Consider the following 72,089-nt stretch of genomic DNA (forward strand, 5'->3'; position numbering starts at 1 on the left):
GTTGTCTGGTACTCTAAGAAACAAGATCGATTGTGTGTCGACGAAGTGCAGTTAGGTCTTGATAAAAAAAAAGCGACATTCTTAGTCAATTTCTCTTTGTATAAAGAAATGAAGCGATATACTAAGACAAATAAACATGCTAATTTGAGGGTCATCACTACCGCCTCATTCTCATCATCGTCATCGTATTTCTTTACCATTTAGGCTCTCCAATACTAGTCTTTATTCTCAGTTATGATCGCTGCTAACAAATAAAAAGTTACAAATGATAACGGTCGTACATTTCGTCTACTCAAGACTCACCAGTGGCGCTGGAATCAAATTACTTGAAAGGTTTAATCAGTTACGAAGTTAGATAGTATTGACAACCAATAATTCTCAAAAGTATAAGGTTTTTAAGAATTTTGAATACATGTTTACTCAACTGGACATTTCGTTCATACGAGAGGTTTCGGATATTTAGCAGATGTGAGTAGCTTAATTTTTTATATCATGTATATAAATGTAATTGCTCATTAAAAACATAAGAAAATGCTGCACATTGTATTATTACCTATATATAGAAAAGAAGATGTGGTATGATTGCCAATGAGACAACTCTCCACAAAAAACCAAATGACACAGAAATTAACAACTATAAGTCCCCGTACGGCCTAACATGTTAGCGGGCGCCCAACCCTGCCCCTAACCTGGAACACCATAAATTGAATTGTTGAGTCAATAATCCACGAGACACATTAATCGGCTGTTGTCTTGGAGATATTGTTTAGAGGGTAAACAAATAGCGCAAATCCAGACAAATCTTTGTTAAATCCGTTTATAATTTACTGAATAAATATCTTACATACTGCGAAAGAAAGCAAAAACATAAGTTTTACGGTGTTTGTAAAGTATAAAAAATACAGTTTATTGTGTTTTAGTATGATATGGTTTATTTAATTTACAACGTGCAATGCCAGGCATCATCCGACAATAAAAGACTAATCTTTTCAACTAATGGTGAAACATCGTGATTTTATTACTACATTTAGAAATGTAATGTTATAGCACAATTAATGTTTATGAATTGATACAGGTTATATCCACAAATAAGTATGTTTATTGACATAAAACTTGTCAAACTGTGCCTGCACACAGTGGGGTCATCACAAACAATGTTTTGTATCAATGATAATAGCTAGTTTATCAAGTCCAATTTCAAAAATACCAATTATATAAGCAATTTTTGTGATAAATTAAATGTACATGTACATATTCAGATAGAGATAGTATACTCAAATAGAAGATAACCGCGAATTCACGATACAATTCACATAAAAAGAGGGAGTGCCCGGGCGTCGGGTGCCTGTGTTTACACCTTAAAATTGGGAAAGATCACTTCGACACTTTCAGCGCCCATTTCATTTTTGGACAGTTGTGTATCTGAGTAAAAAGGGAGGATGTCGTTTAATTTAGCAAAATAATGCACTTACAATACAATACAGGATCCTTATAGGCCTAACTGTCCTATTTTCTATCCTTTCTTCTAACTTTCACTTGGATTTCGCGGGCAATACGTCGACTGCGCATGCACGGATGCGTATAAGACACGGATCGATAACGGTCTCCGAATTTGGATATTTTCTCAAAAATTGGCGTTTTCTGTGGAAAAAAGATTGTTTCAGTGACATACTTAGGAAGTACAAAACACTTCATTTATACGTCATATCACAAAATTAATATTTCTGACTTTGTATGGTTTCAGAGGAGTTGTGGCTCAATGAAATCGGTCTCTTCCTTTAGTAGTATCGATATCAATTAAGAAACGTTAACAGTATTAGTTTATGAATTTTTATAGTTTCGTGCAGTGAAATTTCAAAACCTAGTGACAAAAAAAAATCGCCCTTGCAAAGTTAACGTAGCTCTTCAATATTTGACATAATTTTGGCAAGAATGATATAGCTTTTAAGAGAACATCAGGCTGTAGGAATTTGTGGATAAATACACCAATCATGTACAGGACAAATATCAACAAATGGATTGATAAGTAACAAAGATTAACACTTTTGTCAAGTCACTAAGACAAAGATAAACTGACTTTATTTTGGGTATAGAAAACTTAATGCAAATATATCGAGAAGCCAAAATCGAGTCGGAAAATATTGTATCGTTATAAGAACTGTTAGGAACGTGTTGAATTGAAAGAGGTATTACAATAAAGCAATAAAGTGTGCTTAATCTCAGTTTTTTTATATGCAGCAAAAAATAATTGTTTCCATATAAATTGTGTAAATGTGGTTTGAAACATAATTATTTTCATTTACCTGTGTACATTATTCTCTTTGACGGCATTCTGTTCAAGGTTAGGTTGTCTTTCTGAAATTGTTTAACATCTCACCCCTTATTCTATTGATTTTGTATTTACATTGTGTCATAGATTAAATCCATTTGTTCAGTTTATGTTCACTTGTATTAATATGTCTTTTGATTGAGTAAAGCCATTTCATTTGATATTTTATAGTGTGTCTCTAGTGTCTCTCTATGTTGTGATGTTACACTATTGTTTCAGGTAAGAGTAAAGGTTGGTACCTATTAAAACGTTTAAACCGGCTGCATTTGGTTGCACCTGTCCTAAGTTAGGAACCTGATGTTCAGTGTTGTTTTTAATGAAACTGATCTTTTATTCTCCTTTTTATTTTATAGTGCAACATGAGGCAAGGAAGGATTAGTTGCAGCATGTTATACTGTTTTTGAAGCATGCAGTGCATTACTTACATGTACATAAGTAACATACATAATTTACAACTATAGTTAAGAACAGTATTTATAACTATCTTTAACACCAGTGATATACGATTTACTTAGCACTGTATATAAACCTAATTGTCGACTTTAATCTTGGAATTATCAACTTTAAACTTGGAATTTCCAACTTTAATCTTGGAATTATCAACTTTAATCTTGGAATTATAAACTTTAATCTTGGAAATTTCAACTTTAATCTTGAAATATTCAAACATTAATTTTGGAATTATCAACTTTAATTTTTGGAATTATAAACATTAATCTTGGAATTATTAATTTTAAACATGTAATTTCCAACTTTAATCTTGGAATTATCAACTTTAATCTTGGAATTATAAACTTTAATCTTGGAAATTTCAACTTTAATCTTGAAATATTCAAACATTAATTTTGGAATTATCAACTTTAATTTTTGGAATTATCAACATTAATCTTGGAATTATTAACTTTAAACATGTAATATCCAACTTTAATCTTGGAATTATCAACGTTTTAATCTTGAAATTATCAACATTAAACTTGGAAATTCCAATTTCAATCTTCCGACCCTCATAAGACTTTCTTCAATCTAGTGAATCTCTGAACTGAGAACATCGTGATTTTTGGCTCACTGGACTCTCGCCTCTGCAAAACAGTGCACTTCAGTTGTGCTTTACTTTACTTTTTGATGGTGATTGCTTTTGTAAATATCGATGCTCATCCGCCTATTCAGCAACATAGCAATATTATAATAAATGCATGTACTGCATACATAATTACAAATGGATATTCACTAATATTTAGTACCTGAATTTATGTATAAATATATACAAAGAATGACCTTTACTTTTTTGTTTCTGAAATGCATATATTCAGGGACTTTATATTTATGTAAATATAAAGTCCCTGACATATTCAAATACCACAATTGGCCATTAATATAAGATTTCAAGTACAATTGTTTATATAAGATATGCAGAACATACCCCAAATCAATATACATACCCAAAATTAATATGAAGAACAATGGATATCAATATAGAATGTCATTAACAAATTAAAAAGTAGTGTCATATTTATAAAATCTCGCAAAATTATGACCCATATATTTAGCATATACACGTATATCAATTACTAGGAAATTACAACCCTCATGAATATTAGGCCACGTGAAGCTATACTAGACTTTCGATACATGCCTATTTTACTTTTACATTTTTACCAAAAATTTAGCTGCAAGTAAAACTAGAAGTAAAATATCAATCATTTTCAAGATTTAAGTTGATAATTTCAAGATTAAAGTTAAAAATTCCAAGATTAAAGTTGATAATTCCAAGATGAAAGTTGGTACTTCCAAAATTAAAGTTGATAATTCCAATATTAAAGTTGATAATTCCAAGATTGAAGTTGGTAATTCCAAGATAAAAGTTGATAATTCCAAAATTAAGTTGATAATTCCAAGATTAAAGTTGTAATTCCAAGATTAAATTTGTAATTCCAAGATTAAAGTTGGAAATTCCAAGATAAAAATTGATAGTTCCAAGATTAAAAATGGAAATTCCAAGATAAAAGTTGATAATTCCAAGATTAAAGTTGATAATTCCAAGATTAAAGTTAGAAATTCCAAGATTAAAGTTAGACATTCCTAGATTTAAGTTAGAAATTCCAAGATTAGATTTGTAATTCCAAGATTAAAGTTGATAATTCAAAGATTAAAATTGATAATTCCAAGATTAAAAATGGAAATTCCAAGATAAAAGTTGATAATTCCAAGATTAAAGTTGATAATTCCAAGATTAAAGTTAGAAATTCCAAGATTAAAGTTAGACATTCCTAGATTTAAGTTAGAAATTCCAAGATTAGATTTGTAATTCCAAGATTAAAGTTGATAATTCAAAGATTAAAGTTTATAATTCCGAGATTAAAGTTGAAAATTCCAAGATAAAAGTTGATAATTCAAGATTAAATTTGTAATTCCAAGATTAAAGTTGATAATTCCATGACTAAAATTGATAATTTCGAGATTAAAGTTGGAAATTCCAAGGTTAAAGTTAGAAATTTCAAGATTAAAGTTAGAAATTCCAAGATTAAAGTTGATAGTTCCAAAATTAAATTTGATAATTTCAAGATTAAAGTTGTAATTCCATGATTAAATTTGTAACTCCAAGATTAAAGTTGATAATTCCAAGATTTAAGCTAGAAATTCCAGGATTAAAGTTGAAAATTCCAAGATTAAAGTTAGAAGTTCCAAGATTAAAGTTGATAGTTCCAAAATTAAAGATGATAATTCCAAGATTAAAGTTGATAATTCCAAGATAAAAGTTTGAAATTTCAAGATTTAAGTTGATAATTCCAAGATTAAAGTTGATAATTCCAAGATTAAATTTGTAATTCCAAGATTAAGGTTGATAATTCCAAGATTAAGGTTGATAATTCCAAGATTAAAGTTTATAATTCAAGGCCTAGGATTAAAGTTCATAATTCCTAGATTAAAGTTAGAAATTCCAAGATTAAAGTTGATAATTCCAAAATTTAAGTCGACAATTTGAAAAAAAGGATGGTAATAATACGCTTCCGTAGTACTCACTATGTTTTAATTTTTTAAATTCTATAGATGATGTTTAGGGTAGATTTTAATGGGATTAAAATAGAGCGCTGTTTTGATATGATTTTTTTAACTACATGACTGACATAGTAAAGGCATACAAGCATTAGATGATTTCTCTCTTTAAAAACAATCATTTGCGATGTCCTTTTGTTCATCAAGCTTTTGAACTGCTTTTAAATCTTGGCTTTCAAATATATCAGGCTATTAGCGTTTTTGATTATGGTTACTCCAGAAAAGCATCTTTGACGCATGGAATTTTAAAGTTAAAGTGTTGTTTTTATTTTCATTTTGTTAACCAAGTACGATCTTGACAAAATGGTAACTGAAAAATTTTGAAAAATATCATTGATTTTATATTATATTTTATTTTGCTTGAAAATCCATTGGAGTAATTGATAGCCCTCTTAGATCGGATCGCTGTGACTTTTATCTTTTGTGTTAATTGGGTTTCTTATTCGATTTAACATGTTTAAGAGTCGAGTTTTTTCCAAATGATTTCCCCAATCACCTCTGTATACGGTTGTAGGGTTGTGTGCTTATAGGAATACTGTTAAACTTTTATAATATTTTCTCTATATAGGTAATGAACCACTAATCAGGGCCCAGACGGAAAGACCATACAAAGTTGTACATATTTTAAACAAAATATTTCCTACGCATAGCACTAACTTTGTGAATAGGTGAACTATTTGGGTAGTTATGATATCAAATGAAAGCATGGGGACTTGGGATCACTGTAGAATCCTTGTTAAAAATTTCTTTTGAATATATATAATATATATAATAAAAATGTAAATAAAACTACATTAGGAGGGCACATTTACCCTGTTGTTCAGATAAGTACTCTCAAACTTCCGGGAACCAGTAGCTCTAATATGCAACTAAAGGTATGTTGAAGTTTTACAGCAAAAGTCAGAATAAGGTATAGTTTTGACATAAAATGACTGCCAGTTTATTTGAACTTAAGACAAAGTAGCCAGTAATGCTTAAAATTTCGGAATTTAACATGAAAAGCAATGGGGCTGTGAATTGGTGGTTGTATGTCCGTGATCCCATTATCAAACTAAACCAATACAAATCGTTTGACTCCTATTAATAATCTCATTAAATTGATATTTTGACCGTTATCTCTAATATGTTGACCTTCAAGATATAATCCTGTAATTCATTGAAACGTTTTACATCGGAAATATCTTTTACCAGAATGTTATTTGGCCTTTTAATATTTCGTCGAGAAAATAATATTGCTACAACATTCAATATATTCTCAAAACTTTACTAGTGTTCTTCTTTGCGTAACATTATATTTAGCAAATACACGTTTTTACTTTTTGTGAAACGTTTGTTCAAGTGTCTGTGTTGGGTGTATAAATATGCATTACCGCCCGGTCGAAATACGGATGCTAAATCAAATATATAGGGGGAGTCACGCTATTCGTTCTGGCAAGAACCCATGCAACAACCATTTGAGGGTTCAAACTAAAGCAAAACTTCTGTCCCCTATCTAACATACTCCAATTTTCCAGAGGCAACCACATTACAATTTGCGCTTTTAATCTTGATTGTTCAATTTTGCAAAACCGACGTTATGCATAAACTGTTAATTTGTTCTTGTCCTGAATATGCTTCAAGTATTTGCCACTGGACGTAACAACTATAAGCTGAACCGCCTTCAACAATTAGTAAACACGTATATTATATACAAACAGTACATGCAATATATGTACTCTTTAATATTCAACTGCATGGTCTAGATTTGAGAGTTTCGATTGAGAACTAAAAATCAGTTAAATCCCATTGCATGTTTATGTGCATGTCCCGGGTAAGAAACCTTGTTGATGATTGATCTATTTTAGATCTTATATGCTTTTTTACATTTATATATATATATATATATATTTGAAGAATTCGGCGTTGCTGCAATATGTGCATGTCTAAGTTTAATTGATTCGTAACTTTTAGTTTAGAACTTTGTATATTTATATACTCTAGTCTATTTTTAATGACTGTTTCCTGACTTATAGTTATCATTTTATAATGTGTGTCGTTAGGTTGTCTCATTTCCGTCAACCTGACAGCTGCTTTTCTTCAAGTTTTTTTTACATTCAGGGAACGATTTTTTAAATCAATTTTTTATATAGATGGCAATGTTTCCTAATTTACTAACTGCTTATCTACATGGAAAGCTTCGAGCTAGATATGAGGGAAGATATGAACATAAATCATCCTCGACATCGACATGTCCATTTAGCAATACTAGACAACCACTATTTGAATAATCATGTAATCATGTGTGATAATAGGCAATAGTTTCATTGAAGAAATAAAAAAAAAAACAAAAAAAACAAAAAAACAAAAACAATCGCAGCCGTGTGTTTTTCCTTTCACATATAACCAAATTCGCATGATGAACTCTTTTACTTTCAATCAATAATTTTGTTTTAAATGTTATATAAGATGTTTTCATTTTTCGCTGAATTTTTATTAATGTTACACGGTCAGTTATATTTGCTTGTCTGTATCTTTTTCTCTTGTCCCATATACAGAACCTTAATTCGTAAAATAATTTTAATTAATTGTGAACAGATATGCAAGGTAAACTTCCGTCATTTCAAATTATCAAATGTAAACCTTTGTTTGCCATGACATTATTTTGCTAAATCATTGGTAATTTTAGTTCCATCTATAGAAGACATGCAGAAAAATTATTCGCCTAAGGTTTTAAATTTTATTTTGATGATCGCCATTGCCATTTTTCTTCTTTTCGCTTCTGCTATGTAGTTTACATAATCAGGACTTAAAACCGTCGTCTACCGTGCATAATCTCGTTCGCTATTTTCTTATCTTCGAGCAAAAGCAGTTTGAATTCCATTAAAAGGCAATATGTCAGGAAATCATAGAGAAGTCATGCAAGTTTGAAACATTTGCTAGTGCGTACCCCTTTTACCTACATATTACATACATATAGAACACATATAGACATTTTTGCCTATTCTGTACTAAGGACACGTGGATCTGTTCCTCATTTTTACTGACTCTTAATGGCAAATTTGCATTTATTATCTATCACAGTCATGCATGGATTGATTGATTGGTCTAATAACCGATGCTTCATGTCCAGCGACAAGTGTTACAGGCATAATTAAGGTCGATCCTATTTTAAGTATGCCGCTTTTACAAGTCCGGCATGCCGAGTTGGAATTTCAACTTGCTAACTCCTAAAGTAACAGTCTCGTAACAGATAGGGAATAATATTCATCGTTTTTCGTAAGAGTGATTCTGACAGTCATAAGCATGAAACCTTTTCCGTAAATCTAAAAAAAAAAAAAAATGACAAATAAGTTTGGGAACACACTTGTCTACTCGTCTGATCATGTTAATCAAACAAAAAAAAAAAAACAGAAAGGTTTATTTACAGAGAATTGTTTTTGTGTCGCTAGGTTGCTGTATTTGTAATAGACATCGCCTACAAAATTATTACTATTGATAAATCGTAAAGTTAACTGTAAGAACGCGTTAAAAATGGTGAAAATAAGTTTAAATACTAAATGTGCGGTAAACTGCAATGAGACATCAATCCAACGACAAAAATACTTTAAGACAAAAACATACAAGTTGACATTACACAGGAATATTTCAGGCTTAAGATTGTCCCAAATCTATAAAATAAAGTAAGCAGAAACAAACGACGAATCGAAACCCAATAGTCTTCTCTAAATAAATTGACCGTTAAGGAAATAGCTTAAAATTAATAATGGTAATTTTAAATTACAAAGTTATCCTTTATTAAAGCAGATTTGTTTCGTTTCATTATCCAAATGAAATACTTCAGGATTTGTTTAACAATAAAATAAAATTGATTGCCGTGAGAGCGACCAAACCGATAAATACCTTTCCAAATGCGAGTTAATGCAGCGAATGTGAGCCAATCCTAATTCAGCTAAAGTTCTTTTGTTCAAGTCGTTTAGCATCACCAGATTTAATTGCCAGTTGTAGCAGCGGGCGAAGCGATATGTGTCTTTCAAAATAAGAGTTCATACAACAGGGATGTGGGAGCGGGCGAGGCGATACATGTGTTTAAAAAAAGAGTTCAACCAACTGAGATTAGCGAGCCGATCCTCATTTACCCGTAAACATTTTTAATTTTATTGTAGTTTCCATTCTTGAAAACACAGCTTTTTTGTGGGGTTCGTTTTTCTCAGTCTTTGTTAAAATGTTGTGGTTTTTGGACTGCTGTTTGTCTTGTCGGTTTTCTTTTATTTTGGGCTTTAAGACATGTAGTTTGTTATCTACTTGGGAGTGTGATTGTCCCTTTGTTTTCTTCCTTCGCTTCTCTGTTTTAACAAAATGTGATTAAAAAAACGAATTCAATTTTTTTGATAATGGAACGAGCAGTCAATTCTTATTTTCTTGAAAACTAAAACCAGTAGTGACAATTGGTTTTATGAATAAAAATAAACTGAAATAATATTTCGAAGATTACATTTATTGTTTTATTGAAGCAGTGTATATGTTTCAATGTGGGATAGCTCGTGTTTCCCTTTGTTGTATTCCTCAAGGGTGACTGATGAATACAATATGGTCACTTTGGTCTTCCTCCGACCGGTAGAAAAACCCTTGCCAAAGTGGGGAGTCCAGTTAGATGTATAAGTACGCAGCCACGTCCGGTCAGAGTGGGACGTTATTTCGATGCCTCGTGTAGAGATAGCGCCACGCTCTCTTAATGTTAAGAACACCTGCAGCAATTCTTTGAGGGGTACGTAGGTGGTCTGTTGCAAAGCAAAACGCCCGTACCTTTCCAATATAACATTATTTTCGAGTAGCAGTTCGAATTTTTCCGACCTTCATCCCGGTCGACCTCTATTGCAGAACATATCTATTGTGCCATCACTCACTATGTATTATTAATTTGTTCTCTTCCTGAATTTGCTTGAATTATATATACATATAGAATCGGCACATGTTTTGAAGTAAAATAGCGAGATGAAAAATGTTTGTCAACTGAGGATTAAAAAGGATGGATTAGAAGTTCGACATATTTTTGCATTCATTTTAAGGTACACTGCTACTCCTTTTAGTAGTTTTGTCAGTGGGTAATACATATTTTTTAAATGCTACGAGAAAAATAGCTACTTCTGATAAGACTCCGTGGTTCAGAATTGATAGTAAAAGAAACCAACATCAGATCAAAAACGTTGAATGCAAACGATATGGATCTACGATGTCATATACTATAGGACTAGGCCTTTGTAGGATTTTTTTTTAAAAGTTGATATGATAATACATTGATGCTTATGAAAATAACACTTCTTTATTGCATGATAGCTCAGAATTTGGTGGTTGAATAAGTTATAGTTATTGACCAAGCATTATTTTGAAGCGTTTAAAATCCTTTGGCTACCACAGCAACTGAAGTGCCCTCTGACATTAGATAACAACAGGGATAGGAACTAACTTTTTATTAAACATTTCAACATAAAATCAAAAGAGTTATGCCGCTTTCTATAGTTCCGCCGAGTTTGCCAAAAAATCATGTTTAATCAAAATAAGCATTAGTGGGCGTAATTCTGCACGTTTATCTGATCTAATCCAGCCAATGAATTACCACAATCAATCAATGGGTGGTCATATCTAAGCAAGTTATGAGTTTGCTAATAAAACGATAATGGTAAAACACATTATATTTTTTTCTCGCATTTATACGGTGATCCTTCAGTGGCATGCACCATACATCTTTTCATTTTCGGGAGATTTAAACTAGTGCGCACAACTTTCAAAAACCACGCATACGACTTTTGAACACATGTTCATGATCTTCAATCTTGTGCGCACTTTACAGAGAGAAAAAAGTCTACAATTTTACGAAGAAAGAATATCTAAAATGGTGACTCCGGGTCAACGTAATCAAGTAAAATTGTCTACAATTGTGTAACATTTGAAATGCATTTTATGACTTTCAAATCTTTAAATTGTGTTTATGATTAAATATTATACACGCCAATTGGGCAGCATCAAAACGAAACAAGTTAAACACCTCAACGTCAAGATACAATAAACTTTTGAATTTCTAACACATGTGAAAATATCCTATCAACACCATTTTTTAAAAAGTACAAAAGAGAACCACTACCGAGGTTCGTGGCTGGGAACAGGCATATATGACCTACTAATATTTAGTTTCCATAGGTGAACCTTGATAAACATAGATGTTGATTATAACATCCCTTCTTGAATAATAATAATAATAATAATAATAATAATAATAATAATATCTTTATTTAGAGAGAGTAACTCATTTGAATTGCACCAATTTTCAAAAAGGCTCTCTTAATACAATGATAATTACATTAAAAATTAAACAATACAAATTCAATGATAATGATAAATAACGATGCAATACAATTTAAATTCGATAAACAATTATTATAAGGCATTAAAGTACAACTATCGTGGTAATGTTAAAAGTTCATAGATTTATAGTTATGTTTAAATTCTAATACTGTGTTTGATTTTTTTAAATTGTATTGGAAGAGCATTCATAACTTTTGGTCCACTGTACGAGAAACTAGACTTATACAACTCTGTATTTGGTTTTGGAATTATAAAATTATCAGACGACGAAAATCTTGTAATGTATTTTTGTGTAGAAGCTGATAAAATAAGACTTGACTAATATTCTGGAGCTAAACCATTTTTATTCAGTTATTATCATACCATTTATTAATTGTTGCAAATCTTACCAATTTTGAGTATTGATATTTCTCTCAAATTTTACACCAATTTTCATACACTTTTTTACTGTTTCAGAGAGAAATAAACATTTGGTTTTGGTTTCGCCTACAAATAATTTTTAACTCTTAATCTTACTTGACATTTGACTCAGTCCAACTCGAACTTTAACTGTAAGTGTATTTTGAACTATGACTCGAACTGTCACTCTAATTTTATCTTGAACTCTAACTAGAACTTCAACTCGAACTTAAACTCGATGTGTAGTCAAACGTAACGTATTTACCAGTTTGAAAGTCGTGCGCGTCAGATTAAAAAATGTGAGCACCAGTTTATAGTCTTGCGCTTAAGTTAGAAAGGTTTGAGCTCCAGTTTAAAATTTATGCGCACAAGTTTTTGAAAGTCGTGTTTTTGAGTGTTTGAATGTCATAGGTTGTTTTGAATGTCGTGGGCACAGTTTTATGAAATGGTCCGAACCAGTTTAAATCTTTCGTTAACTAGAATAACTTGGGAATTTGGTTTTTATCGGATCATATCATGATCACCGTGAAGCCGTTCGATAAGCGAGATGTCACCATATCTTATCACTGTATTCCAGCTCCAGCTCTTCTTTCACTTTTACGTGTAAACATATAAAGTGTTGGTTAAAAAGGTCTGTTTACTCCACATTTTGTTTCGGTATCAATGTTACCATTGCTGGCTTATGATTTTCCTGTTTCTTCTTTTCTTATTATCATTATTAGCTGGTATGATGTTGGATCCTTATACCTATATGTGCTTTTAACTATTTTTCATTGAAACCAAGACCCACATGGCTTCGATATTCAGAAGCCCAAACAGGGGTAGGGTAACTTTGTTTATGTTTATCAAATAATTTGTTCTAACAAGAGACCTGCACAGTCAGAGACGGTCAAATGAGAAAACAGGTAAAACTTTTGTTTATCTCACTATATCATTGATGTAAACCTGATGTTGTTCATGTTACACAGAGACTCTGTTTCGTTCCATACATTTTCTTTTTTTAACAGAGGTCCATTTGCACCGTTGGTGGTCTTTTAGCGATTTTTTTCAGATGTTTTAACTCCAAAGGGTAAACTGTACGCAGTCTTATGATGTTCCTGGTATAAGGACTATAATCTTTTTGGTTACAGATGATTTTGACATAAACAAGAGACACTCCCCGGTTTGGGTGTCTTGCCTAGAGTATCGAAACTTAAAGACGACAGCTGTGTAAGATTTCGGAAAAGTCGTTGCTATTGAGGCAGATGAAACATGTAGATAGATATGTACACCTAACAATCATTCCAAACACCAAATAAAGTTACCTTATTGATTATGGCATCTGATAAACAGACCTAATTAGAAGGGTTTTACACGACAAATTAACTATAAAAATAAGGTCAAATTTAGAAGAAACTTGCAAGACGAACATGTACACCTAACAATCATGGCCATATAACAAACGGAAACTTCGTAACATGAGGCACCTGTATACAAGGTATGAAGCATATATAGGTCCTTCTGAAATATAAAGCTTTCTACAATTATACAAAGAACAAACGCAGCCAAATGCCAGCGGATTATTAATGCCTATGTCTCGCATTCTGCAAAGGCGAGACCAAAACCACCCCTCCCTTTAAAACAGAAATTATGCACGGTCGGTGCCTTACAGCCCTGCATCATGCTATACTTATATTTCAAGATTAATAGCCATACAGATCCTAAATTTTAAAACCTTAATTTGGCTTATACTTTTGAATGTTGACATGATAATATACACGTATACCAATTTTAATGTTGATGTGACTATGCCTTCATGGTCAATTATTACCCTCAACCAAACTTTAATCTGAGACTATATTGTTTTCACACTATCACTTTACTATATAAAAAATGTGATAGGAATGGCAAAGAGACAACTTTTTCCTAAAGACCAGATGGTTTGGATGTAATTCTCAACTATGAGTCACTGTATGGTCTTCAACAATGGGCATAACCAATACCGTACAGTAAGCTATAACAATCTTATCATGACAGGCTGTAACAAAATCATACAAAATACCGACGACCTGATTTGTTGTTAAACAAAAATCAATCAAATATGACAGATAACAACCAAGGAAGATAACCACGGACTTTGGACAGGCAAATATAGAATGTGGTAGGGTTAACATGTTGGCCAGTGCTCAACTAAATACCAATAATCTAGGTCAGTGGTGAAATATCCCAAATATATATATAACTGTTTTAGCGGACTTAAACTGATGTCTTCCCTTTATATCTTGAAGTCATTCCAGTAAAGAAAAAAGACACTACAAACTCATTCTTTTACTAAAAAAGCAAATAATAATATAAATGTTCGCCTTCAAATTTATGCCCAGTCTCAAAGCTGTCCTTTCCACATATCTGTATTCTATTCTCTATTTTATCATAGATGTCACAAATCTATGTTCCTCTTTTCTCAAATCTTAGTCCTTTTTAACAAGGTGTGCAGTGTCCTATGCGTCGACTTCATAATTATCAAAACGTCTTGTAGGAATAATTTTGGTTGTAAAAAATATCAATACGTCTATCATATTCATCAGTGAAGGCAACGAAAAAATTCATGCGGTTTCGACAGAGAAAGGAGAAACTAGAAGTAAGAGAAGTGAGAGGAAGCAGCCGAAAACAATAGAAGATGATCAGAGAACCAGGAGAAAAAAGACTTTCAGTTTTTCGCATATTAAAAAAAGTAAAAATTACTTGTATTCTTTATCTTTCAGTTACCATTTTTTTTTTTTTGTAATCAAAGAAATAGCTTAATTATAGTGAATTCGAAAACAGTCAGAATATTACAGCTTTTTTTCTCTCAATATAGAAACATTAGTCAAAACTTCTTTTTTCGATGGAAATTGGGGGGGGGGGGGGGGGAGGGGTGTATAGAAGTCTTTATTTTATCTATTAGTTGAAATGCAAGCTTTATGCTAATCTGATCATTAAAAAACCCCTCTCCATCTGAATTTGACAGTTTGTTATTGTGTTATGTTGTTATACAACGGTCCTAGGGTAGGGTAACGTGCAGCGTTTTCATCGATTCATATTCCATATGTAATTGTCATTGTTAACGTCGCATTACTGAAAGTCTACTTTATAAAAAGACACCGATTTGAATAAACTAAGACTTAATGATGTCATGGGATACATGTATTTGAGGAACAGACACCTATATATATGAGGCTGGAGAAAGTACCACAGTTTCGAACGTCATGACGTCATGGGACACATATTTGAGGCCGCACATAGATTTGACTCTTAAATATATATAGTTCATGGATGGGAATGTTAATGATTTTCAATATATTTTACAATTTATTACATGTAGGGGTCTGGCATGCTTCGCCCCTATCACAGGATGTCAGTGTCAAAGGATAAAAAGGTCATGTTATAGGCACAGAAAGGTCCTGACCGTGGGGTAAATCGGTCATGGTTCTCATGACCTTTTTCATGGGCAATTAATAATTTGCTTTGAAAGGGTCTGGCAGTGGCAATAAGAATATTATTTGAAATGGAAGTGAACATACAAAAATAAACATTTTACTTTCAAGATCAAAGGTCAATTAATCCAATGTTATCTTCTACGGTACACGACCCATGTGCCAAATATCGTAAGCATTTGTAAAGGGATAATTAATATAAAAACGTTATTTTGTAGACACGAAAATTTCAAAAATATATCACCTTTCATGACATTGAGGTAAAAAGGTCAAGGGCGGGCATACACAAATATATTATTTCACTTTTAAAGTCAAAGTACCAGGTCATGTGCCATTGTACGCGACACATCGTTATGAGGTGTTGCATCCATAAGCCAAATATCAGAAGCCAAGGTAATTCAGTGGTATATTGAAACGAAGTTGGTTCTGTCTACGGACCTTAAATAAGGTCTTGTATATATGTATCTACATGATTTATTAGACAGCAACCCAATATATTTCTTGACGTTTTACTCATGATATAGTTTGGTCGATGCTTTCGCTCCATGACATTATAACTTCTGGTATGATTATGTCTTAAATAGTTTTATTAGGTGTTGTATTTACTGGTTTATTGCACCAGTTTATAGTGTTTTAATCCTGTGTCTGTCCACTATATAAAATTCTGCTGAATCAAAAACTTGAGTATCCCTTATGGTAAAATGCGGCTTCGGGGACACTTATCAAACAGTTGCGATATAGAGTGACTATTTTGCTCTTATAAAAGAGAGGGTTAGACACCAAATGGTCAATCAAAGTTATAAGTCGAAAACAAACTGACAATATCATGTCAATAAAAAGGAAAAAGACCAAAAGAAAATCAACAGTTTACGAAACACAACATAGAAAATAAAGACTGAGGATCGCGGACGCCACAAAAAAAAAAAAAAAAAAAAAAAAAAAAAAAAAAAAAAAAACCAGGAGTGTTCTCAGGTCTGGGCTTTTGCCATTGTTGAAGGCCGTACAAAGCCCTACAGTTGTAAATTTCTGTGTCATTTGGTCTCTTGTGGAGAGTTGTCTCATTTGCAGCAATCATACGACATCTTCTTATTTTTATAATCAATGATTTTGGTACCGACAATAATAAAGTTGCGATAGACATACGGACAAAATGTAACTAGCCCGAGTAAATGGTAGTGCTCGTTTCAAGGGAACAAACAAAATTATAGTCCGATGTTTCCACACCTTAATGTAGCTATCAGGTTCAAAACCAGCGAAATAAACGGAAACAACTTATATTCAAATAATTCTGTCTAAGAATACAAATAAATGCAAGATTAACCAAAGTAGTCTTATTCTGTCCTAAATAGGCCCTTGAGCAAACAGTCTTTAAATCGTTTTACTGGAAATATGTCTCTGCAACTCAAATCTTAATTCCAAATTCTAGATAAGGCAGGTATTAAATATTGCAACAGGAGAGACGACATTTAATTGGATCCGGGTAAACCTGAATAATATTTCATGAACAAAGGGGAGTAATCGTGAGACACTCTAATCACTCAAATTAACTCAGGCTTTTTATCTGTAATAAAATAATTCAGAAATACAATTTTTATTAGATAAAGGCAAGAGTAGTACACCGCTGTTCAATAGTTATAAATCGATTAAGCGTCAACTGTAAGAGGAAAACAACGGAACAACAGAAACACTGAACTGCTACAAAAACAAACGCCAACATACATAGAAACGATAAAATTGAGAATGGAAATGGGGGAAACGGACTATTTGATAACAACTGCCATATTCCTGACTTGGTACAGGACATTTTAGGGAAAAATGGTGGGTTGAAGCTGGTTTTATGGCTAGTCAAACCTTCCGATTATAAGTCAATGTTAAAAATACCGCTAAAATGACAACATTACGTCACAGGAATACAGTACAAATAAACGCAAGAACACTCATGACAGAGAAATACATAAATAAATAATATAATAGTACATTAAAATAAGGACACATCACGTCTATGACATTTTACTTAGGGCTGACCATCACTTCTTATATCTTTCATTCGGGAACAATAGTTATACTCTGAATTTCCCTTATTGTAGGCTATCGATGCCATGACCTTTCATCAATTTATTGTTAATTGTTCGACGAAATGCACCACTGAATATTCAACAAGTGTTTTTTTAATATAAAGCTTGACAATCTGTTTACAACTATAAACAGGAATGTCAATAGCAGTATTTATAAATCATATTTACTATGTCGCTATATCATTTTTTTCGTCATTCCTATTGACAATATACCATCTTTGTCAAATGCATTGCAATTTCTTTCTTTTCCAAAAGTATATCTGCTGTCTCCTCATAATTATTATAACAAGCAAAAAAAAGAGAAAAAAAAGGAAGATGCTCCTTCATCCTTTATCTTATTTCATAAATGGTTGCCTTGTTGTCAAGTAATATCTTTACTATCTCTATATGTTTTTTCAGACAAGCAATATACAAAGGAGTTGCTCCTGTATCCCTACACTTATTAATGTCTGCCTTATTGTCAAGTAATAACGTAACTGTCTCTTTATGATTATTTTGACAGGCAACATACAAAGGAGATGCTTCATTATTATCACACTTATTAATATCTGCCTTGTTGTTCAGTAATATATTTACTGTCTCTTCATGATTATTGTAACACGCAATATATAAAGGAGATTCTCCATTATTTGTACACTTATTAATGTCTGCCTGGTTGTTCAGTAATGCTTTAACTATCTCCATATGATTATTCTGACAAGAAATAAACAAAGGCGATTGTCCATTATCTCTACACTTATTAGTGTCTGCTTTGTTTGCCAGTAATACATTTACTGTCTCTATATAGTTATTCTGACAAGCAATATACAAAGGAGATGCTCCGTTAGCATCACACGTATTAATGTCTGCCTGTTTGTCCAATAAAACCTTTACTGTCCCTGTATGATTATTGTAACAAGCTATATTCAAAGGAGATGCTCCATTATTTGCACACTTATTCATATCTGCCTTGTTGTCTAGTAACAACTTTACTATCTGTAAATGATTATTCTGACAAGCAATATATAAAGGAGATGATCCATCATCACTACACTTATTAATGTCTGCCTTTTTGTCCAGTAATAGCTTTACTGTCTCTTTATGATTATTGTGACAAGCAATACACAACGGAGAAGATCCATCATCTCTACACTTATTAATGTCTACCTTGTTGTCCAGTAATAGATTTACTGTTTCTGTATTATTATTCTGACAAGCAATATATAAAGGAGATGCTTCATTATCATCACACTTATTAATGTCTGCTTTTTGGCAAAGTAATACCTTAACGATCTCATTGTAATTATTGTAACACGCAATATGTAAAGGAGATACTCCATAATCAGCACTCTTATTAATGTCTGCTTTGTTGTTAAGTAATACCGTAACCGTCTCTATATGATTATTCTGACAAGCAATATATAAAGGAGATGCTCCATCATTATCACTCTTATTAATGTCTGCCTTTTGGTCAAGTAATATCTTTACTGTCTCTTTATGATTATTGTAACACGCGACATGTAAAGGAGATGCTCCATTATCAGCACTCTTATTAATGTCTGCCTGGTTGTTCAGTAATAACTTTACTATCTCTTTATGATTATTCTGACACGCAATATATAAAGGAGCTGCTCCATCATCATCACTCTTATTAATGTCTGCCTTGCTCTCCAATAATACCTCTACTATCTTTATCTGATTATTCTGAGAAGCCATAATCATAGGAGATGCTCCATTATCATCACATTTATGAACATCTACTTTCTTATCTATTAATATCTTTACTGTCTCTATATGATTATTCTGACAAGCAACATTCAGAGGAGATCCTCCGTTACCATCACACTTATTAATATCTGCTTTGCTGTCTAGTAATAACTTAACTGTTTCTTTATGATTATTCTGACAAGCAATATATAGCGGAGAAACTCCATTAGCATCACACTTATTAATGACTGCATTGTTGTCCAGTAATACCTTAACTGTCTCTATATAATTTTTGTAACACGCAACATTCATAGGAGATGCTCCATTCTTTGCACACTTATTAATATCCGCCCTGTTGTTTAGTAATAACTTAACTATCTCTTTATGATTATTCTGACAAGCAATATACAGTGGAGATGTTCCATTATCATCCCATGTATTAACATCTGCCTTGTTGTTCAATAACATCTTTACTGTCTCTATATGATTATTGAAACAAGCAATATGTAAAGGAGATGCTCCATTATTTGCACACATATTAATGTCCACATTGTTGTCTAGTAATACCTCAACTATCTGTATATGATTATACTGACAAGCAATAAATAACGGAGAAACTCCATTAGCATCACACTTATTAATGTCTGTATTGTTGTCCAATAAAACCTTAACTGTCTCGATATGATTATAGAAACAAGCAACATTCAAAGGAGATACTCCATTGTTTGTACACTTATTAACGTCTGCCTTGTTGTCTAGTAATGCCTTAACTATCTGTATATAATTTTTCTGACAAGCAATGTATAACGGAGAAGCTCCGTTAGCATCACACGTATTAATGTCTGCCTTGTTTTCCAGTAATAGCTTTACTGTCTCTATATGATTATAGTAACAGGCAACGTTCAAAGGAGGTGGTCCATTATTTGCACAATTATTAATATCTGCCTTGTTGTTCAGTAATATATTTACTGTCTCTATATGATTATTGTAACACGCTACATTCATAGGAGATGCTCCATTATTTGTACACTTAATAACGTCTGCCTTGTTTTTAAGTAATACATTTACTGTGTCTACATGCTTATTTTGACAAGCAATATATAAAGGAGATTGTTCATTATCATCACACTTATCAATGTCTGCTTTGTTTTCCAATAATAGCTTTACTATGTCTATATAATTATAGTAACAAGCAACAATCAAAGGAGATGCTCCATTATTTGCGCACTTATTTATGTCTGCCTTGTAGTAAAGTAATACCTTTACTGTCTCTATATGATTATTGTAACACGCTATATGCATAGGAGTTGCTCCATTATCTCTACACTTATTAATGTCTGCCTTGTTTGTAAGTAATACCTTTACTGTGTCTACATGCTTATTCTGACAAGCAATATATAAAGCAGATGTCCCATTAACTGCACACTTATTGATGTCTGCCTTTTTATCAAGTAATAACTTCACTACGTTTTTATGGCCCTCCTGTGCTGCTATATACAGTGGAACCAAATCATCAAACCTATACGGATTAACTTCAACACCATGATAAAGACACCACCCAGTGAAGGGAGTGTCCCCTAAGTAACAACACTGAATCAATGTAGTACATTCGGTATTAACATCATAGGTCAGTGCTAATTGTCTTTGGACTTGAATATCAAGGGTTTTTAAAGAACAAAGGAATCTCTCTTTAAACTCTGATGCCTTCATATTGATGTTGTTAAACACGTATTGTACTCTACCATTCGACCAGTCATCAATCATTCTTTGTATGTACATTTGATGGTATTCAGGTGGTACTAGAGTGATAAACTGATCCATGTTATCTTTTCTTTCTAATAGAAATCTCTGCATAATAATCCCACTGTCTCCATTCTTGATTAAACATTGGATCATATTTTTACCAAAATAGAAAGACAAGAAGTCAAATATTTTATCATGTATAGTTTTGAATATCCCTTGTTCTTTCTTAATGAAAGAATATTCAAGTGTCTTCAATTCATTTAGTAGAAACAACCGTGATGTTCCTCTGTCCAGTCTACATGCCTCACATGTATTCTCTATCATTGTTTTTATCACTGTATCAATTTCTTCTGTAAACCATGTTTCTTTCAGTCTATTGTTGAACATCACACATAAAGCCAGAGCACAATATTTTCCATTATTTCTTTTTTTAAGAAGCTTGTCAATCTCTGCTTTATACACTGAAAATGGATATTCGAAGAAATCTGTATTATTGAGGGCAGGATTATCATGATACAATTTACAAAGAAGTGGAAAACAATCATATAAATCACAGAACTTAGTTATCTCTAAATCTTTTGTATCAAGATATAAATCAGCAATTGACTGTTTCTCTTCGCCAGATAAACACAAATCTTCTGACATCAAGTTGCATACACATTTCCTAAAAATGGATAACTGTTCAAATTTGTCATCCTGATACACTTGTAGTCTGCATGCCACAATGATTTTTGTCATTTTATTTTGCATCAGTTCTTTTATACGTTCGATTACCGATTCCAAACTGTTAACGTCTGACTGGTTTATGGAAAATGTTCCACAAAAGTCATCAATAACAAACAATGTTTTCTGGTTTGGATTGTAGAACTTAATAATGTCATGTGCATTGGTTACAAGAAGAACGTCGTAATCTTCATCAACCATTTTCAATGCCACATATTGAAGAGTTGCTGTTTTCCCAGAACCAGAACTAGCAGTAATAGTTACACAACTGTTCTCCTGTACACATGCCATTACATGTTTGGCAGCTTTGGTTTCAACAAAGTTGGAATTATTCATTCTCCATGCTTCCAAAATCTGTCTGATTTGTTCTGAAATTTATAAATATGAGAAAATTATGTCCTTTATCATCTTTAGATTTAGAGTGGTAGCAGTCTATAAGTTTACCAATTGTATATAATGGTGGCCTATATCGGCGAATATCATCTTTCCTGTTCATACTTAATCACGATTCATTATACACCGCATGGTTTACATTTAAAAACTTGAAAACATGGCTTTTTTGAAAAGGTCCTTTTCATTTGATAAACTCCCCATATTTATTTAAGTAGATTATCTTTGATTTCTAAACCATTTGGCTCTAAATGTTCGTGATGAAAAATATCAAGAAAAACTGCTCAAATTCAATAAAATTGGTAACTTGATATGTTTCTGATGAAAGGAAAATTTATCACTTATGAAAATTTCACTAATTTTGAAATGACAAAATACTGCAAAATAAATACATGATATATATATATATATATATATATATATATAAAAGATTTCTGGTCAAGATTGATAAAACTAGTATTCTGTGTTACTACAACATACTCCAGTCATTGTCATGATAGTCACACCTATAGAAATACATTTTTTTCGACATTGGACAAGATATTGTCCTTCTGTACAATGTATTACCCTGCTGAATAAAATCTCAACTAAAGTGCAGCTGCAAAATTAGGGTAGGATTGAATAATATTATATCAGACTGTTAAGTATTTTCATTTGCTTTGAGTCTATATAAAAAAGAAGATGTGGTATGATTGCCAATGAGACAACTCTTCACAAGAGACCACATGACACAAGAATCTACTTTGGTTAAGCTAGCAATAAAACCAGGTTTAACCCATTATTTTTTTGGGGGGAAATTCCTGTACCACATAAGGAATATGACAGTTGTTTTTCACTTGTTCCATTGATTGATAGCGTTTGAATTTGTCAGATTTTACGAACTTCCTCTTTTTGAATTTGCTTTGGAGTTCGGTATTTGAGTTATACTTTTTCAGTACTTGCAAGAAAGTCTTGGTATGGTTAAGTTACCCGTTTCTTTTTGCGTAACTATCAAAAACATATCACTGAAAAGAACTTGCTTTTGCGAGAACAAATATATATAGAAGAGAGAAGAGGGACGAAAGATACCAGAGAGACAGTCAAACTCATAGATCGAAAACAAACTAACATGTGCCATGGACAGATATAGTTTAGGGATGGACATATAAAAATCAAATAATTGCCTATGACCTTTTATGTCAAATGCCAAGGTCATTATTCATGGTACACAACACATTATATTGAGTGTTGCACCTATGTGTAAGATATCAAAATTAAAGCCTTTGTAAAAATACAAAGTTAATGTTCAAGACAATCAAATTAAAAGAAAATTTCAATGGTCAAGGTCAAATGATGGTCTTGATAATAATAAAAACTGACTTATTGTAAAAATATCCTTGCCAAATATCATAAGCAAGCTTGTGTCAAAAGGTAAAAAAAGAGTAAAGCCTCGGCTAACCATTTGGGCAATGCTGACCCATAACTTGAATAAATGGAGAATGTGTCTATGGGCCACAGATGCACCCGCTTGTAAATATGCATGAGTCAACTTCCACATGCAGATGCAGGATTCATGTCGTTAAGACTGTTTTGTGATTATAAGCATTGTGTATAAGTTTCATAGCATTTGGTTGAGGCAAACTAAGATTAGAGAACGGAAGCGACAGATTTAGCAATTTTTCCATGTATAAAGGGGCATAACTCAAGAAAGTAACGCCACCGATTTTCTAACATGATATGTGTTTTGGGGTAAAAATCATTGTGTATAAGTTTCATAACATTTGATTGAATCAAACTAAAGTTAGAGAATGGAAACGAAAAATTTAGCAATATTTATGTTAATAATGGGGCATAACTCATGAACGGTAAAGTGACGCCACCCAATTTCAACTTGATATTTATTTTGTGGTAATAATCATTGTGTTAAGTTTCATAACATTTGTTTGAGGCAAACTAAAGTTAGAGAACGGAAACCAATTTGTGGGGACGTTCGGGACGGACAGGGACATACGGGACGGACGGACGGACATGGATAGCACTTAATGCCCCCTCCGTTACGGCGGGGATATTAAAAAGGTTTCTTACTAATTTGAAAAATTCTGTCTTGCTGATCTTTTTTCCTGTTCAACATTTCTATGTGTATGCTATAGATTTCCACAACAAGTTGAATTGGAAGCCAGCTGCTGCTTCATTATTTTACCCCCGCTTCAAGTATTCAGTAGACAGGAAGTAGATCAGCAATGGATGTGAAAAAAATTACACACTTTAGCATGCTCACATAAGGCTAGATATCAAACTTCAGGATGGTCAAAGTTACTAAGAAACATTAAAAAAAATTTAATGGTCATCATGTGTAGGAGTATTTAGACATTTGATAAACTAGAAGTTGATTAGCCATGAAAAAGAAAATCCATCGCATGGTGAAGCCTGCTCTAGAATCTGAAAATAAGTCAATCCGTAATTTTCATGACAAAAATAAATGAAGAGGATTATAGAGAAATAAATAAAATTTCTTTGAGGAGTCCTCCTATAATTTTAAACGAATACAATTCTTGAACTTATACTATGAGATAGATTCTGACCCAGCATTGTTATAGTTTCCCTGGTAGATTCAGGTTGGTAGTTTTCGGATAAAAGATAAAAACATGGCGATTGAAAAAAAACGAAGAACAACGAATGCCAAGTCGTAGCCAACACGTCCCCTTACACAAGAAGAGGTAAAAAGCAAGTATTTGTTCATATTTTTTATCACAATTTGAGTCAATTTATACAATTCCATATCACTGTACTAAATATTACTTTATGTAAGTTTTGGTGTTGACATTTAAAGTAAGAAATACTGAAGTATGTTCTACAGTTTTGGCCCTTTCCTTTTGTTTTGCCGACATAGTGATGTTTGATCTAAAGTATTGGTCCTTTCCTCTTGTTTGTAGGTCCGGGTTTTTTGCCAAAAGTTATTGTAATTACGTCTTATTTTCCAAAACACGCAAAGAGTGGTTGCTTAAATGTTTTGATCCTTACCTCTTATGTTCCAAGGTACTGTCGACTGTTCTAAATGTTTTGTTCCTAACTCTTTACATTCATCAAGAATATTGTTACCACCTAGTCTTCCAACAGCCTGCAAACATCCAATAGATGTTATACATTATTTCATGCATAGCTTCTAGTCAATTTACTATATATGACTTCTTTCTATTTTGTTATATGCTGAAAGTAACCAATTTTTAATCATAATGATACACATTCCTGTTTCTTTTTGTTTAACCTGTCCTTTCATTTTATTACCTATTTTAAATAATTGATATAAAAAATAGTAAAAGTCATAATAAATTTGTCCATTTGAAACCTTTTGAAAAATAAAAGGCTCCGTTAAACCTGAATCCCTCATCTGGCGACAAAAAGACATTTCGTTAGGTGCCAGCCGACTCCCACCAACGGATTTGCTCGCGTTGTTATTTTACTTTTTTTTTTGCACATTCCCCGTTTCCATTTTCAATTTTATTTCGATATGAAGTTTTACTTTTTCGGAATTATTTTATTTTAAGAAACAGACTTCTCATTTGGAAATATACAGCTTTTTCAATGGCATTATATTTATGCTGGACCACATCCATCGATTTGCAGACCGTTGTCTGATAATTACAATATTTGTTGACCAAACACCAGTACAGGACCAAACCTTTAGACCAAACATCACTATGTCGGCAAAAAAGGAAAGGACAACATTTAACATAGATTTTTCAGTTTGTTTCAAGAAAATTTAATGCGACTGTCATACAAGTGAGAGGTTTAGCTAGCTATAAAACAGGTTAAATCCACTATTTTTCTGCATAAGACATGCCTGTACCAAGTCAGGAATATGACAGTTGGTTTCCTTAGATGTGTTTGGGCTTTTGATGTTACCATTCTAAAAAGGACTTTCCGTTTTGAATTTCCCTTGGAGTTGGGTATTTTTGTTATTTTATTTTTTTTTAGCACATTCCCTGTTTCCATTCTCAATCTGATTTCGATATATGCTGAACCACATCCATCGATTTGCAGACCGTTGTCAGATGAAATTAAGGCAAGCATGGACACAGGATCTGTATTTCAATCAGATTGTAAAGAGTTATCATTTAAGGACAATCAAACAATTTTATTTATTATTCATGTTTGTATATCTTGTATGGCTGATCACTGTTATGATGATAGTTTCTGCCTATCCCTATGTGTTTCAGATAAATAGCCAATAACTCAAAAATATGTTCAACATTGTCATTTGAGTTTCAGTTTTTAGGTACAGTTTACGTATATTGTCATCCTTTTATTTTGAGCTATGTTGTCGAACGCTTGAGATTCATAAAGCGTTGTTTTCATTTTTGTTGTTGATATAGACGACATTCAATAAATCATAAAATTTAACATATGTTTAACTGTTTGTTTCAAGAAAAGCGAAGCTCCATAACCATAACTTAATTATGTAATTTCGATGAAAACGTCTAACAATATTTAGATTTTTCAGTAAAATATATCAAAATGAAAATAGCAAAAATTTAGGATACTGTCTTCTTGTCATTAAAAAGCATCTTTCTAAATTTCATAAAATTCCATGAAGGTTTGACAAAGTAATTGATATTAAAAAAAAGACGTTAAACTAAACCTAAATGTTTACGCAATTAACGTTCACAACGAAATTGCTATGTTTATAAAACGGAATCACAGAAGTTGTGTTCAGCCGACGTTTTTTTACAATACTAAAAGGAATGTAAAAGTCCCTGACTCCAGTAAAAATAGTCAAATGGAACTGATGATATAGCACGATCAACAGAATATGACCACATAAAATCCTACTAAATACGAAACATTTATGTTAAACGGTCTCTGAGTATTGATGTGTTTCAGACACACGAAGGAGAGATGGACAAATGGACAGACAGACGGACGGACGAATGGAAACATATTTCCCGCGTTCTGCGCCACAAGGGACGAAAATAGATGTAGCTGTAAACAGATATATTGCATAGTTATTTCTTAAGTGTTGTTTTCATTTTTTTTTTGTAGATATAGACGATATTTGTTAAATCATAAAATTTAACATAGGTTTACCTGTTTGTTTCAAGAAAAGCGAGGCTCCTAATCGTGATTATATAATTTCGATGAAAACGCCTAACCATATTCAGATTTTTCAGTAAAATATATCAAAATGAAAATAGCAAAACGCTTAAGTTAAAAAAAATCAAACGCATAACCTGAGGACAGCATAACATCGCTTTTGTTTTATGAATTAATCAATATGAAGGGTAAATCTTATAGTGAGAGGAACCTTGTGACATAAAAAAAGTGAGATATTTGGAAATCATCATTCATGAACAATAGACAAGCACTTAACCGTGTGTCATCCTCTAAAAACATAGTCTAAACTAGTTGCTAAATATGTTTAACAGAGAATTCAACGAGCTGTGTACACTGGGTTTGTAAACTCACAAACTGAATAAAAGTATTTGAGTCAGAACCTTATTATACATGCAATAACAATAAAATTGAGAATGGAAATGGGGAATATGTCAAAGAGACAACAACCCGACCAAAGAGCAGACAACAGCCGAAGGCCACCAATGGGTCTTCAACGCAGCGAGAAAATCCCGCACCCGGAGTGGTCCTCAGCTGGCCCCTAAATAAAATTGTGTACTAGTTCAGTGTAAATAGACGTCACACTAAACTCCAAAACATATAAAAGAACTAAAATTAAAAAACATACAAGACTAACAAAGGCGAGAGGCTCCTGACTTGGGACAGGCGCAAAAAAGCGGCGGGGTTAAACATGTTTTGTGAGATCTCAACCCTCCCCCTATACCTCTAGCCAATGTATAATAAAGAAACACATAGCAATACGCACAGTAAAAATTCAGTTTAAAAGAAGTCCGAGTCCGATGTCTGAATAGGTAACAAAAGAAACTAAGCAAAATGACAATGATACATAAATGAACAAAGGACTACTAGCAGTTACTGACATGCCAAATCCAGACCTCAATTAAACTGATTGAAAGATTATGTCTTCATCATACGAAAATCAAGTACAATCTCTCCCGTTAGGGGTTTAGTATCAACATCTAGCAAAACATTGTTTTATCTTAAAAAAACACATGTTATTTTTCCTTTAAAATTTATCTTTCCGTAAATCTCTGGATTCTGTTTTTGTGTATCATGCGTGAATATTTCACAGTGAAATCTGCATTATGTTTAAATAAGAATCGAAAGTAGTTTCTACAGAGTGTAACATAGTGTAAACCAGGTAAAGAAACTATTTCGGACCAATCACATTTAAGTGAATGTGGATATGCAACCTCAAAAGAACAAATTGTATAATGTCTTTCAATCCAAATCAAATTCCCTTCTGATTAGTAAATGAGGATAAAAAGTATAAGGTTGGCGTCGACAAATAGCGTATCACTCACTTATCCCAAAAATATAAAGTAAATGGAAGTTTTTCATGAACAAAAGGAGATGAAAGACACATACTGTTAAGTCGAGGTCACTTCAAGTGTCAAACAAATGCTTACTCATAAGTGATTCCAGTATTAAATGGTTAGGATGTACTTGTTCTTGAAATAAGGAAGATAAATTTTTCTTTCAATTTCATATGACAGGTCGATTTACACTTGTCCCAAAAGTATTGGTTTCGATGTACTTATACATTACATTGATACAAGCTATGCTTACTTCCAGTTAGATGAAGGTCACTTTAGGCTGTCTTCCAAATTAATACTAAAGACCCCATGACGTTATCATGTCTCAATATGAAGTTATAGCTATGATCAAAATCTAGAACATTAATTTTACCTTTGACCTTGACATCAATTAAATTTCGGTGTCATGAAGCAAAAACTGCTAATCAAATGACCAAAAATATGGCAAACGAGTTATATCATCATTCATACATCTTTATTTAGGGGAGAATACTCCTATTATAGGAAAATTTTACCTTTCGACCATCTTTTTTTTCAGAAACGACAAATATTAACTACTCATCATGTCAGTACCGAAGTACTGACTACTGAGCTGATGATACCCTCGGGGACTGATAGTCCACCAGCAAAGGTATTGACACAGTGCGGTAAAAAACGAAAACAATACGTTAATAAGTTTATGCGTCCGAAGTGCTTTCCTGGATTTACCTTCATTAGGAACACTCAAAGCCGAATATTTGAAAGCCGTGAATGTATATGAACCAAAACAGTTGAAGAGCTATATACCCAAAAGGTACCTAAAACATAGCCAAATCCATCTAAGGTCAACTTTGCCCGATGTAGTTGAAACCGTGTAAAAACTTATATTTCAGGGGCAATAACTCCATATTAAGTCATCGGATTTTTCATATATGTTTACAGGTAGAAAGAACTTGCCATTTTGATCATTTTGACATTTTTACTTTAAAAAAACAAACGACTGGGCTGAATAAAGTTGTCGTCAATTAATTTCCAAGGGAAACCATATAAAAATATTTCCCTAGGAACTATAAGATTTCTGATGCAAAATATCGTCAAATAGTACCATCTTACCTTCTATTTCCCCTGGAAACTTTTCATGAATACCGGTTGAAATGTATAGCTTCACATGGAAATATTTTCGTTAAAATATATTTTTTTTGGATATTCTTTTTCATTAAAAATATTCCTATATTTGTAGATATTTTATTTGTATCACTCATCATCGTCTGATAGTTCGTGTTTATCTTTGGTTAAACTTTAAAAGTAAACTTAGACGATTTCAATAAGTAATATTGAATCATGTTCAGAAATCTATGTATTTTTTTTACATTGTATATGGAGGAAAGTCAAATTCCTATTATTTCCCACACACAAAAAAAAAAAAAAAAAAAAAAAAAAAAACACGTTCCCTTTGACAATTATTCATTTTCTCAATAAAAAAGATGAAATTGATAAGTGTATATTTTTCAAAAGTGTCTATTCCCTATTTCCAGTTCGTTACACTATTAATCTGTTTGTATTCCTTTGAAATGATTAAGTATTCCGATAGAGTCAGCTGTATTTCAGTAGCAGTGCTAAATCATCCCTGAGTATGTTTACCGGGAAACAAAAGATGTTAATATATTATCCCTGACTTGTTTCCCCATGAAAACTCACAACCTATAAAACAAATCCCTGGGAAACAATACATATAAATGTATTATCGCTGAACAGTTTCATTACATACATTACATATTATTCTATTATCTCTGACAAGTTTCCTCGGGGAACTAACAACCAAAAACATTTCCTTTGGAAACAATATATATTAATATATTATCTTTGGCCAGTTTGTTCGGGAAACTAACAACCATAAACATTTTCCTGGAAAACATTACATATTATTCTATTATCCCCGACTGTTTTCATCAGAAAACAAACAAAAAATCCCTAATAAAATATACATATTCAACTATTATCCCTGACTACTTTCTCCGGGAAACTAACAAACAAAAAACAAATCCCTGGGAAACAATACTTATTCATCTATTATTCCTGACTATTTTCCCCAGGAAACCGACAACCAAAAACATTTCCCTATGACAATATGATTTTTGTAAAACTTTTTCAATAATAAAATTCCCTAGTAAAAGAAAAACAATAAAAACAGTGTTTCTTTGGGTAATATTTCGAACCATATGAATATTTGTCCCATACACGTATGGTCCAACCATACGAGTATTATATACGTTTGGTTGATTTGAATACTTTTTCGTCCGCATGTGAAACCACGGACGTTTAGGGCATGGACCTTTTTTCTTAGCGTTTAAATTATCATTTCAGAAACAAGAGAAGCAAAAGATACCAAAGGGACATTCAAACTCACAAGTCGAAAACAAACTGACAACGCCATGGCTAAAACGGAAAAGACATTTTCAACTGTCATCCATGTATAATTTCTCTTGAAAGGAGACAACAAAAACATTTCCTTTGAAAACAATACATATGAATTGATTAAACCTTACTACTTTCCCAAGAAACAAACAACCAGGGGATATTTCCATGGGAAGCACGTGTTTTGCTCGTTTGTTTCCCGGAGAAATTATTTATTAATAACAATCAACAATGTAAAACTTCGAAGGGATATATTTTATTGGTTGTTTCCGGTAAAATAATTCATCCATGGCAATTGAATATGTATTATTTCCAATGAAGAAACGTTTTGTGGTCTGATTCTTATTGAAACAATTCAGTTTCGTAAGTAAACAATAGATACGTTCGTTGCTATTTTTGTTCTCTTATATATAGATCTATAAATAAAGCTAATGCTATAAAAAATATTTCTTTCTGTACCCCTTTCAAATATTTTTAATAAATCGTGTTATCCTCTGAAATTAAAATTGTTAAATTTAGATGGGTTCAAACAGTTATAGTATTAATTATATTCTAGAAATTATTCATTTTCCATACATTTTATATGGAGAAAAATCGAATTCAGTCTATTGTTTCCGAGGGAAATTTCTCATTTAGTAATAAAACAAGATACTCTAATGTATTAATTTTTCATTAGTGTCAAGACAAAAGGAAATATTGTCTTTTCGAATCAGCTCTTTATATAATATTTATTTGTAGTTATTTTCTAAAATGACATACTACATGTTAAACCAGTAGCGTTTAGTTGAGTTGCATTAGTAGTACTGGACAATAATGGTTAACCTCTGCATCGTTCATACACCAAAAATAGATAATAGTTACAGAAATTACAAACACGAAAATCCTACTTTTTAAGAAACAGACAACAAACAACAGTTCCTTGCAAAAACTGTTATTTTAATTTTTTATCCGATGATTAATAATTTCACCAGGAAATATACAACAAATGTTTTTACGGGAAACAATACATATTTCACTGTTCTCCATATAAAGTGTAGGACAGATGCGGTGATTAACAACATGATTTAGTACTGTAAATGAAAATTAATTATATGCTACAGGTTTTATATTTCGTTTGAAAGGATACTTATAGGCAATACTATATGATAAGAAGTCTTGGCCAAAGAAGTAACATTTTGTTTAGTCTTAACATTACTAACAACTATAAACAAAAGAGTATCTTGTTTTAGGTTTTTTAGAGTTAATTGAAAATTATCCTGGAAAAAATATAGCAATAAAACTTATCTTAGTGAAAAACAATTAAATGTGAATGTTATTAAAGAAATTATATAAAAACTATAAAGAATTCAGATCATGATTTAGCACTACCACTGAAATTTATCTGACTCTATCGGAATAATTCATAATATCATAGGAAGACAAACAAAAAATTAACATAAACCGGCAATTGAAAAAAAATATACACAAATAAACTACTTCTTTGTTGTTGGGGAAATGATTAAGGTCCAAAATATCCAAACGGAACTTGTTTTGTGTGGGAAACAATAGAAAATCGACTTTCCTCCATAAACATTATATGAAAAAAGCAGATTTCTAAAAATGATTAAATACTACTTATTGAAATCATATCTATTTTAAAAGTTTAATTTCAGAGGATTACACGAACAATCCTTGATCGGAATATCTCATAGAATTATTTTTTGAAAAAAATAGCTTTAAAGAATATATCTGTTTACGAAAATAAATAATTTCCATAGGACTAGACAAACAGCATACTTCTCTGGGAAACTATATAATTATAATAAACTGGTATTCACGAAAATTTTCCCAGTGAAATTAAAAATGAGATGGTCCTATCTTACATGTAAGTATTTCAGATATTTTGCACCCGAAATCTTATAGTTTCAAAATGAAATATTTCTTATATGGTTTCCCCGGGAAATAAATTGACGACAAATTAAGTCAGCTGCAAATGTATTGTTGTACTGACCATTTTTACCGTGTCAGTCTTTCACCACTTGCTATATTTTTTTTAGTCAACAAATAGTTTGACTCAAATGATCCAATTCTAGCAAGGACAGCCATGCATGTTGGTTGATGAAGTTGACAACCTGAACAAAAAACACAAACTTTGTATATATATGAAGCAGAGAAACTTTAGGTTCATTTGATTGTGTACTTTCCGAGATGAAGATTAAACATCAAATTTACGGACGACGGACGATAAGGAATGCACAGTGATGGCTAAGTTTCACCTGAGCCTTCGGGCCAGGAGAGCTAAAAAATGTTAAACCTGAGGAAAATTATAGGTATATGTTTTGGGTCTTAAAAATTAATGTGTACTATATGTTTTGTCTTTCCTTAAATTACAGATACATGTATATTGAAATAAATAATGCCTTATTACATGATCATATTTTCTTTTATTTTAAATGGATCAGTTAAAGAAAAAAAACTGACAATATGGCTGTTGGACGGGTAAAATCTTGGTGATATAAGCTTGATTTTTAATGAAATAGAAGTCAATTATGTGGGTTTTTTTGTGTGTTCAAAACTTATCATTGACCATAAGTTGGACTGTATTGTCAAAGAAAGTCTCGTCCTTTTTCTAAAACAATTCATCGGAAACTATCATGACCTTGTTGGTAATTCCTTTTCAACTTCACAAATAATACATGTTGGTCTTGAAGTATAGATTAAGTTACTGACGTTGTTCATTTAACGTAATGTTGTCATTTCAGCGGTATTTTAACATTGCCATATAAGCGGGAGGTTTGGCTAGCCATAAAACCAGGTTCAACCCACCATTGTTTTCTTAAAATGTCCTGTACCAAGTCAAAAATATGGCAGTTGTTATCAAATAGCAGTTCAGTGTTTCTGTTGTTCCGTTGTTTTCCTCTTATAGTTGATGTGTTTCCCTCGATTTTGGTTTGTGACCAGGATTTGTTTCAGTTAAATCGATTTATGACTATTGATTAGCGGTATACTACTATTGCCTTTATTCATTATATTAATTCATAGTGTTCTTTTTATTTGTCCTTGTTCATTTTTAACTTTGTACTGTTTAGTTCATTATTGGTAATATACTTTTGGCTTGGCTAGATATTTATACATTCCGCCATTGTGTTATTGTGCTATGGCTATTTTGTTTTCTTGTCTTTCGGTTTTACTTAGGTACTTTATCTATAGCGTGAGGATATGCCATTTTCTTTTTCTTTGTTGAAATAGTTATTTGTTTTTATAGTAATTAAAGTTATAACACAATGTTGATTATTGTTTTTTTAACATTTTTACATATTATGTCTGTTTGTTTTGTTCATACATTGTTGTCAATATGACGGTTTGTGCAACTGTCATGCAAGTTAAAGGTTTGGCTAGCTATAAATCCAGGTTTACTCCACCGTTTTCTACACAAGGAAATGCATGTACCAAGTAAGGAATATGACAGTTTTTTTTTCATTCGTTTGATGTGTTTGAGCTTTTAATTTTACAATTTTATAAAGAGTGTTCCGTTTTGAATTCCATAGGAGTTTGGTGTTTTTGTTATTTAACTTTATGAATAAAACTGATATCCTTGTAAAATAAAGGAATATCGATTGTATCGAATGTAATTTCTTGACAAAAGTCTACACTCGAAAGAAAAACATTAACCGATTCACTTGCAAAAATACAATACCAAGCTTACACTTTACTAACCTCGATCTTGTGAAACAAAAAAACAGTCGAAAAAATATAGCGGAAACAAAAATCAGAACAAAATCACAGTGTCTTTCCACTGGAATGACGGAACGACCTAATTGTCAAGATATGTCAAAAGGCAATTACATATGATATTCCTGACTTTGGACAAGCATAATAACAGATGGGTTAGCGACTTTTGTTTTAGATCTCATATATTTAATTTTTTAATTTAATCTATAGATTAATAAGGGTAACTTTATGTAAATTTCCATATAATTGAAAACTAGCATGATTTGCTTAAGGTATAGAACCACTAATTCAGGCCAAGTCGAAAAAAAAAACATACAAGAAAGTAGTACATATTCTAAACAAAATGTTTCCTTCGAATAGCTTTATCTCTGTCAATAGGTGAAATATTTGAGTAGTTTTGGTTTCAAATGAAAGCTTGGGGACTTAGGATTTCTGTATAACCCTTGTATAACGTTTCTTTTGAATAATAAAGAAGTATATAGAATTAAAATAGGAGGGCACATTTGCCCTGTTGTTCAGATCAGAAGTACATGTTTTTGTACTATCAAACTTCCGGGAACCAGTACGCTCTAATATGCAATTAAATGTATGTTGAATTATTCAGCACAAGTTAGGATAAGGTATAATTTTTAAAAGGAAAGACTGCCACTTTATTGGAACTTTTATCAAAAGTTTCAAATTCGTCAGTAGATCATGACTGAGGAGGCAGGGCCAAAAAATGTACATGGACATGAGATTTCCAAAGCTAATACAACTCTATACCGTATGTCATGTACTGTAAAAGTACTTTTATTCGTGGGTACAAATTTTCGTGGTTTTAGTAAAAGTTACATCTTCGTGGGTTCTTAAATTCGGCTCCCCAAGGGTGACTGGGGAATAGAAGTATGGTCACCATTGGTCTTCCTCCGACCGGCAGTAAAACCCTTGCTAAAGTGGGGCGTCCGTTTGGCTGTGCGGGATGTACAAATTTGCAGCCACGTCCGGTCAGAATGGGGACGTTAAATCAGATGCCTCGTGTAAAGAGAGTGTCTAGCTCTTAGCACGTTAAGAACCCTTGCAACAACTCTTTGAGGGGTCCGTAGGTGGCCTGTTGCAAGGCTAATTTTCTGTCCCTATCCAATATACCCTCATTTCCCGTGGCAGTCTAAATTTCTCCGACCTTAATGCCGGACGCCCCTATTACAGAACCTACCTATTGTATTTATTGTTAATTTGTTCTCGTCCTGAATATGCATGGAATATTTGACACTGGACGCACCAACAATCAATCAATCAATCTTAAATTCGAGAATTTTATATTTCTGAAGAAATAAAATCGATAGAAGAATTTGAAGCCATCAGAAAGGAAGATTCTTTATATTAATCACATGTTGTTTTATAATGATTTTTGGTGGACATTGCAAAATAAGGTGTTCATTTTAATTTACTTGTTCGTCTTCATAACTGACAACATTCAACAAATTTGAAATAAAATAATTGCTTTCGGAAATAACCTGAGTCATCTATGCTTACAAATTGTCTCGGTTGAAGGAAATTGCAAAGTACACATTTGAATTGTTGCACACGTGTAATCAGAAGTGATGCCTCTAATTAACCCGTGATCGAATGATCAACAGATTAAAAATCATCATGGGTCATTAACATGTCACTTAAAGAAAACGGTTACATAAACAAATACTATAGAAATACGTTGAATTGTAGAATTAATTCTTATGAAAAGCAAGCCCAATATGAAACATTTTATCCGTATGAGAATTATGAGGAGACAAAAATGAACACTTCATCAAAGCATATCATAACCGGAGAATAAAAAGGTAGAAAGTCGTACAGTTAAGTTTTTTTAAAGATTAAATGGATAAAATCCTGACAGTAGTTTTATATATAGTTTACAGTGCGTTTGCCGATATTCGATGTATTCTCTAGATTAATTGCCCGTATTCATGTAGTCAAACCTTCATGGGGATCTTTCCACGTCTTGATTTTGATAACACATTTGTAACAGTTGCTTTCCTTCGTTGGACACTTAAATTCGTGATAAAGCCATCGACGAAAACCACGAAAATTTGTACCCAACGAATAAAAGTACTTTCACAGTATATAACATGTGTGGTTCCTCTTAAAACTACCTTATTACAAATTAATCAATTTGTTAACGGCACCGCCAAAAGTAGCATACATATGTCAAGGCAAAACAAAGACTATCTCATAGGGAGAGAAATGAACTATTGTCAAATGATTTATGTTATGCAAACCTCAATAATATCATTCCATGCTGTGCTGAAAAATGTGTTGTCTATCTTTCCATCTTTATTGTGTGAAATGTGGTTCCTATAGTACTTTATCCTCCCTAAATCAGCCGATGGTGTAGTGTCTGTTGCCAATGGCAACTTATCAAAATGGTTCAAATTAGCAAGATTTGTAAGCAATGTGATCATCAAAGTTACATCAAACAAGTTTGAATCTGGATTACCTGCAAATAAAATTCAACCAAAACAATCGGACAGAATTTCACAGAAATTTCAGGAAAGAATAGGTCCCCTGCTGAATTGAATGCGTATCAGATGTCTGCAAGTTATATGTACTTAGTATGCCGAAGAGATAGATAAGAGGCTTATCCAATGATTCTTTTGGAAATGGACTTATGACACTGCTACAGTACATCAAGTACCTACGCCTTTAAAAGGTTGATCACAACAAATATACAGTACCTGTTTTATTTTAAAACTGTCACAGGTTAGGGGATGGTTAAGCGCTTACAAACATGTTTCGCCAAGCACAATTCTTTTGTGCCCAGATCCCGATTCTGTAATTTAATGGTTGTCGTTGGTTGTTGTCTACATTGTTTTGCGTATGTTTTTTTTAATATAAATCAGTCATTTTGTTTTTCTTTTGAACTGTTTCACATTCTGAGGTCCTGCAAAAGCTTAATATATATATACAGTATGGGTTCAATTCAATGCTGTACTGTGTCATTCAGTTTAGTTGTTTAAAACAGCGATCTTATATCTCTGTTGGATAGATGTCTCATTTTCAATAATAGTACATTTTTTCTAAACATATGTGAACACTGTACAAAGTTTAAAATCATAGATGTATGACAATCATGACTATGACATGATTGTAGAGCTCATATTCTCCCGAAAACTTACATGAATGGAACATCATCATGATCATAGTCTTCTTTTTAAATGTGAGAAGGATGATATACAGTTATCTTCTGATTTTATACTAGTCTATATCTTATCTGATTTAAATGCCTGGTGATCACGTTAAACTATTATTATAATTAATAATTGTTACTTTTTTATGATTTCAATCTACATTAATATCAAAACAACTAAAATTAAAAAGGGTCCTTTAAACTGATTAAGGATGTTGTTTTTCGATATTTGGTACTTAACCACTAACAACGCCAAAATATTGTATGCTGTGTATACAATGACATTATAATAAGTGAGAAAGATGCTACATGTATTCAGTTATTTTTATGATTTGATGCTTTATCTGATTTTCTGAAACTGGTCGTTATTCTATAATTTATTTCAATCTCATCGCATGTATCAAAATCGTATCTATTAAAAAGACTTTATCATGTTTATTGCAATGAAAACTGTATTGTTGAGAAATATAAATCAAAGTCAAAAACATGTAGATATATAATGGTAAATTGTCTTATCATCGACATTTCCTTTTATCAATAATTGTTTGATTTATGAATTTACTAGAGAAATTTTTCAATACTCCCTACTAACATTTATGGAGATTAAGTAGACTTTTCAATCTTTCACCGAAATGTATGTGTTCTAGAGTATAAGTTGAATTTTCAGAAATTACACCCTAAACACTTAGATCTGTGCATCGTACATCGAATTCTAAAAATTAAAAATGTCTCTGTGACAGACTGCAAAAAAGAAACCATGAATGTATTTTTTTTGGTCAAATCTTGATCGTAACAGATTTTAAGCCAAGAGGTTTGGATAACTTTATACTTTGTAACATTATACTTTTTTTCTGAAAAAAAAAATGTTTAATCTTTATTCCTGAAATTTGGCAGAACATTAGTACTTTAAGGCATCTCAATATCCTGAGATTTACACATTTTGCCATTAAAAATATGCTTATCGTGAATTTGTAGTGATTTATAGATTTTAACTTTTTTTCCCTTGCGAATAATGGTTTCCATATAATCATGAGAATTGAAGGTGCAAATGTAAAAGAAATTTCAATCAAGATACGCCTGTTAATCTTGAGCCTACCTTTTATTTGCCCCAATTATCTTTAATTTTTTCAATAAAGACAATTCTCTACTGACATAAACCTAGTTAAACTACTTCATACCTACCATTACATGGAAACAAAAGTTTCCACTGTGATTGATTGATAATTCTTTTCTGTTTTAGGTCATTCAATTTGTCGGTTTCTTTAATAATTGATGCTGTGCAGGATGGATAAAATTTACCGTCAAAGAATTTCCGTACTGCACGAGGGGAGATTCCAGATAGTAACAAACTCATCCTGACATAGTTTTCTTCTTCCTGTGATATGGTTGTCATGTTATGTTGGCCTTCACTTTGACTGGGTTTCTTGTTTTCCATTATTGAAATGGAATAATTTTCTTGAAACATATTATACATATATATCATTTAAACATGTTTAAATTCATAATGAAAATACAGTTGAAAACTCATATGATTCCTATCATATTTATAATGAGATGGCAAATCTGGGTTGGCCAGGGAAAGCGATCACCCAAGTTGCACCAAAAGGTGCATAATATCTCCCAGACCTAAGAGTTTAAAATTAAAAACAAAACCATTGTCAGAAAGCAAGCTCAAAATACTCCACTCCATAATCAACTTTCACACCATTTTTAGTGTTACTGTTACCTTCCGTCTCCCTTTCTCGTAAATGTAATATACCAGTTGTGTTCCAAATCCTATTCAAAGTACAAGATTTATCATCTCCAGATTCATCAGAGGCTTACCTTGGGTTAATTTCAGTGACTTTGACCTTTACAATTGACCACAAAATCAATAGGGAAATTCCTATGTGACCATATCTGTTATTTTTGTTTCAATTTTATGTAAGGTTCTTGAATTATTTATTTTAAGCTCTCAAAATTATTAGGAATTCTTCTCTCGTTATATGTAACCATGCAATCTCTGACATGTAACTTGTGATCAGGAGAAATAGTATGATTGTAAATATCAACTGTCAACCAGATTTCAAATGACGTGGATATACGTAATTAAAGTTAGATACATATAGTATATTCAGCAATAAAATACCCTATAATGAAAAATGTGAAAAAATACAAAACGAGAAAACTAAGGAAATGATTTTTAACAAAACTAATTTCGAAAAAAAAAATATGACAGACTTGAACCAACGACTACCACTTACATGCTCCTGACTATGGACAGGCATATACAGAGTGTGACGGGGTTAACAATTTGTGTGAGCGCTCAACCCTTCCCCTAATCTGGGACAGGGGTTTAACAGCATAACATGAAAACAAATTGTAACTGACTTAACTCAATAAATCAGTATGAAGTACACAAAAATAAAAACAAAGAAAATAAAAACAATAAAAGCACCGATATTAGGGTACTCTCAGCTGCTTAAAGTTAGTTTAAAGTCAAACTTATATATAAATCATGTTCTCAAAGTATCAATCAGTGCACATACAACAAATTTTGTATAAAGGTGTCATAATTAGTCTGTGAAACGCATGGCAATGTGCAATGCCAAATATAAGTAAACAGTATCTTCGGGACATTTCAGTCTATTGAAAATTAAAATCGGTTTTGCCGAAATCTGCATACAAGCCTCTAAGAAAATTAAACTTCTTTCAACATTTTAATATGTAGTTCATGTTTACTCACCAAATTTACGGGAATAAGTATCACACCAATAATAATGAATCAACAGTATATTCTTAAAGCATTGCAAGACACAACCTTGACTTACCTGTAAAGTTAGTTTTACTTGTTCTCAAGTGTTCACACTAAGCCGCCTAAACATTTCTAATGCTGGTCAGTTGAATCTATACAGACTTTTTAAAAAATCAGTGTACAGCCTGTGGTTGCAAAATCTAATCGTGGGTTCTGTTGACAGGTGTCTTGGAAACTAATCGATACATCCTACTTATGTATATAATATCTGAAAAAAGTGGTATGATAAAAAGTTAAATCACAAAAATACTGAATGATGTTGTTATTATGAAAACTCTAACCATCTCAGTACTAAAATAGACAACAGAGAGGTCTTCATTTTTGGTGGAGTTGTCTTCCCTGTATCATGCACATGTATCACCATCAGTATTGGTAGTGAAGTTTCTTCCGAATTGTGGCAATTCTTCATCGTGCACAATACTGCAAATGATAAGAAATTATAACAAATAAGATACATATATGTGTATTTACGTGTACAAAGGATAAAAGTTATAAACAAACTGAATGAAATATTGGTTGGCAATAAAATGTCATAGATTCATTAAAAATGTAACAGCTTGCATAGACGACTTAGTTAAGTAATTATGCATGCATTGGTTCAATAATTCCTTAACATTATAATGAAAAGAAACTCGTTTATATGACTTTGACATAATTGGTGAAAGGATCATTCTGCATCAAGATTAGAATTATAGCCATTGTGGTCAGTTAGCATCAACTTCAATACTACATTTATCTACTTACGAGAATTTTCAAATTTAGATTATGATCTTTAGCGGAGAATTCCGGGAAAAAACAACATACTTTGTGTTACATAATTGCTTAGTCATTGATTCAATTACTATCAGGTTAAAATACACAAATGAATTTTAATATATTTTTAAGAGCTATCTCAAATACACCTCACCTACCTGCTTAATTTTGTATGTATTTAATCACCCTATTAACGAAATAAAGCATACAAAAGGACTCATGACAGAGACATCTATGATAGATCTTATCTGATCCGCACGAAGATCATAATTCTTAATCTCAAGTATTGCCTTAACTAGAGTTTGATTCCTAATATCTGCTCGCCAATCTCATCCACGGCTTCAATTTTCCCTATGGAAAAAATTGTTTCATCTGATAATATTTTCATATTTTCAGAACGTAGTACATATATCACACACAATAAATCCTTTGTATTGCTGTTACTTTCCAAGTATGCCAAACATTTGGGTAATTTTTGTATAGAATGAAAGTTTGGCGACATTGGAACTTTTGTTTTGAATGATAAAGCACAAGCATGTTTTAGGTCATTTTTTTATTTCAATGAATACGTTACCATCAAAAATTGTAACCAGTCCACTTTGCTAAGTCTGAAAGTTACATTCGACTTACGTCTTCAGTTTTTTGTACAGCAGAGCTATTTTAGTTGCTGCTGGATCTTTATTTAAGGAAGGACAAAGGAGAGTAGTTTGAACAACTCAAAACTTTCATTCTAGGTGAACGAAAGCCTTGGCGTTTCACTGCTTTTTATAATGAACACCTTGCATTAATTGGTCAACCTTATACTGCGACAAACCGACAGCAGTTGTTTGATAAGTCACCAAATTATGTTAGTGAAACTCTGTTGTTTTCTCAAAAAGTCAGGGGCAAACTATTTGGCTTTCCTATTGGAACGCTTAAAGGAGAAGTTAGTTAAACACCACCTACTGTGAAGAAATATAAGAAGATGTGGTATGAGTGCCAATGAGACAACTCTCCATCCAAGTCACAATTTGTAAGAGTAAACCATTATAGGTCAAAGTACGGCCTTCAACACGGAGTCTTGGCTCATAAAGTACAGCAAGCTATAAAGGGCCCCAAAAGTGACTAGTGTAAACAAACAACAAACGACAACCACTAAACAACAGGAAGCTTGATCAACAAGTAATTAGTGAAAACAATACGTCACAGGTCCGTTCTATGCCTCTCTATTCAGATAACCTATATTATCTGGGGCCTTTCGTGCCAGCGCAACAAATAATTTCCCTCTGAATTTCCAAGGGGAGTTAGAATTCAGCCATCTAAATTATTAAGTAACTATGGTTTCGACCGACTCGGACAAACTTTGCCGTAGATGGATATTTACTATTATTTTTAGGTTCTTTCTGGCCATATAGCTCTTCAGCTGTGTCGGTTCGATACCGCTGCTGGTAGACTATCAGTCTCCGAGGGTGTCATCAGCTCAGTAATCAGAACTTCGGTACTGACATGATTTCTAACAAACCTTTCTTAAATTATCCGTTAATAAATTGATAAATTATAAAGAAACAAAGGTATCAAATTCCTCATTCAAAAAAAGGATTTGACTATTATCTAAATATTTCACTAATAACATGGAAAGTTTTATGTATTAGAGGTCTTTCATTTTATTTTACAGCTGTAGATCTACATGTACAGGATAGTGAAGTGTGTATCGGTCAATTAACCATCAACGCACACAGATGTTTTTTTTCCGTAATGACACAATTCCATATACTTCATACTTGTACAAGTATATTGTATATGTATGAAGATGTACAATAGTTGTGTATAGGATCATTGATATACATGTATAATGTATCATACCTGTGACATATATTTGAATTAACACAAATGCAGCTTCATGATTTTGACCTGTACTTCAAAATACATTTGTATTGAACTCGCTTTTAAATAAATATATGAATAGTAAAAAACGCTTTCCCTATCAAAGCCTTGGATCTCATTACTTTTATGTATCATGCAATTACACTTTTATCTGCAAATATTTCTTTTACCACGTCATGAGCATTTGGTCTCATAAACATTTATACAGCTGTATGCTGTTATATTAAGTTGAAAGATTAATTTTTCTCTTAACCCCCATCCATAATCATTTGAACTGGCCTTTTAACATTAACTATCCTAACGTGTTATCTCTTTAGTAAAAAATACAAACTGCAATATCCTTATGTTGATTATATAACTGTTCAGGTCAATGTACATATTCTTAATTTCTCATTCAAATATATCGAATGGATATAGGAAGATGTGGTATGAGTGCCAATGAGACCATTCTCCATCCAAGTCAAAATTTATAAAAGTAAACCATTATAGGTCAAAGTACGGTCTTCAACACGGAGCCTTGGCTCACACCAAACAGCAAGCTATAAAGGGCCCCAAAAATTACTAGTGTAAAACCATTGTAACGGGAAACACTTATGAACCACATCAACAAACGACAACTACTGATCATCAAATTCCTGACTTAGGACAGGTGCAAACAATTGCAGCGGGTTTAAACGTTTTAATGGTACCAAACCTTCACCCTTATCTGAAACAATAGTGTAACATCACAACATAGAAAGACACATTATAAAATATCAATTGAAATGGCTTAACTCAATCAAAAGACATATTAACACCAGAGAACATACACTGAACAAATAAATTTGATCTATGATACAATGCAAATACAAAATAAATAAACTAAGGGAAGAATAATTAAAGTAACATGTTATACCGCTGTGAAATGTTAAACAATTTAAGAAAAACAATATGCTTGAACAAAAATATCAGCCATTTGCAATTACTTTAAACACAGGTAAATGAAAATAATTTTGAATGCATGTATAAAATTTTCAAGAGAGGCGAAACATATCCAAAGGATATTCAATCTCGACAGGCCATGACAATGACACAACATAAGAAACTACATACTGAGCAATACAAAAGGTTGATCTCAGTTCTTTCTGTAGGGTAAAAAGTAAAATAACAAAAATACCGAACTCCGAGGAAAATTCAAAACGGAAAGTTCCTAATCAAATGACAAAATTAAAGCTAAAACACATCAAACGAATGTATTACAACTGTCATATTCCTGACTTGGTACAGGCATTTTTTTATGTAGAAAATGGTGGATTAAACCTGGTTTTATAGCTATCTAAACCTCTCACTTGTATGACAGTCGCATAAAATTCCATTTTATTGACAACGATGTGTGAACAGAACAAACAGACATAATAGGTACAAATGTCAAAAAAAGGGTTACAGCAGTCAACATTGTGTTATGATCTTAATCACTATAAAAGCAAACAAACAGGTCCATCTCCCCAGGTGGTACCTGTCGTGTTGTTCATGTTAGTGCAAACCCGGTGATTAGTCTAATTCGTTAGGTCAAGGAAAAGAGGACGGGATTGTGGTAACGACAATTGGGACATCTGTGAAGGCTAGCCTTCCAACACCTTGTTCAAAAGTTTTATTTTCTATGTAGGACTGTTTGCTTATCTACAATTTTTACTTCCCTTGCTACAAAAACTGTCTAAATTCAATGAAAGAAAATGTTGTCAACCACTCAACAACTAGTCTTATATAATTAACTATGTTTTTTTGTTGCCTGATATGCATAACCACTGATTGAACTGATGAGTTCCTTTACATGTAATCACATTTTTTAACTGAATTTAGTATCATATTTTAGAGTATCAAAAGCAAATTTTTCGCTTTTAATCTTGGACATATTTCAAAAGATCTGATAAATTGTTTTAAAGCTTTACTGTGAATGTTAGTTTCGCCGTGGGAGTTTATAATTAATTGTGTTTACAACAGAATTAAAAACCAAGTCAACATACTGTTTGTAACCTCACAGTCATTGGAATTTTCCAGTGTTTCTCCTGAAAGTTATCCTTCATTGCAAGTGTTTTGTGACTTTCCTAACGCGTGCTACTATTTCAATATGAAAGATTTTCCACATTTGCCTCGTAGACAGCATAAGTCTGTATCCACATTTCTTTATTAACAAGCAAACAAGATGCGATAACATTCTCAATTTTATATATATATATATATTTGTTATTGTCATTTTCATCATAAAGTCATTTAAAAAGGTATCGTAAAGAGAATTTATTTCATTGACGAAATATGAGTTGGAGTAATTTAATTGGCCGATAAGTTTAAGGAATATTTGCCTGTAGATTTTGATTTTGATTTGCCACTAAAAAAAAAAAAACGTTTTGAATAAAAAAAAAATCATAACTGAAATACACGGAAAATACAATATAATGCATACAGGTACGGAATTGTCTGCATACGTTGCTATTCATATGTTCTGTTTTTGCGGAGATCTACGGGATCACATGATGAATAAAAGTAATGGTTTCTATTATTTTCATCAGCAGAATACTACCTGATGTTGTTTAAAATGATAATAATAAAAAAAACAACACTTCAGTTTATTTTGTGAGCAATAATCACCTTCTTACTACTTATTATCACGTGTTACCCCTCGGAACTATTTTACAGAATTGAAATTAGTCACCAATATTTATTAAGTATGGCTTTGGTTTTGGTTCCTCGTCTTCTTACATATACATAGTCAAATCAACGAATATTCCAATCAAAATTATGAGCAAAATATTTTCTTAATTCATCTCTAACCACTCGCGGCACGGTTTGCATAAGATATGCATACTAAAAATTCCAAAGATCTATTAGAGAGAATGCAATATAAGACCCTTTCTTCTTGAAATAGTATAAAAAGATTTGACATATCTTCCCTTTACACTATTGAGTATGGTTTGAACCTTAAAAACCCTTTTTCAAACTTTCGGAAAAGGTGGGTCAAATTCTCAATTATATTTTATATTTGGACTACTTTCTTTTACATCTATGAATTATCTCTGTTAACAATAAGACATATATTTAAGAGCAGTGTTATTGAATAGATATTTACAAAGTAGAACATACAATACTAAAATAAGTCTATTATTGGTCATTTTAATCATCCATTGACGTTCTCCTTATGTAACACATATGTTACTTCCTGTCCAGACTGAGCAAAAAGTGTTTGGACAAAAGCTTTGTACGTTTTTCCTTCGCTAGAAGTAGATCATAGACTGAAATAAAGTAAATCAGAAGTTAATAAGGCAAGTTTGGAATAAAACCAATAGTTCGGGCACGGTGAAAAAGAACATAGTAGAACACAAAACACATATTTTAAACAAAAAAGGTCCTAGGCATAAATGAAACTTTGTAAACATGCAAAATATTTTGGCATCAAAATGAAAGCTCAAGGGCTTGGAAACACCGTGGAACCCTTGTTAAAAAAGAATCTAGAAGTATGATTAATTAATTTCAGTATGTTTATATAGTTAAATAGTCCGTTTGTGAGCTTATTAGAAAACACACCTTTTTTCTAAAAAGCTATGACTTAAAAAAATATATAGGAATGAACAAATTGGAGTAAGTCAAGTAAAATAAAACAGAATCAACCGAAATCTGAACACAAACTTCAAACTAGTTTAACCCCGCCACATTCTATATGTGCCTGTCCCAAGTCAGGAGCCTGTAAATGAGTGGTTGTTGTTTGTTTGCTACGTATCATATTTGTTTTTCGTTTTTTGTTTTGTATAAGGTGTTCTTTTGTTTTGCTGTGGCACCACTGTCCCAAGATAAGGGACGGTTTCTCGCCATCTAACTAGTTTAACCCCGCCACATCATGTATGTGCAGGTCTAAAGTCAGGAGCCTGTAATTCAGTGGTTGTCATTTGTTGCTGTGTTACGTATTTGTTTTATGTTCATTATTTTGTATATAAATTAGTCCGTTAGTTTTCTCGTTTGAATTGTTTTACATTTGTCATTTCTGGTCCTTTTATAGCTAATTATGCGGTATGGGCTTTGCTCATTGTTGAAGGTCGTACGGTGACCTATAGTTGTTAATTTCTTTGTCATTTGGTCTCTTGTGGAGAGTTGTCTCTTTGGCAATCATACCACATCTTTTTTTTTATATACACAATACAATGTACATCATGGGTTCATGTCAGAACTCTTGCGTCATTTCTTCTTGAATGAACCTTGCTTTTTCAAGAAATGAGAATCAAAACAATATGCCAGAATATATCCTAGAACTTTCATAAGCTGCCACTGTTGTATTTATTTAATCATAGTCGTCTATGTGATAGGCTAGACCTTTTCCTAAATTTATATTATGTCTAAATGAATATTTACGAACAGCCTCACTTTATACCAACAGTAAATCATCAACAGCTGTAAAGTTTTGTTAGAATGTGTTATACTTGATAAAATAATTTGCGCAAATATAAACTGCTTTTAAATAAAAGAAAATTATACAAGATTCATTAACTAAAAAATACATTCATTTCCAACTTTCTTTTTTAAAATAAATAAGTATAGCAGATTGGGGGCCTACATTATCTTGTATTATTTAAAAAAAATAAAGCAATAAGAATTGTTCTTTTGATCATTTATAAATCATGTATATGAATGTTTGCCATGGAAAAAAATCAGTAAAATATATTATAATTCAACTATTTTTTTTTCTCATAACGTTATCAATCGGTTCATTTCTGTCTTGACCTTTGGTGAACATTTAAATTCGTTGTTTACTTTTACCCACGAAATCAACGAAAATCGGTATCCAACGAATAGTAATGAATCCACAATAATTCAAACCGTACACTTAATAAAGCTTTACCATTTTGTCTTATGTCCTTTACTCTATTCTTCTCTCGTTCAATTATCGTAAAACTTATTGTTGAATGCCGTAAGGTGACCTATAGCTAATTTCTGTGTCATTTGGTCTCTTGTTGAGAGTTGTCTCGTCGTCAATCATACCACATCTTCTTACTTTTATATGTAACCAAAGATTGAATAATATATAGAAAAAGTCAAATTCGACTCAGTTCATTCGGTTTGCAATATGCTATCAATCGAAGAGACTTTAGATTCACAATAACTATGAAAATGGATAGCGAAGTACATTTTAACTGGCTTAGTCTTTTTTTTTAATTTTTGTATCAGTGTTCAGAAGTAAAGTTGATCTACGATAGGAAGTGTTTTACTTCTTTTCGAATTCTTTAGCTATCAAAGGAAACATAACTGCCCCAAATTCGATTGTTACAATCTTTCAATTAATATCGATAATAGAAAAGCTTAGTATTTTTCTATTGCTATTCTTTTCCAAGATATAGGAAAACTTACTATTACTGAGCATTTCTTAATTTTGATTCCGATGACCGAATTGAAATAGTTTTGGTGTAAATATACATCGTTGTCAATATAATGAAATTTTATGCAACTGTCATACAAGTGAGAGGTTTTGCTAGCTATAACACCAGGTTTAATCCACCATTTTCTACATAAGAAAATGCCTGTACCAAGTCAGGAATATGACAGTTTAGAAAATTAATTAATTCAATCAATCTTTTGTGAGATAAGTTTTATATATACGAAAAAGATCATAATACAAACGTAGGTAGTATTCTTGTTGTAGATTTTTCTTTTGGAAAATATTACTGAATCGTCTTAACGGAATACAATAAGTCAACTTCATATGCAAAATATGCATTTTCATTTATAGAAGTTTATTAAACAAATAAAGCAAAGAAACAATGAGTGATGGTTTAAAGTTTTTTACTTTTTTAAGGTTTAAATATTGATCCATTTCTATTCAAACTGATTTTGTACTTGAAACCTAGCCGTTGTTGTGACAGTTAGCGCCTTGAGTTTTTATTCTTTTCCGAACCTCGATATTTGTTTACTGAATTGTTAAAAAAAACAAGAAAATGACTCTGAAAATTTCTGTACAAAAGACGACAATTTCCTCTATTATACAAGGAATATGGGCATTTACAATTTTATTACATCCAACGATGATAGGTGAATAGGTAGTTTGTATTCTTGTAGACAATTATTGATGTCATATGAAAGAAATGCAAACTTAATTTTTTGAGCATATTTTGGCTATTTAAGCTTACAAGAATAATCCTTTTAAATAAAACAACCAAATGATATCGTCTCGGTTGTCCTTTTTAGCAATTAAGAAAAAACTGATATTTTCCTTATTCCACTTACTAAATGTCAACATACATGTATGCTACAAGAACTTCGGATTAAAAATCATCACTACGTCGAATTAAAGACAACGATTTATAACCGATGTTCAATTTAGCAAATCAATTAAAACACTTTATATTAACTAAATCTTATAAACGCAAACTGGAACGAGACCAAATATGTCGAACGAGTGAACTTCTCTTGCCATGTCATGTTGTCTTGGATTCGTACAATCTTAGCTTAAGAGTTTATGCAAGTGGCTGGTATTTAACTAAGCAATGAAAGTAAAATGCATTTTTTTTATCGTAAGGCTTACTCTAGAACGTAGATTGTAGATCGAATCGAAGAGTACGTCTTTTGCGTTATAATTTGTACATAAGATTCATATTGTTTTTGTGCCTACTTCACAGCTAGTTTTGTTTGCTGAATTAATGTTACTGGTAAGCTGGTTCTTGTGTCATAGAAAAAAAATTATGTCCAAATAGCAATTAGTAAGAAACCAGGTGTAACACAGCGAAACATCTTTCATAAAAATAATTATGACATTCTTGTATTGAATATTCCTTGAATATAAGTACAAATGCTACTTTTTATTCTTATATAGACAATACATGACTTAATCAATTTAGGCCAGCCAACGATAAAATAGACACCCCTTTAAGTGTTATAACAGAATGACATCGCCTCTAAGTTACTATTTATATGTTTCGTTTTGATTCAAATGACTTCTTCAATACTAAAGACAATAAGAAATTTTATATTCTTATTGATACATTATATATCTTATTAAAATATTAAATAGCATGGTTTGAAAATAACTTTTGAAAAGTCCTCTTTGATTATTTGGTCTATTTACCTCTGTAAATTCTTTCATTATGAAAGCAATATCTGTATATTAACAAATCCTAATTGATATGTTTGGGAAAACAAATTATACGCTATGATTTTCAAATGATAAGTTTTGTAAACACTATAACTAACGAGACACTCGGATGACTAATTTCTACAGTGTTGATGCATTGTGAAAGATAAAGATTGATTAATTTACTGAATATGCCTAATCTTTGTTTAACCAATATAATCTGATAATCTAATGTCGATAGTTATTGATCAGCACAGATCGATAAATAGTACAAAAATTATTTGAACTTAGTTTCAAATAAATTCATCATAGATACAAGGATTAAAAGTGTCTACGCTAGACGCGCTTTTCGTCTACAAAAGACTCATCAGGGACGCTCGAATAAAAAAGTAAAAAAGCAAAATAAAGTACGACCCCAAAATCCAAAAGGTTTTGCCAAATAAAGCTAAGGTAATCTATTAAATAATTAATAGCGACATGGTTTGCATTAACATGAATAGTTGTAGACTATGTTTAATGCGATGATTAATTGAAAGTTTAAAATAAGGGAATAAGTTATAAATTAGAAAAGATAGGGGAAAATAACATAATATTGGGTATATTACAATTTATTGGAAAATATTAAAGGGACTATGTAAATATTGAACCTTTAATAGTCTATTTCAATGAACCAAAATCTGAAACATGAAAAGACAGGTAATTGAATTGTTCTGAGTGAAGCAAGGTAAAATAATCATTATAAAACAATGAAAATTTTCACGTTCATCTGTAAGAAATTTCAGTTAATTTGTTATAAAAGAACTCTTTCTTTGATGAACTTTGAGTTTGACTTATTTCCATTTCTACTTACTGTTGAGGAAAAACTGGTTGAATTGTTTATTTCAATAACCCCAATTAAATATTTTGTATACGCATATTTCATAAAAGTTCCTTACTAGTGATTAGTGTTGATTTATTCAATGCATAGAAAATAGTAAAAAGACAAATCTCCGAAAAAAAACTTTTAAAAACCTAGCGCTCAGTATAACAATGTTTATTTCGCAGAATTTGCACACGGTGCCCATTATTGTCGCTGTTGGTAAATGACTACTTTAATCGTCAAGTATCTACAAAACCAATACGATAACAAAGCATACCGATACAATGCTGCTCAATACGGTACGATAAAACATGTCATTCATCATCCATTTTTTTTAATTGAACTCAATTTAAACATAATACATTTATCTACAATAATATGTCCAAGATGATTGTTTTATTAAGTTATGTACGTTCGGTTTTTTTTTTGTATATACATTTCGTATAGTTATCTATTATTTGAATGTTTAATACAAATTACGCTTCTGTTTGACATATGCATCTGGAAACCTCATACGGTATTATAAAGCTCGCTAGAATCTGTTTTAAAGGTTAAACTGTTAGCAAAATATTAAGACTTTGCAATTACACTTTGAATTAAAGGTTTAAAACCATCATTAACACTATAGTCTTATTACTAAATGATTGATACAGAAGATATTTGTCTTTATTTACATTGTTCTTGCTTCAGTAGACATAAATTGCAAACAATCATCTGGCTCTTGAACTAATTTACCTATTGACGGTTATAACATTGAATGCTGATATATAAACGGTAGCTTTTTTTTACATAAAACGGTTGCCTTTATCACCAAAATATACATAGCTTATATATGAAAACTCAAAATATCCAGTGATCACTATGAACATAAGAAGATGTGGTATAATTTCAATTAAGACAGTTCTTCATCGAAGACCAAGTGACATAGAAGTTATCTAATGTATAGGTCATCTTACGATCTTCAACAATGAGCAAAACCCATACCGAATAGTAAGCTAAACAACCTATAAAATACACTAGCCTGTCAACACAACGGTTGGTAGATAGATTGTTGCAGAAAAAGTTAAATCACAAAAATACTGAACTCCGAGGAAAATTCAAAACGGAAAGTCCCTAATCAAATGGCAAAATCAAAAGCACAAACACATCAAACGAATTGACAACAACTGTCATATTCCTGACTTGGTACAGGCATTTTCTTATGTAGAAAATGGTGGATTAAACCTGGTTTTAAAGCGCTAAATATCTCACTTGGATGACAGTCGCATCAAATTCCATTATATTGACAACGATGAGTGAACAAAACAAACAGACACAATAGGTAAAAATGTCACAAATAGGGGTACAACAGCAACACGAACCCCACCAAAAACTGGGGGTGATCCCAAGTGCCCGAAAGAGTAAGCAGATCCTGGTCAACACGAGCCACCCGTCGCGTTGCTCATGTTATTACAAAGCCGGTAAATAGTCTAACTCGTTAGGTCACATTATCGAAAAGGAAACGGGACTGCAGCCACGACACAAGGAACACATCCGACATCACCCGTGAAACGGACATTCCACAACGGTCAACCAACCCGCGACGGCGTCGGTAAAATTTACAAAGTGATGATTTCAACCCCACCATTCGGAACTCTTGGTCTAAAAATGAAAATTCACAATTGGAAAGCCGAAATCATCCCCTTGTTGTAAAGCCTTGTTTTCAACCGACTCTCATGGTCAATATCTATATGTAAGTCCTAATCAAATTGCAAAAATCAAAAGCTCAACCACATCAAACGAATGGATAACTGTCATATTCTTGACTTAGTACAGGCATTTTCTTATGTAGCAAATGGTGGATTAAACCCGGTTTTATAGCGCTAAACCTCTCATTTGTATGACAGTCGCATCAAATTCCACCGTGAAGGTGCGTTCGAATCCAATCTCAATTGCCCGTTTTACTGTCAAAGGTAAGTGGTTCCTCGGGGTACTCTGACTTTCTCCACAATTTAAACTGAAAGCTATGATAAAGCTGAGAGTGCTGGAAGTGACATTTAACACTAATAATCAATCAATCAATGTTAACATGATGTTCTTCATCGTGGCTCATAACGTAATTTAATGAGCATGCAAAATGTATACCCTGGGCAGCTGGGCAAAAGGAAAATGGTAAATCCTAATGTTTCCTTCGTTGAATGGTGTGTAGGTATAATGTAACGGTTTTAATCAATGAAAGTTATTGCAATTCGAAATATCAAAAGAGTGCAACTCAAACCTCAACCAGTAAAAAGAAAACCCATGGCAATTATAGCTTTACTACCAACCATTAAAACTTAAATAAATGTAGCAAAGGTATGTTGCGAAGAGCAACAATTGTCAAGTAACCTCAATCAAAGCGAAGTCGGGTAAGTCCTGGATAAACATCATGTGCAAAATATAATTGTCAAGCCTCCTCCGTTTCGCCACTGATCACATATTTAAAAAACAATTAACAAAACTTAACAAAACGAAGAATACTTAATGATATAAGAGGCTATGTTTATTGTTTATTTTGTAAATAATGTAAAATATTATTTGCATATACTTTATTTTTGTAAGATGAACTTAATAACTATCATTATCTGCTTCTATATGTTCAATATATAAAATCGATATCCGTGAAATCAAACTCTTACGTGTGAATTAAAACGGGCGATGAAATTACCTTATTTATGCTGAAGTTCAAGTTTTAAATTTAACTCTTGAGAACCCTTTCTTGCGTTATTTTGATAAACAGATGTCAAAAGTTTTAAAAACACCAATGGGGAAAATAATACAAATTGAAAGAATTGGAAGGATATTCATACAACATTCACCATTATTTACCGGTGGTCCGTTTTGGACTAAACATACATTTGCAAGAAACATTTTGCATTTAAACAGAAATAAAAATTGTATAATGATTCTAAAACAATACTTACTTCTCTTGTTCTGGTTTGTAATCATGTTGAGACGAATAAAAAAAAACATCTGTGTATTTTGAATACTCTATATTTTAATTGTCTTTTAATCACTTGTCAAAAGCTTTAAAAACATTAATGGGGAAAATAATACATATTGAAAGAATTGGAGGGATATCCATACAACATTCACCATTATTTACCGGTGGTCCGTTTTGGACTAAACATACATTTGCAAGAAACATTTTGCATTTAAACAGAAATAAAAATGTATAATGATTCTAAAACAATACTTGCTTCTCTTGTTCTGGTTTGTAATCATGTTGAGACGAATAAAAAAAAATCTGTGTATTTCGAATACTCTGTATATTAATTGTTTTTTAATCACTTGTTTTTACATGCAACACCAGTCGAATTTAAATAGTCACATTAATTAGTCTAAGAATATATACCGAAGTCCTGCTCGCGCCAATTGATTATAAAACCCAATCTGTTAACTTTAAAACAACGAGTTATAACCTGAAAATTATGATTAAACGAAATAGTCTTGATTCCACTCGGTATCATTCCGTCAAATTACTTTTTTGAAGACGACTTTATACAACGCATTTGTTTGTTGGATTTTAATACCCCGCGAATTCGTTGAACAATCGAATGAATATCTTATTAGAATACATGCAATTGCCTAGTAGTCAGACAAAAATCAATAATAAATTTAACAAGATTTATTATACATTTAACAATAGATATTATACAAGTAGAAATATCAACTTAACTGTTAAAATATCTGAATGTCCGATCCTTATAGCCTTTTCTTTATCCGTAATTCTTCACATAACGCAACTATATTCAAAGGAATATTTATATGTCAATAAGTTCGCGAAAAAGTATGATGTTGTTAACGTAAATAAAAGTGTCAGTACAACTACTCGAGATATCTTCTAAGAACACTTATATATTTATGTCTCTCGGTATAATTTAGCATCTCTCTCTCTATATATATTTATAGTTACCACGGAAAATTCTAGAGCACTGTAGAAGTTTAAATTAAGCATCGTAGATTATGATCATTCTGGAATTATTATGCAAGTCAAATAGAAAGTTCTAATAATTCCAGTAATTACTATTTTTCCAGTGATTTCTAAACTACAAAATAACATTATTTTGTAAGAACTATGAATAGGTCACAACCCACCTATGTAAACATTTTATACAGCCACATAAAACCAATTAGGCCAAGATAAATAATCCGAATAATTACAATCTCATGAATAATGTGACAATAATCTGGATCCAGCAGCCAACACTGTGTAACCAAACACACAACTGACTAAAAAATCAAACAATACACATCATAGAACTTGACGACAATCTTGAGGTACTAAGAAGAACCAATTTTTTTTGTTTATGTTCTCATTATATAATATAGAAATTAAGTTACCTTATGTTTTTTTATCAAAAATATAGACCTGGTATCTTTTCAAAAATGAAATTCAATCAGTATGTATACCTTGCGATTGCAAGTATACAATTAATATATTTTTATTGAATGCATTGACTTTTCCGATATCCGGAAAAAAATATGTTAATGTAAATAATATGTATGATTTATTAAATCATATTCCTGTTGGAATACTTGTTTCAGTTTTAAAGGAAAATGGAATATATTCCAAAACATGAATTTGTTGTAATAGTTCAAACGATTTTAAGTTTTCATCATGTTATCTTATTGGTTTATTTGTAAATAAGTATTTTCGCTTGAAACGAAAGTTTAACTAAATTGAAAGTCTTTTTTTTTATTATTTTTTAAAACCGTCTTGTTATTATATTCGAAATAGCTCTCGCCGCGATATATTGTGCTGATGCGGCGTAAATCAATCACTAATCAATTGATCAGTATATACCTAAAAAGAATACTAAACGTTTTACAAAAATTCTTTGTGCTCGATATTTGCCATACAAAGATTATTGATTATTACAAGATCAAAGGCTTCTATTACAGCAGATGTGTGTTCATTCAATTTTAAATTACATTCTACAATGATTTGAGAAATAAATCTATTGTCTATCTATATACAATGATTTAAAGGTACCTCTAATTAGTTAGATTATCATTTTGATAGATGAAAAAACAAGCATTGAAGGGATTGTATTATCAAATTAATCATGTATGTTGTCAAGCCTGCTCTTTACAAATCTAAGACGGCTATCTACAAAATTTCAAACAAATCGATTCAGATAAAAAATTCTTTACAAACATAAATATATTATTCATGCTTTATTGCTCTTCTTAACAAATCTACTTTATGTCGTGTTATTTTTTTAATTTGTTTCTTCGGTCATTACACACACGAATTGAACTGTCTGATTAATTTAAAGATCATTTGAAGGACAAAGTCATGAATTCGATTCTTTTTTTACCAAGCAAGTTATATTTTCGAATGTCTGAGCCCCGCCTGACAGTCTCCCGAATAGCAAAAAAAATTAAAAAACGTACAGTTCCGTTCCAACACTGTGGTTAGGTATACATCTATATGTTAAGTTTTAAGTTCGTCTTATTTTCAATAAATATCATTTGTCATTTTATTTCAAATAGTGCTGTGTCGAAATTCCATTTGTGTAACCATACTGTATCCTTAAATACATTTTATTTATTGATCGTCTAGTAACCGATATTAGCAAAGGAAGTACTTTTTAAATTCATTTTGCTTGATTGTACATAAAAAGACAATTTTTGTTTATTATATTTGTTGATTTGTATTTTCTTTGTAATGAAATACAGAGTTACTTCGAAACTTCTTTTAAACTAAAATTCTCCTTGTATTGAAAACTTGTCAATTAAAATAACTTTAATCATTTTTATGTTTTGATATGCATATTATTAAGTACATTATTCACACACTTTTTTTTTCAAAACTGGCTATATACCTAAAAAAAAAACTTATCGCAGATATTGATAAACACTCATGATTTTATTTTTGCAATGTTTAATTACATAGTGTACAATTCAAGACGTTATATTATATATTGTAGATAAAAGGTCAAGTCAAAAACTAAAAAAAATGTGTAATTAACATGAAAGAATGCAATACAAATGTAATGATACTGGTCATCTTGTGCCCAAGACTTTAAAACTGCTGGTTGTCAAAATCAAAGTAATGGATACTAGTATATTGAACTATGATGAGGTTGTCTATCTTTAAAAATTGTGATATAACAATTTTCACTTAAATTACGATCTCTGCATTTTTCTAGGTACAAAATAAAAGTCTTTATATTAGCAAGTTTTTAAGTATTTTATTTTCACGTTTCATCTCTCTCAGGGAACATTGACCTAAGATTCATTTGGATAATATCGTAAGTCCCTGTTGCCATCTACTTCGTCGCGTGGTTCGGTACCTGTACCTACTTTGACTTTAAGTATTTGTCTTTGAGCTTTCCTCAAGAAAAGCGCTTCGATTATCCATTTTTTTTCAGTCTTTGCAATATTTTTTCCTTTTTTTTCTTTTTTTTTATAAATATAATTGGCTAAAAGGATATCTAATGTAGCTCAAAGGTCAACGGAAAACCCCTAAAGCTCTATAATGAACACGAAAGAATGCAATAAAGAGATACACAATTTTTGAAAACCGTCGTCTAATGAATTAGAAGGGTAATCAAAATTTTAAACACTACCTTTTTTTTTAATTCGGTATTTGAAAAACGGGAATAGTGTTATGTTTTCTGTTTGAAACAAATTCATAGAACATTTAACCGTAAAAAAAACTTATTTTGCTCGATTAAAATATTAAGACACATTTTGGCGATTGTTTTGTCTTAACACTTTAGACATGGTACATCAGATAAAAAATAAGTTTCAAAATAAGTGGCGAAAAATACAAAAGGGACAATCAAACTCATAAGTCAACAACAAACTGATAACACTATGGTTAAAAAAAGAAAAAAAACAACAGACCAACAATAGTACACAAAACATAACATAGAAAAGAAAAGACTAGACAACACGAACCCCACCGAAACCTGGGGGTGCTCTGGAAGGGTTAGCAGATCCTGCTCTACATGTGGTACCCGTCGTCTGGCTTTTGTTAGTACAAACCCGGTAATAAGTCTAATTCGGTAGGTCACATTCGTGAATAGGGGACGACGGGATTGCAGTTACGACATAAGGAACATATCCGTTATCATCTGTGAAACGGATATTCCATAACGGTCAACCAGCTCGTAGAGGCGTCCGTAAAATTAACGAAGGGATGATTTCAACTTCACCATTTGGAACGTTTGGTTTGATAACTTCCTTGTGAGCAGCAACCCTCTATCAAAGGTCTACGTGGGACGGTAATTTATATACCGTCCATCTGGGTCAATATCGAGGAAAATATCAAAATTTGAAACACACATTAGGTAGATACTTAATCTAGAGTTCACTTGGATATATGAGATGTGAGTACTCAGTTCACTTTATACTGTTTTTTTATCTAAATTTGCTATAAAAATGATATTTAAAGGCAAACAAAACAAATACAACGATAAAGAATGTTTCTTTTTATGTAATAGCTTATCAACTTTGCCTTTATCATTTGATCTTTTGAAATTTAAAGGTTATTTCAAAACTGCACAATCATTTTAATAAACATGGCAGAATGAAATAAAGAAATGAACAATGATTTTACAATGATTGCCATTTTATTACCAAAGAGGCAATCTGATTTAAAGTATGTTACTGAATGACAGAACACCATCAATATATCAGAAAGTGAAATTAAAGAAGTATACAAGATGCGTTTTCTTTTTTGTTAATTGGTCATTAAAGAGGGTCTGTGTTAATATTGCTTCCAATGAGTACCGAACAAGACTGTCAGAAGGGTGACATAGTACCTACCCATTTGAATGCCGAATAGCTTGTGAAATATCAATCCACTAAACTCAACAAATCAGTTTAGTTCTTCACAAAGTAGTAGTGTTCATGACCTTAAACAAGATGTCCATAGATACAGGGTCATTGGGTCCAAAAGGTCTACGGTGGTACTGTCATATAGTTGTGACTATTCTATCAACATTAATGCGGTCGACCCCAAAATTGATTTCAAGGATTCCCAGTCTTCTTGCCAAAGGTCGGTGGTTTTCACTCCAATATTATTGGATTTTCATAGGGTTGATAACCATTTATAATTATTGTTACAGTTTTAAAAATGGGAGACATTTGTACGTTGATCTAATTATCCAGAACAATTACATGAATCATCAGGCCAACATGATCTTCCAAACATGATAAATTAAGAAAATGCCTGTACCAAGTCAGGAATATGACAGTTATCTATTCGTTTGATGTGTTTAAGCTTTTGATTTTTGCCATTTACTTAGGGACTTTCTGTTTAGAATTTTCCTCGGAGTTCGGTATTTTTGTTATTTTACTTTTTATAGAAGAGCTGTATCAAAAACAATTCGAAATACCAATGCAATAACATCTTTTTTTTCTTTTCTTCTTGATACATTCATGATAATTCTTTCACTACAGACTGTGTTTTATCTAAATTTTCCATAAAATTAATATTTAAAGGCAAACAAATATATGATAAAGAATACTATTTCTTTTGAGGCCGCAGTTTATCAGCGTTGCCTTTAACATTTGATCTATGCAAGTAGTTTAAAGGTTATCTCGAAACCTCATAATTATTGTTGTTAACATAAAAGAATGCTATATAGAAACACACAATGATTTCACAATAATTGACACCTTATGACCAAACGGGTAAATTGCAGGGTTAGAGAATTTCAGTATTAGATATGTTAAAAGGTGTATGTGTCTTACTAGGTTTAAAACCCTACACATATGACGATTTTAGTTGTCATTTCATTTATTATATGTTATGATGGTGTGGTTTTACAATTGATCAACACTAAACTGTGTTACGAGTGTAAATAGAATGCAACACAAAGATCAAAATGTATTTCTATTTTTCATCGTGTGAGAAACAATGATATACATGATATAGTTCCTGCATTGTATTGATCAAAAGAGTTGACTTTTGACAGATCAAAATATTAATTCACATTAATTTTTTGTTAGTTGTTTTTTTTATTATTAAAAGAGGATGTCCATAGAGACAGGGGCATCGTTATCCGAAAGGTCTACGTGGTACCGCTTCAGTTTTGACTTTCCTATCAACACTGATGCGGTCGACTCCAACATTTATTTCAATGATTCTCAGTCTTCTTGTCGAGAGTCGGTGTTTTTCTCTGATATTATTGGATTTTTATAGGGTATATATCCCTTTATAGTTATTACTACATTTTTTTGGGGGGGGCGAGGGGGGGGAATGTGTACGATGGTCCTATGCAATGCAACATGACATAAATGATAAGCCCAACATGTTTTTCTAAACGGGAAAAATGAATGAAGAGTCACATCTTAAATAATCACATATACCCCCCTTTTTTTAGGTGGTTTGCATTAGGTTAAAAATGCCCTTTTGGGGGGGTCCATTTTTGAATGCTCACTATAATTTTTTGCGGACACCTGAATTAAAGTCAACCATGAATTCATAAATACCATAGTCTTATCTTATAAATAACACGAAAAAGTAATGGGGAATTATGTCTTATTATGTTGTTACCATGGATACTAAATGCTTAATTTTCATGTTTTCTATACAAATCACTTTTGAAAAATTTTGAAAAAAATTGTTTCAAAACCTAATTGTGCAGTCAGAAAAAATTGATAAATATACAATTTGTAGAAATTATTGTTATCATAAATTTTTAAAACATATTCATATATGATGGTAATATATTTTTAACTGTGTTGCTATGGAAATAATCTCATGATGATTCACAAATTTGAAATAATTTTGAAAATGTTTCTTAAATGTGCACAAAAGAAGAAAAACTAAAACAATCTACACTAAATTAAGTTTCACTGTGTACATAAATGTGTATATATAAATATTTAAATATTTTTCTTGTATAGTATATCATAATTGTGTTACCAACTGTAGGAAACAAATACACAATTTATCTAATCTGGATAAAGTGCGGATTATGAAGAAGTTTCAGTCTGCTTTCATGAACATGAAAAATACAAGAAAAAAAACCAAACTCAATATGAAAAAAAAGATCAAATCATTTTAAAAATCATATATTCAAATTGTGCAATATTTGCCATTGAATGTGCTTCAATGGAAACAAGCAGTCCATTTGCATATTTGCTGAAAAGTGCTATTTTTGACAAAGGAGTAGGGCCAAGAAGGGTTAAAAACGGCCCTGTCTCAGAAATTGACGAAATCACTGGAGAAGGATCACTTACTAGTGTAGTTCATAAAATGATAACCATTAGACTTGTAACTGTGTTTGTATAATTTTCCAGGGCGTCAGAAAAGACCAAGGTACAATGATATTTTAGCCATTTGCGCATCAACGTTAAAATTATTTTCATTAACGTTCTAGTAACTTTATAATCATTTTACCACAAGAATCTTTTTATAAAATATGTCTTGAATCTCGTCCATGTATCTTGCTTTTTTTTAACTCTATTAACCGAAACTTACTAATATTAAGGTTTAAACTGCCCATAAGCGCTTCAATTAAATTTTGCATAAGTGGACCGTACACTCGTTTTCTGCATTGACATTAACGAAATATAAATTGCAGAGACCATGTTAACAAACATAATTCTATAGCATGGATGAAAGTCATAAAGGATTTTAAAACATAAGCAATGAATGTCTTCTATTGGGCAGAAGGAATTTAGATTGAAAGCCATAAATTTTATTGGCGTGCGAAGTGCAGTCGTAAAAAATGTATGAGTATAGTTGATCACACCACATCATCGTATGTGTATATGGAAAGAAAATCCGTGATTCACTTAAACACAGAAAAGTTTATTTTCTAGCAAAGAAGTAAAAGATGAAAACACAGATAAAAATTAACATTGTGTATAGACAGTACATAGCATTACATGTACTTCAATAATCATAGAAGTACAAACGTCATCAGACACCAGAAAAACACGTGCATTCTCATTCTGGCGGATTACATGCTTTCTCTCAAATCAACTTTCAGAATTAAATATTTGAATGAACGATAGTTTCATATAATACTGATATTCATACGTCACTGACCACTTCACATAGTACTGCTCTCTCTAATTGTACATAAAGCGCATAAAATATGCATATGTAGACTAGTCATCTGTAGAAATTGAAATACAATTCACTCAAATGGTTCAATGAATCCTTTTTATATTTTCTTTTTTACTAGAAAAAGTAATAGTTAAAGGCAGTGGCTATTTTGCCGGCGCCGCCAAAATTGAAAAATATGCTATTTTGCCAACTCTCGGTAAGCGGAAGCAAGCATGCTAGTAACAACGACTTTACAGATATGCAATTCCAAACTGACTATTATTTCAAAAAGCAAATTTAATTTAAACATTTTATATTTTGAAGCTATGTGATTGTTTTTTTTTAGACTGAATAAAGTTGTTATAAAATCTATATGCTATGATATTTTTATCTTTCATTTTTTATACAGCAGAGTTGAAAAATCTGAGATTTTATTCTTATGCATACATGTAGCATTAGACTGATTTTAGAAGTAATTTCAACTACATGTTTTGATATGATTTCATTGCTACAAATGAATGCTCAATGGTTTTTATTTTTATTCCTTTTTACAAATTCTTATTTTCACTTGGACTCATAAATGTTTTTCAACGATAATATGTATCTCAAATATTTTGACATTTATCTTATTCAACTATATGTCGAATTATAATTTGATTCGTTTATGTTTACAATGCACATTTTCGTTGTTTTTTTCAAAAGTAAATGTCAAAATTCACTCTTTACAAAGAACCGGCAAATTAACAAATTCACTATAATGCCGGCGCCAACAAATTTACCATTGCTATTTGTGTCAAATCGGTGAACATGAATTTGTCAGCTAATGCCCCTTTAAGTTTAAAACTGAAATTATTTTTTAAGGTTTTCACAATTGTCAATTAATTCTTAAATAGTTTTTATCTTGTAATGTTAACTAGTCTTGCTCATGGTTAGGTGTTCCGGTAATCCATATGCAACTTTCATTCTTATCTCGAAAAAATTTCGAGTGTACTTTGTAATTATTTTTATTATCATTTGGTCAAATTAAACAAATTCATGCCTCAATCCGTATGAAAATCAGAAGATGTGATATTCTTGCAAAGAAGACAACTTTCAACCAGATACCGAATGACGTGCATGGATTCATTTTAAAAATAATAGAAATCCATGAATATGGCGTTGATTGTAACGATATAAATGTATGTAAGCTGCGTCCATTCAAGTAATGTAATATCTATAACTATGATTAATATACAAGACCAATTATTTTCGTCTCTATGTTTGATTACTTTAAAGTGAAATGAAATGTGAACTTTTTCTCGTGGATACATTACATTAACCTGTTAAAATGTTTTAAGAGTTTTCAAATATTTGCTTAACTGCAAAAAAGTACGACATAACCAAATAGGTTTCAAAAAGATAAGCAAGCGGAATACTAAGATAAAGGTCAATGTGACAGTAACCCAACAATGAAATTTTTTTTATTCTATTCTTCAACAACACTCTGCTCACTGTCACTTTCGTCTAATGGCATGTAGTATAATTGCTGCATCTTCAAGAGAAACTCCTCAATTCTGGACTGCATGTGTGATGTCCAGATTATGTCTTGTATACCCTAGATACCAGAGTATAGAGGCAAAAACGGGAAATTAACATGTTTTCGTCCGGAATATGCATTTTACTTGCCGCTGAACGTTTAACTGTCGTCCATCATCATGAGACAAACAACTCATGTAGTAAAATGGTGTGTTTCTTTGATATTCAATATCCTTTTTTTTCTATTTTCTCAAAAAGTGAGATAATGGATGCGTAAACATCTGCTCAAAAGATTTTAAAATCTTTTTTCTTTTATTCAGTTTTGTTTGAAGTCATTATTGTACCTTAACTTTAGAGGAGATATGATTGATAGTTGTTTGACGAACGTCCAGTGGCAAACACTACATGCATATATGACGGAGAGCAATTTAGAGAATTTATTTCAAACAGGAAGCAAGAAATTGCATCTTCAAGAGAAACTCCTCAATTCTGGACTCCATGTGTGATGTCCAGATTATGTCTTGTAAACCCTAGATACCAGAGCATTTTCCCAAAAAGTGAGATAATAGATGCGTAAATTTCTGCTCAAAAGATTTTAAAATCTTTTTTTCTTTTATTCATTTATGTTTGAAGTCATTATTGTACTGTAACTGTAGAGGATATATGATTGATAGTTGTTTGACGAACGTCCAGTGGCAAATACTACATGCATATTTATGACAATTTAGAGAATTTATTTCAAACAGTAAGCAATAAATTGCATCTTCAAGAGAAACTCCTCAATTCTGGACTCCATGTGTGATGTCCAGATTATGTCTTGTAAAACCTAGATACCAGAGCATTTTCCCAAAAAGTGAGATAATAGATGCGTAAATATCTGCTCAAAAGATTTTAAAATCTGTTTTTTCTTTTATTCAATTATGTTTGAAGTCATTATTGTACTGTAACTTTAGAGGATATATGATTGATAGTTGTTTGACGAACGTCCAGTTGCAATACTACATGCATATTTATGACAATTTAGAGAATTTATTTCAAACAGGAAACAAGAAATTGCATGTGTTGTCATTCAAAATAAGAGAAAAGTCTCCAAAAGGGGGGATGGGAGGGGGGGGGGCTGCAATAAAGAAACATAAAACCAATAAAATCATACAACACCATGAACATATAGAAGGCGACAAAAAGAAAAACATTAATATTAAAATATAGAAACAGGTGACTACAGATTGAACACGAGCCTCGGGCATCCACAAAAACCGAAAGAAAAAAAATCAGAAATATAAAGATATCTCATAGATATTTTATTCATAGTAAGCAGCCATTTTTGTGTTGGTCGCTTGTAGCATAGTCTCATCCAAATTTAAAAGAGACCACCAAAAAGGGACCAAAAAAAAATTGTTCCGTGTACGCATTCTGACCAATTATGCACGCTATCCCGCGAGAATTTAAGATATTCATTTGACGTTACCCAAGCTACATTATTTTATCGGTTAGTTTTGTTTCATCTTTATTTCAGTTTTCATTGCAAACAAATATTTGTTCTGGTTGAATGTCACGGACAGTATACACCATGCCGTCGTTATTTTTATTTTAATTAAAAAAATATTGAAAAGCTTATTTAACCACTGTGCAATATGATATCAAAATTCTCACGTGGTTTCTTCTTATGTCTTACGATTTTCAATGTATGTAATTGTTCATAGTTCTATAATGTATTTAAACCATCCGTAGTAATTATTTAAAATGATAACTTGGCATGCCGTACTTAATAGAAAATGTGGACGTAAAATGAAGCGCTTCATTAAAATTACATTCCACGGAGGTTACATTTCGACGATTTCGTCTATATAAAACAAAATACGTGTATCTAGAAGAAAACTTGTATTAAATTTAAATGTTGACGCCCATATCGATCTGCTGGATGTAGAATTTTACGAAGAAAAACTACGGCTCTAATTTAAAACTATCCTATTTTTGTTTGCATAGCACAGACCAAGCTAATTATTACGAAATAACGTGGAAATGAACTTTAAAATCATTTGCCAATTCACCATTTTTATTTCCACCAATTTGTCTTGTTTTCTAATAAAAACAGTTTTAAGGACGTATCTATCCGTGTTTAAAAACCTCGCCAGGTCGGCGGTTAACGAAGCTTCGATAAAAACAAAGACTTGTTATTCCATTGTCTTTTTTGTTTGTTTGTTATCAATAATAATAATTATTTATAGAATTTATTTCTATCTATAACGATTGTACAAGTTTTTGGTACAGCTATTTCGTCACAGTATATATAGTACCTCGGATATAGCGGCAATGGGAAAGGATGACATCCACTATTGCTTGCAATAGCAATTCTAGTTATGGAACCCTCAACGGAGTTGGGGTGACATATTGTTATTCTACGTTTGTTTTTTTCTTATTATGGCATCCTCAACGGAGTTGGGGTGACATATTGTTATTGTACGTTTCTTTTTTTCTTATTATGTAACCCTGACGGAGGTCGGGTGACATATTGTTATTATGGCACCCTCAACGGAGTTGGGGTGACGTATTGTTATTCTACGTTTCTTTTTTTTTTTCTTATTTTTATTATTCTTCTTCCACACATTTTGTCCGTCGTGTTTCTCAGAATTTAATGGACCAATTGTGATGGAACTTTACTATAATGAGGACCCCCATGTCAAGTTGTGCACCTTGGTATGGAATGGTTCAAGATGGCTGCCGTTTCCATGGAAACAGAAAAAGTGCGAAAAAAATCAAAGTTTCCCAAATGGAAAGAAACTTCACAGAAATGGTAACTGGCATGTGCTGATTTGCAGTTTGACTTAGGAATTTTCAAAATGGCCGCCGTTACCATGGAAACTGCAAAAATGTCAAAAAATTTCAAAATGCTCCAAACTTATTGAAACTTTACAAAAATGTTAATCAGCATGTGTAGATGCACTCTTTGACTTTGGAATTTTCAAAATGGCTTCCGTTACCCTGGCAATGGGGGAAGGGTGCCATCCGTTATTGCTAGCAACTACAAATCTAGTTGTTCCATTCTTTTTTTTATTTATAATTTTTATTATTCCACACTTTTTTGTCCAGACTATTTCTCGGAATTGTATGGACCAATGATGATGGAACTTTACCATAATGTTAACCCTCATGTGTAGATGTGCAATCGGGGATTGGCATTTCCAAGATGGATGCCGTTGTCATGGAAACAGAAAGAATGTGAAAAATCGGAAAGTCTTCCAAATTGAATAAAACTTTGTAGAAATGTTACTTGGCATATGAAGACATGCCATTTATCCTTGGAACTTTCAAAATGGCTGCCGTTACCATAGAAACAGTTCAAATGAAAAAAATTTCAAAATGCTTTAAACTTTTTGAAACTTCTCAGAATGATGTGTTGTATTGCATGTAATATTATTTTCATTCAATGTATACAGATTTCAAGATGGCTGCCGTTTAATGGCAATTGGTGGACCAGGGTGACATCCGCTATTGCTCGCAATGGCAATTCTAGTTATGGCATCCTCAACGGAGTTGGGGTGACATATTGTTATTCTACGTTTCTTTTTTTCTTATTATTTTTATTATGGCACCCTCAACGGAGTTGGGGTGACATACACTACAAACCAGTAAAAGTCTTAAATGGCCTATATCTGTACTCGACTGTACTGATTTTTACTCGACCAGTCTGAATTGGTCTGAATTTTACTCGACATTACTCGACCCCAGTCTTAACCATACTCAACTGTACTGATTTGTACTTGACCCTTATCTTTGCCATTGAAAATAGTCTGAACTGTTCTAGACCTATTTTTTTCAGTCTAAACCATACTCGACGTAAGGTCTGAACAATATTCGACCAGTCTGAACCATACTTGACCAAATAACCTCTTTTTTTTCTAAATTTTAACTGTTTAAATAAATTTCTTTTTAACTGACATGACAACAGCCACAATAAAATAAAGATATATTATAAAAACAGATTTTTACATTCTTACATGATTCTCAGATTTATCAAATAGAGATAGTTAAATCAAATTATCTTATATAATAATTTAATTATATTAATTTTAAAGTTTTCGAGTTTTGTTAAAAAAATATTTTCTTTTACCTAAAAACCACACCTATACTGAGGGTAATTAAACCTTATTAAGGTGCTTCTTGTTTGGCATGTGTTTTTTTTTTTTAATTAATTTTCCTAAATTCCTAAATAAAAACTACATAGGTTTCATGGTTACATACAAAAAATGTACAATAGTTATATAATTATCTTTTTAATGAGGTAACAACAGCCAACAAAATCACTGAAATTGTTTAACCTTACTTTTAGAAATATATCAATTATTATAATTTGGAATATATTATATACAATATATATCAAAAAGGGATAAAAATTAAAGAAATTGTTCTTCTGATTAGTGGTGAAGTATAAAGTAATACCTCCTGCTTCGGGCAAACTCATGAAAAAGATCACACCTGGTCAGAGAGTATTAAATTCTAAATAACATTCATTCAAAATTGCAACATCCTGTGAAATTAAATCGCAAGGCCTTTTGAATTCACTAGATAAGTAATACACGAGTTTAAGAAAAATAGTGTTTTCTTTTTACCTGTAAAACACACATGTACTGAGGTAATTAAACCTTATTAAAGTGCTTCTTGTATGTCATGTCTTTAATTTTGACAAAAATTATTTAAATTTAATTGAAATACATTTTTACTGTAACTTTGGAACACATTTCCTTTTTTAAAAGTTTAACACAGGATTACTATGGAAGTTCAATTATCATGATTATATTAAATTCTTGGTTTAACAAAACAAAGGTGTCATTTTTTAAATTTATTAAGTTGCTTTATATGCTATTTTATATATATTTTAATAAAAAAAATGTTCACTGCATTATTAACTAAACTCAACTGACACCATAAATCTATACGAGGCTTAAGTTAATGGTGAAAATTGTCCAGTAACCATAAAATATATCTGAAACATTCAAAAAATTGTGAATAACATTGAAAATATTAGTAACAATTCAGTTGAGTTGAGATTATTTGATCAGCTTGTTTTATTTTTATTTTAAAGGTGATAAATATGTATGTATATAAGTTTTGATGAATATGGTGATGAAGTTATATTATGTTTATTGTGAAATTTTGACTTCAATGCTATATTGAATACATTTTTAATTTCAAATTGTTGTTCAAATTTATAGCCAGGGGAAATAGCTGTTGTTAAAAACAGTTCCTAAATTGATGAAATACAATAGATACAAAAAAATAGGTCTAGGTTGGTTGAGACTTGGTCGAGTATGGTTCAGACTAGGTCGATTATGGTTCAGACTAGGTCGAGTATGGTTCAGACTAGGTCGAGCATGGTTCAGACTAGGTCGAGCATGGTTCAGACGAGTATAAAATGGTTAAGTACTGGTCGAGTAAGGGTCGAGAACAAGTTCAGGCTGTTAAGTATGGTTCAGACTACAGTCGAGTATTATCAAGTAAATTTCAGACCAATTCAGACTGGTCGAGTAAAAATCAGTACAGTCGAGTACAGATATAGGCCATTTCATACTTTTACTGGTTTGTAGTGATATTGTTATTCTACGTTTCTTTTTAAGTCGCCAAAACGGAGTTGGACTTTATGTTTTTGTCCCGTTTCTTATTATTATTATGGCACCCTCAACGGAGTTGGGGTGACATACTGTTATTCTACGTTTCTTTTTTTTCTTATTACTTTTCTTGCACAAATTTTGTCCGCGCGAGATCTTGGAATCCAATGGACCAATGTTGATGGAACTCTTCTATAATGAGGATCGATTAAAGTTGTGCACGTTGCTGTGGAATGGTAAAAAATGGCCGCCGTTTCCATGGAAACAGCAAAAATGACAAATAAATCAAAGTGTTCCAAACTGGAAGAAACTCCACAGGAATGATAACTGGCATGTGCTGATTTGCAGTTTGACTTCGGAATTTTTACAATGGCTGCCGTTACCATGGAAACAGCTAAAATATCAAAAATTCTAACTCTTTCGTTAAAAGACCCAACTGGATGAAACTTAATGAAAATGTTACCCAGTATGCCAAGATGCCAAGACGATATTTGGATACTCCAAAATGGCCGCCGTTGTCATGGAAACTGGGGGCAAGTTTAACATTGACCCTATGGGAAATTGCATAAAATCAGCATTTTCTTAAAGAGTATTTCACCAAAGTCAATGAAACTGTATTGATATATAACATGATATGTGGCAATGAGATGTCTGCTTTTAGAATTTTGGAATCATCCACTGTAACCATGGATACAGCAAAAATGTCCAAAATTTCAAAAAATATCAAAATGCTGCAAACTGGATGACACTTTACAGAAATGGTAACTAGCATGGCCAGAGTTGCATTTTGAAGTTGGAATTTTCAAAATGGCCGCCGTAACCATGGAAACAGCAAAAATGTCCAAAATTTTAAAATTCTCCAAACTTAATGAAACTTTACAAAAATGATAATTTGCATGTGTATATGCACTCTTTGACTTTGGAATTTTCTAAATGGCTGCCGCTCTCCTGGCAATGGGGAAAGGGTGTCATCCGCTATTGCTTGCAATGGCAAATCTAGTTATTAAGTCGCCAAAATGGAGTTTTGGGGACTGTATGTTTTTGTCCCGTTTCTTATTATTATTATTATTATTATTATTATTATTATTATTATTATTATTATTCTTAACCCTAATTTGTCCGACCATTTTCTTGCAAGCCTTAAATGATGGAAACTTTATATTTGGTATGATGTTGGGGTAGTATACCTAGGAGTGCATTCACTATTTTTTATTTCAAATGGGGGTCAACTTGGCACTTTTTGGGGGCCGGAACATGGGTGGGGTCGTTTTACGACTATTGATTCGCTACTGGTAGAACCTTTAAGTTTTGTGTAATACAAGAGACCGATGTCCAGGTGTCCATTCCCCATTTTTTATTTCAGCCTGGGGTCATCTTGGCATTATTTTAGGGGGTCAATTTTCATGGAACATTCTAGAACAATAGTCATGTGATTAGTCATGTGATAGTTGTTGAATTATTCCTATGTACTTTTTATGTTATATAATGATAGATTATTACAGGTAGCACCATATGTAGCTGTTATTCGACTTTGGAATTTTTAAAATGGCCGCCGTTACCATGGAAACTGCAAAAATGTGAATTTTTTTTAAAATGCTTCAAATTTAATGAAATTTTACAGAGATGTTAATGAGTGTATGTAGATTTGGAATTTGACTTTGGAATTTCCAAAATGGCCGCCGTTGCCATGGAAACAACAAAAATGCGAAAAATCTAGATTGGGTCCAATCTTTATGAAACTTGACAGTAAAGTGACCTGTCATGTGTAGATGTGCCATCCGACTTTGGAATTTTCAAAATGGCTGCCGTTACCATGGAAACTGCAAAAATGTCAAAAAATTCAAAATGCTTCAAACCTTATAAAACTTTACACAAATTCTGACTGTCTTATGTAGATGTGGCATTTGACTTTGGAACTTCCTAAATTGCCACCGTAACCATGGAAACACGAATGTCTAAATTTGAAAATTGGTCCAATTTTTATGAAACTTGTAAGTATTGTGACCTGTCACGTGTAGATGTGAAATCAAATTTTGAAATATCAAAATGGCTGCCATAACCTTGGAAACAGCAGAACAATGGTTGGGGCCGTTTTGGCGACTTTTGTGTTAGCATCCTAACACAGGATTACTTGTTATTATTATTCTTCTTAACCCTTATTTGTCCGACCATTTTCTTGCAAGCCTTAAATGATGGAAACTTTATATTTGGTATGATGTTGGGTAGTATCCCTAGGGGTGCATTCGCTATTTTTTTATTTCAAATGGGGGTCAACTTGGCACTTTTTGGGGGCCGGAACATGGGTGGGGTCATTTTTCGAATATGGATTCGCTACTGGTAGAACCTTTAAGTTTTGTGTAATACAGGAGACCGATGTCCAGGTGTCCATTCCACATTTTTTATTTCAGCCTGGGGTTATCTTGGCATTATTTTAGGGGGTCAATTTTCATGGAACATTCTAGAACAATAGTCATGTGATTAGTCATGTGATAGTGTTGAATTATTCCTATGTACTTTTTTTTTATGTTATATAATGATAGATTATTACAGGTAGCACCATATGTAGCTGTAATTCGACTTTGGAATTTTTAAAATGGCCGCCGTTACCATGGAAACTGCAAAAATGTGAATTTTTTTTAAAATGCTACAAATTTAATGAAATTTTACAGAGATGTTAACGAGTGTATGTAGATT

General features: G+C 31.9%; 1 protein-coding gene across 1 annotated transcript; it reads right to left on the reverse strand.

Annotated features, from left to right (window-relative positions):
* Positions 1–17,978: 17,978 nt before the first annotated feature.
* LOC127707250 (ankyrin-3-like) lies at positions 17,979–44,801 on the reverse strand. Its single transcript, XM_052211800.1, has 6 exons — positions 44,763–44,801; positions 25,191–25,287; positions 22,065–22,168; positions 20,595–20,717; positions 19,710–20,495; positions 17,979–19,613 (listed from the first exon to the last, which is right to left on the reverse strand). Exons 1-6 carry the CDS (start codon positions 44,799–44,801, stop codon positions 17,979–17,981), a joined length of 2,784 nt encoding a protein of 927 aa, XP_052067760.1.
* Positions 44,802–72,089: the final 27,288 nt, after the last annotated feature.

This window comes from Mytilus californianus, unplaced genomic scaffold, assembly GCF_021869535.1.
Source record: "Mytilus californianus isolate M0D057914Y unplaced genomic scaffold, xbMytCali1.0.p SCAF_60, whole genome shotgun sequence".
Taxonomy (NCBI): Eukaryota; Metazoa; Mollusca; class Bivalvia; order Mytilida; family Mytilidae; genus Mytilus; species Mytilus californianus.

What these genes read in the sequence shown, in the direction of transcription:
- LOC127707250 (XM_052211800.1), bottom strand. Translation starts at nt 44,801, where the DNA reads ATGAACAACACGACAGGTACCACCTGGGGAGATGGACCT. An exon ending in ATCATATAGAGACAGTAAAG is followed by an intron (nt 20,496 to 20,594) that starts GTATTACTTTAC and finishes GACATAGTAAAG; the next exon opens with CTATTATTGGAAAACAAAGC. An exon ending in AGAATAATCATAAAGAGATA is followed by an intron (nt 19,614 to 19,709) that starts GTTAAGTTATTA and finishes AATTATATAGAG; the next exon opens with ACAGTTAAGGTATTACTGGA.